At 43.6% G+C, this 72,089-nt stretch overlaps 2 protein-coding genes across 4 annotated transcripts; one reads left to right on the plus strand and one right to left on the minus strand.

Moving 5' to 3' along the window:
- Positions 1-8,263: 8,263 nt before the first annotated feature.
- Positions 8,264-37,865, minus strand: slco4a1 (solute carrier organic anion transporter family, member 4A1). Of its 3 annotated transcripts, none has more exons than XM_041798674.1 (12): positions 37,812-37,865; positions 32,179-33,213; positions 31,706-31,796; positions 20,757-20,878; positions 19,289-19,400; positions 12,720-12,874; positions 11,825-12,116; positions 11,459-11,606; positions 11,209-11,384; positions 9,970-10,034; positions 9,701-9,849; positions 8,264-9,272 (listed from the first exon to the last, which is right to left on the minus strand). In XM_041798674.1, exons 2-12 carry the CDS (start codon positions 32,987-32,989, stop codon positions 9,090-9,092), a joined length of 2,304 nt encoding a protein of 767 aa, XP_041654608.1. In that variant the 5' UTR covers positions 32,990-33,213; positions 37,812-37,865; the 3' UTR covers positions 8,264-9,089. The 3 variants fall into 3 exon arrangements, with proteins under 3 accessions (XP_041654608.1, XP_041654609.1, XP_041654610.1); XM_041798675.1 differs by having other exon boundaries at positions 9,112-9,272; positions 9,966-10,034; XM_041798676.1 differs by lacking the exon at positions 9,970-10,034 and having other exon boundaries at positions 9,112-9,272.
- Positions 37,866-45,495: 7,630 nt separating this feature from the next.
- Positions 45,496-49,548, plus strand: LOC121517038 (mucin-1-like). The gene is made up of 3 exons (XM_041798539.1): positions 45,496-45,525; positions 46,131-47,450; positions 47,692-49,548. Exons 1-3 carry the CDS (start codon positions 45,496-45,498, stop codon positions 49,546-49,548), a joined length of 3,207 nt encoding a protein of 1,068 aa, XP_041654473.1.
- Positions 49,549-72,089: the final 22,541 nt, after the last annotated feature.

A 72,089-nucleotide genomic window follows, 5' to 3' on the forward strand; every position in this document is an offset into this window, starting at 1 on the left:
CTTCTTCTTCTAACCTTCTAACCTAACCTAACCTAACCTAACCTAACCTAACCTACAACCTAACCTACCTAACCTAACAACCTAGCCTAACCTAACCTTCCTTCTTCTTCTTTAACTTCTAACCTAACTTCTTCTTCTTCTTCTAACCTAACCTTCCTAACCTTCCTTCTTCTTAACCTAACCTAACCTAGCACAACACAACCTAACTCTTCTTCTTGCACAACCTAGCACAACACTAACCTGCACAACCTAACCTAGCACAACCTAACCTAACCTTCTAACCTAACCTAACAACCCTAACCCCTAACCTAACCTAACCCTAACTTCTTCTTCTTCTTCTTCTAACCTAACTTCTAACTTCTAACCTAACCTAACCTAACCTAACCTACCTAACCTAACCTAACCTAACCTCTTCTCTAACCTAACCTAACCTAACCTAACTAACCTAACCCTAACCTAGCTAACTTCTTCTTCTTCTTCTTCCTAACCTAACCTAACACAACACAACCTAACCTAACCTAACACAACTACTAACCAACACAACCTAACCTACAACTCTTCTAACCTTCCTTCTTCTTCTTCTTTAACCTAACCTAACTTCTTCTTCTTCCCTAACCTTCTAACCTAACCTAACTAACCTAACTTCTTCTTCTTCTAACTCTAACTTCTTCTTCTTCTTTAACTTCTTCTTCTTCAACCTAACCTAACCTAACCTAACCTAACCCTAACCTAACCTAACCTAACCTAACTCTAACTTCTTAACCTAACCTACAACCTAACCTTTAACCTAACCTAGCACAACCACAACACAACCTAACACCTCCTAGCACAACCTAACTGGCCTAACCTCTCCTAAACCTAACCTACTTCTTCTTTAACCTAACCTAACCTAACCCTAACCTTCTTCTAACCTAACTTCTTCTTCTTTTCTTCTAACCTAACCTTCTTCTAACTAACCTAACCTAACCTAACCTAACCTAACAACCTAACCTAACCTAACCTTCTTCTTCTAACCTAACCCTAACCTAACCTAACCTTCACCTAACTTCCTAACCTAACCTACACAACCTAACCTACTTCTAACCTAACAACTAGCCTAACAACACACCTAACCTAACCTAACTCTTTCTTCTAACCTAACCTAACCTAACCTAGCCTAACCTAACCTAACCTAACAACCTACTTCTTCTTCTTCTTTCTTCCTAACCTAACTTCTTCTACTAACTAACCTAACCTAACCTAACCTAACTTCTTCTTTCTTCTTCTTCTTCTTCTTCTTCTAACTTCTTCCTAACCTAACCTAACCTAACCTAACCTTCTTCTTCTAACCTAACCACAACCTAACTTCTTCTTCTAACCTAACCTAACCTAACACAACCTTCCTTCTAACCTAACAACTAACCTAACTTCTTCTTCTAGCACAACCTAACAACTAACCTAACCTTCTAACCTACAACCTATCTTTCCCTAACCCCTAACTCCTACTAACCTAACCTAACCTAACCTTCTTCTTCTAACCTACTTCTTCTTCTTCTTCCCTAACCTTCTTCTTCTAACCTAACCTTCTAACCTTCTTCTTCTAACCTAACCTTCTTCTAACCTAACTAACCTAACTTCTTCTTCTTTAACTAACAACCTAACCTAACCTAACCTAACAACCTACAACCTACTACCTTCTAACCTAACAACCTAACCTAACCTAACCTAACCTAACTTCCTTCTTCTTCTAACCTTCTTCTTCCTTCTTCTTCTTCTTCTAACCTAACCTAACTTCTAACTTCTTCTAACCTAACCTAACCTAACCTAACCTAACTTCCCTCTAACCTAACCTAACCTAACCTAACCTAACCTAACCTAACCTAACCTAACTAACCTAACCTCTAACCTAACCTAACCTAACCTTTCTTCCTAACAACCTAGCTAACCTAACTTCCCTAACCTAACCTAGCACAACCTACCTAACCTAACCCTTCTTCTAACCTAACCTAACTTCTTCTTCTAACCTAACTTCTTCTTAACCTAACCTAACCTAACCTAACCTAACCTAACCTAACTTCTTCTTCTTCTTCTTCTTCTAACTTCTTCTTCTAACCTAACTTCTTCTTAACCTAGCTAACCTAACTTCTTCTAACCTAACCTAACCTAACCTTCTTCTAACCTAACTTCTTCTTTAACCTAACCAACCTAACCTAACCTAACCTAACCTAGCACAACTAACCTAACCTAAGCACAACTCTGCCTAACCTGGCTAACAACCTGGCCTACCTAACCTAACTTCTTTCTAACCTCTTCTTCTTCTAACCTAACCTAACCTAACTTCTAACCTAACCTAACCTAACTTCTTCTTCTAACCTAACTTCTTCTTCTTAACCTAACCTTCCCTAACCCCTAACTTCTTCTAACTTCTAACCTAACCTAACCTAACCTAACCTAACTACTAACTTCTAACCTAACCTAACTTCTAACCTAACACAACCTAACCTAACTTCTTTCTAACCTTAACACAACCTAACAGCACACCTAACCTTCTTCTTCTTCTTCTTCTTCTTAACCTAACTTCTTCTTCTTCTTCTAACCTAACCTAATAACCTAACCTAACCTAACCTAACCTAACCTAACTTCTTCTTCTTCTTCTAACCTAACCTAACCTAACCTAACTAACCTAACTTCTTCTTAACCTAACCTAACCTTCTTCTTCTAACCTAACCTAACCTAACTAACCTTCTTAACCTTCTTCTAACCTAACCTAACCTAACCTAACCTAGCACAACCTAACACAACCTAACCTAACCTACAACCCCTAACCTAACCTAACTTCTTCTTTAACCTAACCCTAACCTAACCTAACCTACCTAACCTAACCTAACCTAACCTAACCTAACTTCTTCTAACCTAACCTAACTAACCTAACCTAACCTAACCCTAACCTAACCTAACCTTCTTCTTCTTCTAACCTAACCTAACCTAACCTAACCTACTTCTTCTAACCCCTAATCTGTCCTAACCCCTAACCCTGTATCCTAACCCTAACCCTAACCCTAATTAGCTTAATTAGCTGGCTAATTAGCCTAATTAGCTGGATAATTAGCTTAATTGGCTGGCTAATTAAAACACATGGGAGCTGTCTCTCGCTTGCTTGTTGTTAATTAGCTGGCTAATTAGCCTAATTAGCTGGCTAATTAAAACACTTGGGGATATCTCCGCCTGCTTCTTGTTAATTAGCTGGCTAATTAAAACACTTGGGCATTGTTCCGCTTGCTTTTTCTTAATTAGCCAGCTAATTAAAACACTTAGGAAAATTTCAACAAGTCCAATCCCCTAACAAAACTTTTCAAAAAACTTACTTCAAAGTAGGGTCCAATCCACTCCAAATGCTCTGAAACGTGCTCCTAAACATCTTCTGCAGGTACCTTTTTGCCTCAAACACTTTGGCATTTTTTCACAATCCCACACATTCGGTCCTAATGGGACGCCTCTTTAGGCCCGGAACTCTGCTTCCCTGTGTCCTACCCTCACAATACGCATATCTACGGAAAGCTCGCAGCCTGCTCCATTCGGGGCAAAAACCCCCAAGTCGCTGGGACCTGTCGTTGCAGAGATAAAGACTTTGCAACATGCTAATAACGCTTACCTTTCCACCTCTACTAGTCTGGCTCTCATTGGACTTTTCGCACCATCCTCGACTACGATGCGTCTTGGAGGCTCCTCTATGTCAATCCCTTGGTCCCGTCTCAATACGCCCTTCCGATGTCTAAGTAGCTTTCCACAGGGTCTACAGATACCAGACTTTACACACATCGTCTCCACCCAAAAGTCTACAGAAATGGCAACTTTCCACTCATTTGCTCTAGATTTGGACAAACTGCAGCCAAATCAAAATTCGGAAAAGCCCTTTTTAAAGGCCCGCCCCTCGGAGACTACTGGTCCCATCCGTACCGGACCGGTGCCTATCTGCTTGTCTCCTGCTCCCCTACCGCATATCCCGAGCTCATGTTCCTAGCACTAGTAGAAACAGTTTTGCTCCGCACCCACCAGCCAAAACAAATCCTCTTAGCTTCTATGACCCTACCCCCATTTCTCAGCTGCATTTTGGATAAACCTAACTTTGCTTCTAAAAGAGATAGACACTTACTTTTTTCACATCCTTCATCAGAGGCCCCAGGCCATCTACTGTCTGAATTCTGGGGCCTCTACACTCAAAGGGGGACAAATGAGGACAAAAAAGACACTCGCTTTCAAACTCCATCCCTTTTTTGGGAATCATTTCAAAGTGCTTGGGCCTACAGTGCTCAAATTCCGATATGTTCGTCCTGGAATCGTGTACAATCGTGCTACAGTTTTTCACACTCCTACCACCTTGCTGACTCCAAAAGGTCACGCAGAAGACGCCTAAAATGCATGCCTAAATGCACAACTTTTCATAGGAAGGTCCCACAAACTCAATCTTGGTACCATTGGAAATCTCCTGGCCACAAATGGGGGGGTAGACACCAATGCCCTCTTCATGCCCCGCTCCAATCAAAAGTTAGCCAAAATTCAACTACCCATTAATTTAAGTTAGGGAATATAAGAAGTCCACAAAATTACACAGGAACATCCTACTGACTCAATCTTGGTACCCTTGGAAAGCCAGTGCCCATATTTGGGGGGGTAGACACCAATGCCCTCTTCATGCCCGCTCCTATCAAAAGTAATGACCAATTTCAAGTCCCCATTCATTTCAGATGGGAATTTAAAAATCCATAACTTTTCATAGGAACGCTTTACAGACTTGAGCTTGGTACCATTGGAAAGCCAGTGCCCATATTTGGGGTGGACACCAATGCCCTCTTCATGCCCCGCTCCTATCAAAAGTTAGGACCAATTTCAGGTCCCCATTCATTTCAGATGGGGAATTTAAAAAGTCCATAACTTTTCATAGGAACGCTTTACAGACTTGAGCTTGGTACCAGTGGAAAGCCAGTGCCCATATTTGGGGGGGTAGACACCAATGCCCTCTTCATGCCCCGCTCCTATCAAAAGTTATTCAACAAAAACTTTGGCAGAAATTCTCTTTCCAGCACTTCCGGAGGTCACAGGTCAACAAGAGTGCTACTGTTGGAAAGGCCGTACCCCTTAATGTGTGGGTAGAGCCTAATGCCCTCTTGATGCCCCGCTCTGTTGGAGGGTTACGGCCCAAAATAAACTTGCCCCAGGTGGTTTTCATCCTGTATCCTAACCCTAACCCTAACCCTAACCCTAACCCTAACCCTAACCCTAACCCTACCCTAACCCTAACCCTAACCCCTAACCCTAACCCTAACCCTAACCCTAACCCTAACCCTAACCCTAACCCAGGTGGTTTTCATCCTGTGCCCTAACCCTAACCCTAACCCCCTAACCCTGACCCCTAACCCCAACCCTAACCCTAGTGTTTATTTTTAATCCTGGCCCTAATGTCAGATTCTAACCCTAACCCTAATCTTGGGTTGATATTTATATGAACCCTAATCTTAAATTCAAACCCTAACCCCAATCATAGTTTTGAATTTCTAACCCTAATTTGATCTACGTTTTAATAATTTCATACTTGGATAATAATTTATTTCTTAATTAAGTTTATAACTTAGTTAACATTTATTTAAAAAGATAAAAATATATATTATATAACCTAAAACACGATTAAAATATAATTATTTGGGTTGATTTAATATTATTTGGCAGTTATAGGGCTAAAATATAAGACGAATATTATTTTGTAAAAACGACAAATGGTTAGGAAAATATTAAGAGAACGGGTATAAATAGAGGGGATCACAAGAGCAGAGCTCATTTTGACTTAGACTGCTCTTCAGTGAACAACTGGTAGTTACTTGCAAGCCACTTTTTCTTTGGTGCCCTAGCCTGACGAAGACCACAGAGGGTCGAAACGTTGCGAGTGGGCACAGTTTGGTTTTGTTTGGGAGTTTTTTCAGTTAGTTTTTTATAAAATGTTTTTTCTGTTTTGGTTTTATTTACAAAAATACTTTTACTTTTGAACAATTATATTTCATTTAATTTTTTTACAAAAACAAAAAAAACAAAAAAACATAAAAACACAAAAAAATATATAAACTATTTACAAGAGCCATGAGCTATGCTCATGATGAGTGGACTACGGTCCAATACGGGAGGCGGAGGGGCCGCGCCCGTAATTTTGACCAAGCTTGGTCTGGCCCCCGGGGGGGCGGGAGAGTCCAGGGAATGGCCCGAGCATTTCCGGTCCCTCGAGAGAGGGAACCGGTTCGCTTTTATTCCCCTAACCCTGACCCTAAACTAAGTCACACTCTTGACTTAGGCCGTGATACTACAGAGGCAGGATCACATGATCTTTTCAATGGATAATGTTGGTGATTTTACCAGAGGTGGCCAGCATCATGAAGAACTTATTGAGGCAAAAAATCTTTTTTGGCAAAAAAAAAAAAAAAAATCACTATTTTAGGAAGGCATAAATATATATATATATATATATATATAAGGACCCTGCTCACACACACATTAAATAATCTGAGATAGAATCACTCAACATTGTTTTATTTTTCTTTATCATAAACAGTTGTCATCTTTGTATGGTTTTATATTAAAGTATTTATTTTATAAAAGTACCAAAACAAACATAAAAAAATAAGGATATTTTTTACAACAGCTGATCAACACAAACACATCTGCCTTTACCTACAGATGACATGATTTGTAGAGACAGAATGGACTTCACTGATGCTCTGTAGCAGTAGTAAGTTAAACAGAGTGATGTTGGAAAAACCTTTAAAGACCTTTAATGGTGGTAGGATGGAGAACTATAGGCAGCAGCTGGTGATGGTCCTGTTAAAGAGCAATAAAGGAATAAAGGTCATATTCTAATGACTTTTACAACAGCATAATTTAGATTTAACAATCAACACATATCATAGATGTTTTCATTTGTCTTCTGTCTTTGAGAATCAATGGGACAGCATGGTTTTAAAAAAATGCTGGGATGTTTGACTATTTCATGTCCAAACTACCATTCTGCTCTGACTGAGAGATTTTTCTTTGTTTGGAAATGGAGCAGTAACTTTATCAGGGCACCTTAGATCTCCATCAACTGTACTCATCTGCTCCATGTTAAAGTCCAACTCAATAATTCAACTGATGATATCAAATCTCAATGACCATAACTGATATCTATCAAAGTTGCCTCACTCTACATGACGACCATGTTTAAGAGTGAATCATGGAGCTGAGAGCTGTCAGCCTCTCCACTCTAGGTTCCCTTTGCGATGTCAGCCACGCTCTCATGCTGAACAAACTTTAATGTCTTATATATTAATGATAATCTGGAGAGGACTCTCCACTGGTGTACAGTGAGCTTAAACTTGACAAATGTGGTTGTGAAAAAGTTTCAAACAAAGATTCTTATTTGGTTCGAGACAGCATAAACATTTCATGATAAAAACAAAAATCTCTTCTTGTCAGACAGAATTTCTCTGAAATCTTCTCTGCAGTTCACTCTTTTTTCCATGTCTAACCAAAAACTCACAACACTTTCCTTTATCAAACAACTGGGTGTGTCTGTTAGGGTGCTTTTCACATTAGGGGCCTGGTCCCAGATCCGAGTGAACTTGAGCCCAAAGTCCAGTTTATTTTGGTAGTGTGAATGCAAACGAACCACACCCGTGCACCAGGCCCAGGCCCACTTGGGGACGTGGTCTCGGTGTGATTCAAGTGGACTCTGGCTCGGTTCATATGAGATGTGAATGCAACCGCGCCTGGATACAGGACAGAGCGCCGAATCAACTTTATGATGTCATGGCAAAAACTAAACTTCTTTCCACATCGCAGCACTTTGTTCACATTTTTCCTCAATAAAGGGCAGAAATCATCAGAATCCAATGAATAAACAGTCTGATGTGACTCACCTTACAGATGAACACAGGTTGGAGTCAGTGAGAGGAGGTGAAAGGCAACAAAAGTCTCCTGTCACCTCAAAAACTGCTGTATCTGCACAGCACGAGCCCATTTAACCCTCTGAGCTGTAGTAGATGTGCAGATATGAAGAGTTGCTGGCATCTTAAAAGTGATTTTAATCATCCATGGCTGCAGGATGGACTTTTTGCTGTGTCAAAATAAAAACTATCTTCACTCAGGTCATGACCCCAGTGGTTGCCATGGCAGCTTCTTCTTTCTCCTCCTTGGCAGGGTTGTAAACCAGGTACATGCATACCACCACCTGCTGTTTCAGACTGAGTAAATATGCAAGTGGGCCAGGGCACGGTTCGATGTTGCTAGTGTGAAAGAAAGCCAGCGGGGGGGAGGGGGAGGAATCACGCCGCGGTGCAGTTGAAACAACTGGGCCTAATGTGAAAGCGCCATTAGAGTGTGAGGGCTAACCCTTCTCTGTGTGTGTGAGACACGTTTTTAACTGAGTGATTCACAAAGAAAGGGATTTTTACCCCAAAAAAACCCACAAATAATAATAATAATAACAATAATAATAAAAATGATCATTAGAATTGTTATCATCATTATTTTGTTAATAATACAAATATAATTATATAACACAACCAGCACAGAAGCACAGGTGATGTTTGCTCGGCAGCACAGTTAGGGGAGCATTAACATTCTTTTACCAATCACATGGTGTCTGACTCTCATGTTCACAGGTTCACTTTGTCTATGGCAGACTTCTCTCTGGAGAAAAAGCTGATGAATAATCAGGTTTATGGTGTGTGTGAGTTACCTTATGTATTAGCGCTAATTATCTTACTCTTCCACTCTAACATGCATTGCAATATCATTGTCATATATTTGATTTCTTTCTTTAAATCAGCTGCTGATGTGAAAGCTGAAACTCTGCCTATTAATTTGTATGTTCATGTAAATCGACTGTGGATTAATCAGAATAAAAACTTTCTGTGTGATAAAGAAAATACTGGCAGGAAGAAGAGAGGATAAATGATTCAGATGGCATGAATAAAAAACAAGTTAGCACTGATTCATAAAAACAGTTACTAGCATTATGGCTGTCTGAAGGCTGATGGTGAGGTGAGAGCGCCCCCTAACTCTCATGTTGGTCGTCAGGGTCTGTGATATCATAACCTGGCATGCAGGTTGATGATGACGCCATCTTCAGGCAGGTCTTTGATTGGCAGATCACTCAGGTCTCCTACCCCTCCTCCTGATTGGTCATTGCTCTCCCAGCTGCTTTGAGGAGATGGAGGAGGAGGAGGTGCGTACATCTCACTGGCCAATAAGAAGAAAGTGATCCCCAACACCTGAGGAGCCAGGTGAGATGGCAGAAGGGGTGGAGCCAGATGGACAGTAGACAAGAAGAACAAGGGAGGGGGGAAAGCACATTAAGATGATTCAAAACTTTATTGGTTTAAAGCCAAAAACTAAAGTGATATGCTGACTCTCTCCAAAGGGGGTCAGTCTAGACTGGACTCTATTATTGAGAAAGTATGACAGTTATTCTAAAGATAAATAGTAACCTCCTACATGAAACCTGCTACAGCCATCTCTCAGATATTTTTTGACCTCATAGGTTTGTTATTGGTCTTTTAACCATGTTTAGAGAGACTTTCTGCCTGTGTTATAGATATTTGAAGTTTTTTTTTTTTACCTCATTGATGTGTTTTTTTTAATGTTTTAAAATATTAAAAGTGACCCCCTTCTACAGTCATCTCACAGATCATTTTCCTACCTTGTAGATGATGCCAGCGATCAGCATGTATCGGCTCATGGCAGAGTTGTGGTAAAGGTAACAGGAGCCCTGCTCTCCACACTGATCCTGCCACAGTAGACACGACAAATCGATGACAGAGCCAAATGCTATTGGACCTGGAATACTCCCTGAAAGACACACCGACATGCCAGCTCATGGGTTTATAGATACTAGAAATGATGATTGAACCATGGAGAAATATTACTAATTTTACTTATGATGGTTTTAAAAATTACTCACTTACTCACCAAATGTTCGAACCACAATCCACTGGATCCCAAGGCCAAATGACCTCTGACTATCAGGAACACACCTGGACCAGGTAGAGACACACTCCAAGTAAACTGTGCTGCCACCTACTGGTCATATTATTACCCACGCCGATTAAATCTGCAGGGAGTTATGTGAAGGGTTCCATATCTTTCTTTCTTTCTTTGTTTTTATGTATACAAGATAACGGCCTAACCCTGTTTTTTAGTGCTGGGGTTTTAAAAGTTCAGGGCTTTAGGGCCGGGGTTTTTAGGGCTGGGGTTTTAACAGTTCAGGGCTTTAGGGCTGGGGTTTTTAGGGCTGGGGTTTTTAGGGCTTGGGTTTTTAGTGCTGGGGTTTTAACAGTTCAGGGCTTTAGGGCTGGGGTTTTTAGGGCTGGGGTTTTGAAGAGTTCAGGGCTTTAGGGCTGGGGTTTTTTAGGGCTGGGGTTTTAAGAGTTCAGGGCTGTAGGGCTTGGGTTTTAAGGGCTGGGGTTTTAAGGGCTGGGGTTTTTAGGGCTGGGGTTTTAAGAGTTCAGGGCTGTAGGGCTTGGGTTTTAAGGGCTGGGGTTTTTAGGGCTGGGGTTTTCGGTTTCAGTTAAGTTGGAACATTTTTTTGAATGTGTAACTGGCCAGAATACATGTATAAATTCTGGATGTTTTGCGATGAATTAGTATGTCTTAATGTAACTTTTTTAAGTACCAAACTGGTACTTAGTGGATCATTCCTGAAAACTTAATTTATTTCTTTATTTATTTGCAGTTTAGATGACAACCAATGAAGACATTGAACCAAAAACAGAATAGATATTATTATCTGTTTTTAGATTGATTGGTTATCTTGTTGTTGTTTTTTCCCTCAGTGGTTTGAACAGTTTGTACATTTGGACACAGATTCATATCAGACAAAAAATATTTAAATTCTACAGTGAAACTACAAAGACAGGCGGTCATTCGAACACACAGACTTTGCCTTCATTTCTGGTGACTTCACAGCATTACTGATAAGAAAAGTAAAAGTCTCCACTCATCAGGATGTTCATTTTTGTCCCTCATTATTACCTGAAAATAAATGTTCCATGAATACAGTCTGTTTATGTTAGAAATTATTTTTTCCCCTTTAATCAAATTAAACAGAATACAGTGGTTCCACCTTTATACTTCACGTTTTACACAATGTACTGGAAAACACACAAATAGAAGTTTGTGGGTCTTACTGTCTGTCTCCTCTGGACTCACCTGAGTGTGGCAGTCAGAGCAGGGATGCTGCAGAGGAAGGTGAAGAGGATGAGGATAAAGAAGAGGGAGAGGAACGCCCCCATGTGGTGACACGAGCTACTACACTTCCCTGCCAGGGCCAAACCACTATCTACCTGAGAGACATTACTGGCCACACAGGTACACCCTGAGTACACCTGGAGAAAAGAAACTGATTAGCTTTTTATTTTCTGTTGACAGCGCTGACATGCCTCAGGTGTGCAGGGGTCACCTGTCGGCCTGACCGCCGCTCGGTGTGGTTGATGGAGCTGCAGCCAGCATGACACGGAGAGTAATACATCACACCATCAGCTCCACACACAGGGTGATACATCTCTTTGACACACCTGCAGTCTGAATTACAACCTGTGGACAGAGAGCTGGGGGGGCAGAAACACGTCAGTGTTAGGCATTGATGTCAGAATGAAAACAATAATAATTTAACCATCATATTTACAGATTTCCTCCATGCAGTCAGCCCATACATGAACTCAAAGTTAAACAGGAAGTGTACCCTAACCCTAACCCTTTACTGTTTATAATGTCTTTGATAGAAAATCAGATCTGACAGAAGTCCAAGAACATCAGTGATACTGACCTGTTTTTACTACTGGTATGCTCAGACTGGTACATCTGGAAGGTTTTCTGCTGATTCTTGGCAGCGTTCTGGTCATACTGGTTTCCAGTCAGATGTCCTGACCCATAGGAGGTGGTGACCCCAGCCATTGGAAGGTTTGGGCAGTGGATGATGAAGATGAAGTTGGCGAGCAGGCTGACAGTTGCACACATCAAACAGAAGCGGATAATTCCTCGACAGCGCAGGTTCAGCTTCTTCACAATGTAACCCCCCAGGAAGGTGCCCCCCCCTCCTGCTGGGACCACCATGTATCCTATAGAAGGCGCACATTGGCTTACATTTGGTACACTTTGCACACCTGACTCCTGCTCTAACTTCAGTGTCAGGGAAGGCAGTCCACTCATTCAGATATGAATCTAAACTGATAGGGTTACAGCATGAATCAAAAATAAGAATAATTTACATGAATAGAAAAATATGAATATTTGTAATAAGGACAAATGAAAGACCACGCAGACACTCGGCCTCTTCCTTCAAATGGACAGAACAAACTGACTGTTTAAGAGTCAAGCTGAAAAGGAATATTCAGGGAATTTTGAATGTAACGTTTTATGTAGGAAAATTTTGAAGAATAAGAGGGTTCTGATTTACTATGTCAATTACTAACAATCTTCCATAAGAGCTGCTCTACATCTTTTGATTAAACTCTCCTTTTGTTGCTGATGTTAAATGGATTTATTTTCAGTATTAACAGAAAGAAGACTTCTTTGTGCCGTAGTTCTTCCTCTGCTTTAGTAAAATGACATGACAGGCTCTTTGTAGGGAATCAAACCAGAGGAAAAACATCAGTGCTCTGAACGTTGAAGATTGATAAATCATGTCCAGAAAAAACATTCTTTAAAATAAATCTACTCACCAAACCATGTGGCTGCCTCCGAGGCACTCAGACTGAACTGAGACTCCAAAAACTTTGGACCAAAGGTTGCCATCCCAGCGATGAGTGTGGCATCGGTCGCTCCAGAGAGACAGAGGAAGAGGAAGGTTGGGTTCTTTAGGAGGAGGAGTATGGACCTAAAGATGGAGAGAGAGTCCTTAATTTAAACAGAGAAAACAGAGTTAATTCAACATTTTGCTCTGGAGACCAAGATGGCTGCTGAGGAGGACGCAGGTGGTTTGTTGGGCTCCACTTCAGTCCTCCTTACGTCTACATTTCTGTCATTTTTAATGCATTTTTCTTTGAATACTTTTAATCAGACAAGAGTGTCTTCAAAGAACCGTACTATGGTAAAAAAAAAAAAAATTAAAAAAATAATAATTTTAAATGGAAGATTATTGATGGAGGAAAAGTTTGCTTGCTGTTCCTCTGCTGTCTGATCCTGCTGATTCCTGTAGGACATTTTCTGGAACTGAGGGGTAACCACACCAAACCAAGCTTAACGTGGCCAGTTAACAACACTGATCAAACAAGACTTCACTTTTTTGGACATGGACAACTTACTCTGCACACTGCCTGCTCGTGAAAAGGACAAATTAAAAATGGGAAAACAGAAAGTGATTTACAATATTCAACACAGCGTGGGAACGGGCGCGTGCCAAACTTTATACTGGTACTGCTACTCCTGGCAGGTGATATACATCTCAGTCCCAGCCCACATACGGATCAACCATTCAGCTCTATCACATCAGATGTGCTCCATACAAAACCAACAGAGGACCTGATCTCACTTGGTGGGCAGGACTTTGCGGGAAGGACAATGGTGGAGGCCGCGCAAGGTGTGTTTGGAGATGAGCCTCAACACCTGTTGGTATTGAAGCAGGACCTGCACCACGTCCACAAGGCTCTGCTTGGAGTGGATCACGGGGAGATTTATGGATCTTACTGCCCAAATGTAGCCGAGAGCATCCTGGCTGGTGAGTCTGCTCAACCCGACACACACACATTTGTGGAGACCAAAATCGATCATGTCGGTGTGGGCGCACACACATACGAACAATCGGAGCCGAAAGCCGGGACGGACACAGACCATGTTACAGTGCGTTCACTAGACTTTGACAAACTGTTGGAGCTGCCAATTAAGGCTGAAATGGAACCCAGTAACACGTTAGGACAACACAAAGACGAACACAAAGTCTCGGATCCTGTACCGGAGCGCACTGCTGCAGCGCGTCAGCATGCAGGCTCGGGGAGGTCTGAGTGCCTCAAACAAACAAAAACAGTTGCTGTTTTTTCAGACAGTAAATCATGCCAGAGTGCTATGGGGTTTAAAATCAAAACCTAAATGCATTCTTGGCAGGCATCTAAATATCCGAAGTTTTATACCTAAGGGAGATCAGATCCACTTTTTATTAACAGACTCAAACCTGGACTATCTTTGTCCTACTGAAACCTGGCTGCAGGACAGCATACCTACAAACATGATAGATGTTCCTGGTTACGTATGTTATAGGAAGGACAGACACGTAGGGAGACGAGGGGGAGTTTTAGTTTTTATCAAAGACAGATTTAAATGTAGGGAAATACAATTAGACACACGTCTTGAATGTTTAGCTCTTAATGTTGTTCTGGCACAGTAAATGAATTTTAATGTGGTTGTTTTGTATAACCCTAACCCATCTGGTGTTTCCTTTTATGATAAATTGCAAGTTTTGCTGAAGGGTTTTGATACTGGTTTAGAAACAATACTGTATGGCAACATTAACTGGTTAGATAAAAAAATGAAAATAAACAAACAAATTATGTCAAAGTTTAACCTGAAACATATGATTAAAGGACCCACAAGAATCATGAGAAACACAAAAACTCTGATTGATTTGATATTAAGCAATAAACCAGAGTGGATATCTACAACATATACCTTAATAACTGGATTGTCTGATCATAAAATGACTCGCTCTGTCAGGAAGCTAATGAAAAGCTGTCTTCAGTACTTTGGAAATAACAATGCTGACTCAGTAAAACTGATCATGCCCAAGTCCAAAACCGTACAATTTGAACAAGACCTAAGGAGTATTAGCTGGAATGAGATAACAGAATCAGAGAATGTGGACACGTGCCGTGAGTTCTTGACAAAAGATTATACAGCACTCATAGAAAAATACTCCAAAAATATCAAATGTAAACTAAAGAAGACCACCCCACCATGGCTGAACAGTGAAATACATAAAGTAAAGGAAAACGAGATTTAGCTCCAAAAACATCATTATCCTCTAAACTTAACACGGATCGTCTTCTTTACAAAAGCTTGAGAAATAAAGTTGTCCTGGAGATACGCAAAGCAAAATCGTCATATTACACTCAAATGATAGAAAATGCCAAAGGGCACAGTGCTTCTGTCTGGAAGCATTTAAACAATTTAACCAACAGATCACATGGTCAAAGAAAAATCAAGGAACTGAAATTAAATGGAGAAATCATCACTGATAAGGCCACTATGGCTCATGAGTTTAACGTGTATTTTGTCAAATCATTTGAGGAGTTGACACATAATTTTGATTGTTTAACAACAAACAATACAAAAGCTAGAGAACAGCACAACCCGTTTCACATTAAACAGGTAAATGAAGCAAAAGTTTTAGAAATAATGAAGAAGTTGTCAAACTCTAAGGCAAAAGACATTTATAATTTGGACGCACAATTCATGAAGAAGTACAGCTCTGTACTGGTTGCACCCCTGACTCATGTAGTTAATTTGTCAATTAGAGAAAAAAAAAAAAATTCCAAATATCTGGAAAAAGCAGTTATCACACCAATCCTAAAAACAGGTGACTGTGATCTGGTTAACCATTACCGCCCTGTCTCTATTCTCCCTGTACTGTCAAAGGTACTAGAGAAAGTTGAGGCAGAGCAGGTCGTAGAGTATCTAGAGACCAACCAACTCCTGCATCCTAAACAGTTTGGTTTTAGACCAAAATTCTCAACAGAAACTGCAAATACTTGTTCTACTGAAAACATAAAACAATCTCTTGATGGTAGTAATGTTGGGGGGGCGGTGTTTCTTTACCTAAAAAAGGCGTTTGACACCGTCAACCACAACATTCTTCTGTCCAAGCTGTCATGTTTTAATTTCTCTAAAAACACGGTTGATTGGTTCAAGTCCTGTCTTCTAAATAGAGAACAGTGTGTAAAAGTGGACAGACAAACATCATCCTTTCTAAAAAACATAATTGGTATCCTCCAAGGGTCAATTCTTGGCCTTTGCTTTTTAGTCTTTTTATAAATGATATGCCCAAATGTGTCCAGACATTGGCATCCAGCTCTATGCTGATGATGCAGTCATCTATGCTCCTGCTAAGTCACCTACCAAGGCAGCAGAGATCTTGACTGACCACATGTATGGAGTCCAACAGTGGCTGGAACTCAATCATCTTGTCTTAAATCTAAATATGACTGCACTAATGTGCTTCTCCATAAGGAAACGGTGTCCACTCAAAAGTTTTATGTTAAGATAAAGACTAAAGAAATACAAGAGGTTAATGAATTCATGAGTCATTTTAGATCCACAGCTCAGGTTTGATAAACGTGAAAAAAATCACTAAATCAGTAAAGAGCAACCTAAATTGTTTTGAATTAATTAGGCAGTACATACCAACTCAAGCAGCTCAGATATTTATGCACTCCATGATCTGCTCAGTTTGGGCTCAGGGTTCACCTTCAACAATCAGAAATCTTTCATCCTTGTCCAATAAAGCCTTAAAAATAATGGACAAAAAACCCATCCGTTGGCATCACTGCCACGTTTGAAAAAATACAATCTACTGAGCTTTGAGAGCTTCATGCATCTTTCTTTCCTCAAACTAGTTTTTAAATGTGTTAATAATCTTTCCCCTGAACGCTGATCCAAATTTGTTTGAAGACAGAACAGCAGCAGAGCAACAAGAAGCTCAGCGAACGGAAACTGTAACATACAAAACCGTAGGTCAACATTTGGACAGTCAGCCTTCTCTGTTAAAGGATGTAAACTCTGGAACTCATTACCAACTGAAATCAAACTAATCACAGATTTAAAATCCTTCACTACAAAGGTCAAAGGTCAAGTGCTGTTTAAAAGCACAGCAGAGCTGTAATCATTATTAGTCTGCCATGTTTTTAACTTTCTATTTGAACTGGTTTATAGAATTTGTTGTTTTTTATGTGGATATGAATTTTATTGTCTTGTTATTCTGTAAACTCTTGTGCCATTTTATGCTGTTAATTGATGTGGATTTTATGAACTGTTTACTCAAAGGCCCAACTAGGAACAAGAGTTGGAAACTAGCAATTGCTATAAACTTTCTGTGCAGCACATCAGATTCCTGCTCTGCTATGGAACTTTGTTAAACTGCATCGTCCCCATCAAATAAATAAAATTCAATTCAAATTAACTGCTATAAATTTATTTTTAAAACTTTCCCTGAGTTTAAATAGTTCTATTTTATGGATCCTCATAAAAATTTAAATTTTAAAGTTGTTATTAACACTCAGGAGTAGATCCACTAAGGTTAGCTCGAGATATAAGCCCAATTAAAGCCACTCTTTTAGACCAAATGCACACAAGATCAACTAATCACAAACACCACCATAACAGACTGAGACAGAGCAGGAAGGATTATGGGTAGTAATGGTTGTTTGGTTTAAAACAGGGGTTCTTAACCTTTTTGACCTTGGGGCCCAACCTTTCCAGTACAGAGGGACCCGGGGCCCATTTAAATTTGAACACTGACTTGGTAATCATACTCTTGATTTGATTTGTATTCAATAACTACATCTAATGTACCTCGATCAGACGGAAGAGGAAAAGAGACACGAGTGTTGCTGTGCTCCTGTTAATGTATGAGTATTTAAGACAATAACAGAGAACCGTGCCTGTCTCTACAGCAGTGCTACTCAACCTTATTTTACCAAAAAACACTTTAGCGAGAGACACAATACAAAACGGGAATTTAAGGTAGATAACAGATCAGATAATCTGTAGTTGAAATGAAATAAAACAGTGGATTGGTGGATAATTATGAGGTTAAATGGGATACAAATGTATTATGTCAGATGAAACAATATGTCACTGATTTTTATTTTATTTTTTATTTTATTTATCACGGACATCAGGCTAAAACCTCGTATCTCAATTTTTCATGATTTAAATTTGTTTCTATAAATCAGTGTTATTGTTCAGTCTTAACTGCCAGTGGTTTTAACTCATTTTAAATCAATAAAATATGTCAAAAGATACATTTTTTTCATTCCATGAAAAGTGGTCATTTTGGAGATACCAGTCTTTGGCCCAACACCTCTTATGAAAGTTCCACCTGGCCTAAAGACTTTTTTAGATATTAGAGTGAGTTTGAGCTGGAGTTCTGTGGCTTCATTAACATAAAAGAGATATGTTATAATTTTTTTCCACTTCTTATTAATTCTTTAGTTAAAGGGGGAGGGGCCTCATAATGGTCTTGGCCCTGGGCCTCTAAATGACTAAAACCAGCCCTGCCTCACACCTGCAGCTCTCCAGACACAACGTTTCACCTTGCCTCATTTTGGAGCTTTGGGTTTATATTTCTGCTCTTTTGACAATATTTATGATCATTAGTGCATTAAAGATCAAATAAAACACCCACATTTGGACAACTTTTACTAGATATGACATTATCTCCACGTGTGATCCGTGTGAGTTATGCTCGTTGATGACACACATCGGCATAATTGTCATAGATCTGTGTGTGAGAGAGCATCGGCAGGATGTGGCTGGAGAAAAAGTTAAAATGAGGAAATGGGAAGCTTCAGAATAAACACCTAGATGAATGAACAAACTGAAGAGATGCACCACCGGTGGACTTCCTTTTCTCTCTTCTCTTACACACACTCCTCCATCGAGCGCATCTGACAGTAATAAAATACGGATTTAAAATAATAAACGCTCAAATTTGGAAGTTAAAGCCAGTCTTATGTGTGTGGGTAAGAGATTTATTGATGTGACTTATTATGAATCTTTACTGATGACGGTGTTTAGCTTGATAAAGGGTTTTACTAAAGGTTCTGTTTTTTCCAAGTAAGCCTTAAAAAAGCCGCAACTGGTTACTAAAGAGCCACGTGTGGCTCAAGAGCCGCGAGTTGAGTATTACTGCTCTACAGCCTTAGGCCTCATATCAGTGAATGTGTGAAATTATACCTCATTGTAAACAACTCATTCATTACATCAACAAACGTATTCATAACTTCTGTTTTAGACTCGCGGCTGTCTTCTCCTGCTTGTTTTAGCTTGATAGTCAACTGACTAACACATTACTGCCACCGAGTAGCAGGGAGGTGTATTACAACTGAGAGTCTCACGGCTAATGCTTACTCCTCGCGGCCCTCACGGCCCACAGGTGAAAAAAGGATTTTTTTGGCAGTCCACTAGCAGGCGCTCGCGGCCCATGGTTGGGCCATGGCCCCATGGTTAAGAATCACTGGTTTAAAACATTCAGATTTATTTAAATGGATCATATAGAAATCTCACCGGTGTGTGGTCTTACCTGGGCATGTCTCTGACAGACTTTCCAAACTGAGGGTCAGAGGTCATGGTGTGACTGCCATCCTTCAGCTGGTGAGCTTCAGAAACCCTCGATGACATCAATGCATGAGAGCCTGTAGGGGGCAACAAATTTACAGTACAGGTGTGTTAACGAGGAAAGGTTGGTGTGGTCAGTACAGGTGTGTTAACAAGGTAAGGTTGGTGGTCAGTACAGGTGTGTTTACGAGGAAAGGTTGGTGGTCAGTTCAGGTGTGTTAACGAGGTAAGGTTGGTGGTCAGTACAGGTGTGTTAACGAGGTAAGGTTGGTGTGGTCAGTACAGGTGTGTTAACGAGGTAAGGTTGGTGGTCAGTTCAGGTGTGTTAACAAGGTAAGGTTGGTGGTCAGTACAGGTGTGTTTACGAGGAAAGGTTGGTGGTCAGTTCAGGTGTGTTAACGAGGTAAGGTTGGTGGTCAGTACAGGTGTGTTAACGAGGTAAGGTTGGTGTGGTCAGTACAGGTGTGTTAACGAGGTAAGGTTGGTGGTCAGTACAGGTGTGTTAACGAGGTAAAGTTGGTGGTCAGTACAGGTGTGTTAAGGTAAGGTTGGTGGTCAGTACAGGTGTGTTAATTAGGTAAGGTTGGTGGTCAGTACAGGTGTGTTAACGAGGTAAGGTTGGTGGTCAGTACAGGTGTGTTAAGGTAAGGTTGGTGGTCAGTACAGGTGTGTTAACGAGGTAAAGTTGGTGGTCAGTACAGGGGTGTTAACGAGGTAAGGTTGGTGGTGAGTTCAGATGTGTTAACGAGGTAAGGTTGGTGGTCAGTACAGGTGTGTTTACGAGGAAAGGTTGGTGGTCAGTACAGGTGTGTTAACGAGGAAAGGTTGGTGGTCAGTTCAGGTGTGTTAACAAGGAAAGGTTGGTGGTCAGTACAGGTGTGTTAACGAGGTAAGGTTGGTGGTCAGTACAGGTGTGTTAACGAGGAAAGGTTGGTGGTCAGTTCAGGTGTGTTAACGAGGAAAGGTTGGTGGTCAGTACAGGTGTGTTAACGAGGTAAGGTTGGTGGTCAGTACAGGTGTGTTAACGAGGAAAGGTTGGTGGTCAGTACAGGTGTGTTAACGAGGAAAGGTTGGTGTGGTCAGTACAGGTGTGTTAACGAGGAAAGGTTGGTGGTCAGTACAGGTGTGTTAAAGAGGAAAGGTTGGTAGTCAGTACAGGTGTGTTAACGAGGAAAGGTTGGTGTGGTCAGTAGAGGTGTGTTAACGAGGAAAGGTTGGTGTGGTCAGTACAGGTGTGTTAACGAGGAAAGGTTGGTGGTCAGTACAGGTGTGTTAACGAGGAAAGGTTGGTGGTCAGTACAGGTGTGTTAACGAGGAAAGGTTGGTGTGGTCAGTACAGGTGTGTTAACGAGGAAAGGTTGGTGTGGTCAGTACAGGTGTGTTAACGAGGAAAGGTTGATGTGGTCAGTACAGGTGTTGATCATGAGCACTACCTGGCAGTTGGCGAGGGTAGCCAAGGATGGGGATGGCAATGATCAGAGCTGCTGCTCCTCCTGCCAGGAAGCCGACCCACCAGGCTCCAACCCACAGAGGATTCTCTGGAGTCAGATCAGTTCTGTACATGAACAGAGACTGTTACTGCAATGATCATGTTATCTTGAGGTCTTAGTGTTATCTAGGTAGATTTGCAGGAAGGAGAAGGTCTAGTGTTCAACGTCTTACAGGTCCTTCCTCACAAATTTGAATGTTATTAAAATATTATTGTGCTGTGATTTCATTCAAAGGTAAACTTCCATAAATTCTATAACCATCTCATACAAAGTTTAATATTTGAAGAGTTTAGTTTAGCAATCATGAAATCAGAAATCCACTACACAAACACAACCACAATCATGGGGATGACTGCTGATTGGACCAATGTCCAGAAGACAATCACTGACATGCTCCACAAGGGGGGTAAGCCACCAGAGGTCCCTGCTGACAGGACAGGCTGTTCTCAGAGGCTGGATCAGAGCACATTTAAGGACAGAAGGGAAAGGTGAGGTAAGAAAAGGAGTACAACCAACAGGGATGCTTCTCGAGGACTGGACTGAGACTGGAGTCAGTGGATCAAGAGCCCCCACACAGATGGGTCCAGGAAGTGGACTACAAGCATGGTTTTCTTAGTGTGGAGCCACTCCTGAATCACAGACATCATCAGAGTCTCACCCCTACACCAGCAGGACCATGGACTGATCAGCTCCATAAGACGAGCAGAAATGCAAGAATTTATGAGAAATGAGGTCAGACCAAGAACTGAGAGAAATAAGGAGGATTTAACAGAAGGCCAACTGTTCTGGATTATTAACCCTTTTGAAGATGGATGGAAGTTTTCTGAGGTTTAGTCTTGTATTTGTACACTGTAAAAAAAATTCCGTTAAATTTACAGTAAAACGCTGGCAGCTGTGGTTACCAGAGATTTACTGTAAAAATTACGGTGAGAATGTATGAGAAAAAACGGTGTTTTCATTCTACAACTGTAAATATTACAGTTCAAACCTGTTTTTTTTTAACTGTAAATTTCTGTTAAAAAAATACAATATTGTAACCGTTTATACAAGGATTTGCTGTAAAAATAACAGTTATACTGTAACCATATTTACGGTAATTTGCTGTACAACTTACTGTAATTTGATGTAGAAGTTACAGCTCTATTACAACATTTTCTACAGGGATTGGCTGTAAAAATAACGATAATGAAACAAACCTGTTTACGGTAAATTACTGTAAAAACACCAGAAATCCTGTAAACCTAAATACAGTCTATCTCAGTAATAAAAACAGTAGACCCGTATAATGTTAAACGGTATTTTATTATAACTACTTAAATTTTACAGTAAATTACTGGCAGCTGTGGTTACCAGAAATTTACCGTAAAAAATACAGTACAAAACATGAGAAATTACAGCTGATATTTGCAGATTTTACGGTAGTAGCAAAATACTGCCCAACTTTAAATTTTACAGTAAATTACTGGCAGCTGTGGTTACCAGAAATTTACTGTAAAAAATACAGGACAAAACATGAGAAATTACAGCTGATGTTTGCAGATTTTACAGTAGTAGCTTAATACTGCCTTACTTTAAATTTTACGGTAAATTACCAGCAGCTGTGGTTGCCAGAAATTTACTGTAAAAAATACAGTACAAAACATGTGAAATTTCAGTTAATTTGCTAGATTTTTGCAGTAGTGCCCTAATACTCCTACTTTTAACAAAAGATTCAAGCTCTCTGATAAACAATAAGAAACTCTGCAGTTATATGTTTGCTATAAAAAACCTTTCAACACATCTGATAACTTGTCTGTATACTCACAAAGCAGTTTAGATCTTGGAAAAAAAAGCTTGTGTCCATATGTATGACAGGTAGTCCTTGGTGTAATGCATGAAGATGAAACAAAGTCACTTGCCCCTAAATGATTCAAGAGTAATGAGTCCAGTCTTGACTGAAGAAGGCCTTCCACTTGGGAAGCTTCACATGGCCAAGAAACTTCATCTTCTTGAAGACTCGAGCACAGTTCATCAGGTGTTCTACTTTGGACTGGCTCCATCCTCTCTGCAGGAAGTACATATACAAAACAAAGTTAGAGTGATTCAGTGCTTCAGTTTAATGCCTACACAGATGTAAATTTGAAAAAACTAGGCTCTAATAAGCCATGCTTACAATCAGCACAACAGAATAAAATAAACAGTGTGTACAGTACATACAGATCGCTTCTATAATAGAATATGGTGAATGTACCCACAAGTGCCAGCTATTAAGTCAGCAATCACCTAACAACAGCCAATTACTTTTTCCGTTATTGATTATAATGAGACAGTTATGACATATTAATTGCAATTTGCTTTTCCTTTATAGTTTAGAGCTGTGGTGCCCAGGCTTGTATCCACTGAGCTCCCCCCTCCTTCACATATCCAAGAAGATATGGACCCACACAAAAAGTGACATAGCTATTGCTGTAAAACTAAACATAAATTTGACTTGATGTCATTATTTAAAGCAGTTTTAATTTTGGCAGATATTTTTAATTTTAGTCTTAGTTTTAGTCTTTAAGTGAAATGAATTTTAGTTTCAGTCACATTTTAGTAATTTCTGTCCATTTAGTTTTAGTCCATAAAAGTCCTCACATTTTAGGTTTTACTTTTAGTCCAAGCATTTAATGTATAGCTTAAATCTGGTACCAAGTCATAGTGCGATGTTCTCTGAACCCACCAAAAACTGGGGTCGCACCATTCTACAGCTGTGAGACAGAAGAGCTACAGCTGCATTGTTTTTTGACAGAATTACCCACAGTGGAGAGATATCATGGATTTTGAATGTCTGACGAAAACTACATTACATTCTAGTCAAAAACTAAACTTAGTTTTTGTCAGTTTTAGTCATCACAGATCTATTTTTGTTAGTCTTAGTCTAGTTTTTGTCATGGAAAACAAAGCTGTCGATGAACATTTTTAGTCATAGTTTTAGTCGACGAAATTAACACTGGTTTAAAGCTACACACCATAGCCCAAACCACAAGTGTTAGCAAAAGACCTTGGTATGAACCATTCATAAGGGTTATATTGTGATTTTAGGTAGTTGAACAACAAGATAAATATTTGCAAACTATGCTCTTTATTTATATATTTACTTGTAAGACCACCCAAATAAATATAGAATTTGCTTTTACATGTAAATATAATATATAATTTTATATATAATTTCTATATAATTTCCCTTCGGGGATGAATAAAGTTATTATTGTATTGTATTAGGGTAAGCCTACCCATTAAGCCCAGGCACCATTTAAGCCCACTTGCGACTTTGAAGTCAATTTAAAAAAAAAAAAAAAGAAGAGGGGCCTTTCTTATGCTATACATTATTTTGTCCAATCACACAATTTCTTAATTATATGTCAGTTTTTGTTTGACACCAATCACATTTGTAGATATTGAAAAAGGCCCGCCTACATTTGTGCAGTCTCAAGGAGGCTCAGATAAAGTCGCCTCAAAACTTTGGTGTTTTGGGACCCCTCAGAAAGAACCTCTTTTCAACCATTTTCAGCCACTGACTTGTTAAGTACATTCATATTAAGTAATTTGAGAGATTATTGATTTGTTTTTGTGTATAAACAGGTAGTTTTTTGTAATTTCTTACTATTTAGTTTTATGTGAAAAGATGAGTCATGCTAGCTAGCGTAGCAAGCTAATCACTAGTCAATACATGTAGCCCTACTGATAGATACACTGCTTAATGATTAAAAATGATAAGTACACAAACTAAGTGTTTTCTGATTCATTTTACGTAAATCTTACATAAAACTTTGAACAAGAATTCCTTGATAATTCAGAAAGTTTGGCAGAAGAGGAATAACTGTGATGGCAAGTTTTGCAGCATATTTAGCCTACAGGCATTTCTTTAAACATTTGTTTAATTTTGGTGAGAACATATTATCTTAATTTCCCTGGTAGTCACTGTAGAACCATTTAAGCCCAGTGTGTTCCATTTAAGCCCATCTGATGTGTTTCAATAGAAAAAAATGAAATTTTGAGGTTTGATAGCTTTTCGCTGTAATCCTGTGTTGGATGTTGTTATACTAACTTCATTAACACGAGTACATCACAGATCACACACTGACCAGAAGAATTGTTATGCCAGTTAATTTTGCATAATTATTTGTTTATAGTGAGAAAAAAGCCAACAAAAAAGAGGAATTACAGCAACTGTCCTAAAATCATCATTGTTACAGCCAAACATTAAATCCAAGTTCAATAAGATATTGTTGATTCACTGTAATGTCATTTAATACTTTTAAAAACAAACACATTTTTTTTATTTTGTCAATATTGAATCAAATTTTGTCAATATTAAATAAAATGTTCAATGAAATGTTAAATACTGAAGCCAATGAAAATTAGGTTTAGGCCTACTTAGTCATGTTTGTGGTGGTCCATTGTTACAAGCCAAACATTAAAGCCAAGTTCAAAAAATCAATTGTGTTTAACATGTATAACATGTTACTGAATTAATATGTGTTTACTACTTGAAAAATGTAATAATTTTTTAAATTTCTGTCAATAAACGTGGTTGTGGGCTTATTTGGAACACACGTGGGCTTAAATGGTACTTAGGTACCAATTAAGCCCATGCCAGACTTTTGACTTTATTCATAACATTTCTTTAATTTGTTCTCTAAAATATGCATAAGTAAATAAATATACCTTCAAATGAGGGATTAATCCTTCATTCTAACAAATGATCATGTTTATAAACCATCTTAGTATCTATGAAAAATACGTGAACTTAGATTTTGGTGGGCCTAATGGGTACACTTACCCTAAATGCTACAAAAGGATTTTGCTGTAACAAAGATGATGGGCGCTGAATTTTAAATCAATCATAATGAAAACATATGACTCACACAGAAAACTGTATTGGCCCCCATATGGTGTGATCATCAGAACACTGAGAACAAGCTGGACAAAGCAGTGGCATGGCAGTATTCTGGGTATTTCTACATGACCAGATTAATGCAGTGCTTGGTGTAAACTACATAAAATAAACATAAAATGGCTTCATGTTGCTTAAAGAAAGATTAATCTAAAGAATTTATTGAGGTATGTACAAATGCTGTGCAAGGCTTACCATTATTTTTCCTTGATAACTGGCGTCTTTTTAGAAGAGTGGAATACCGGAGACAGTATAAAGTAATGGAGTCCTAGTCACCACTAGCAGAAGAAACAGGACCTTAAAAAAGAGTAAGGAAAAATAGAAAGACAAGGTAAAGCACCAAATCATGTCAACTTAGAAGTTTTGAACACTTATGTATGCACTGATTGCAAAGTACTATCCAATTTTGAATTCACTCAAAAAGGAGGGACCCAATCTCTTCTTGTCCCGTGAGCTGAATGTCTTGTCACATCCCTTGTGTTTTGTGGCAGAAGCTACAGCAGACACAAAATGCAGACATACATGTAGAGTGATCCAGCTGTTAAGCAGTTATCAGACGGGTGTTGCTGTGTTTATATGTTCTTCTAAAATCAACACTAAGCTGTGACTGGTGCTACCCTCTCCACTTAGAGTGTGTGTTGATCCCACAGCTCTGTATGTCATCTTGCTTGCCCTTGCGCTTTTTCTGCTCACAACAGTTTTGGTTTAGAAAAAAATGCTGCACATCTATTTCTTTTTTGTTTTTTAAATTTGAAAATTTGGATACCATCAAACCTAAAAATCTGAACCAGAATCTTTATTGTCATTGTACACAAGTACAACGAAATTTTGCACAGTTCCATTCAGTGCAATTATTATTACCTCTGCCAAGGAGGTCATGTGATCGCAGGGTTTGTTAGTTTGTTTGTTGGCAACATAACCCAAAAAGTTATGGATAGATTCTGATGAAATTTCCAGGGAATGTCAGAAATGGCAAAAGGAAGAACTGATTTGATTTTGGGACTGATCCAGATCATCGTCTGGATCTAGGTATTTTAAAGGACTTTTCACTATTGGGAGATAGGGCTAATGGCGGAGGTCTGCTCTCTGAGTGCTTTTCTAGTTTATTATTGCAACTGCTCTGGGATATGTGCTGTTTTTCAGTCTGTTAGTTTTGGCTCTTATTGTTCTGAACCGTCTTCCTCAGGATAGCAGTTGTTACAGGTGATAACACAGTTATAAAAATAACTGATATTGTATCATATGATGCACACGGCTGGAAGGAAATAAAACATTTTGCCAGCATTACACTATACCATATAACTACCTCTAAAGAGGAAAAATTATTACCTCTGTAGGAACTCCTGAGTGGATCCCAATGCTGGTCAATGCATAGCATGAGCTGCCTTGAAGCCTAGCAAGAGGCTCCTGGGAGGATGATAAAAGTAGAAAAGAATTACAAGCAAATCATCCATTACCATCCAAATGAGTCTTTAAAGTGTTTCTGAGATCCACTTACTACAAAAAACAATACATGGGGCAGGCTTTCCACTGGTACCCCATCTGGCAAGAATGTTTCAACAAGGCAAAAGAGGTTGTCTTCTTTTTTGTCGAAACAGGAGAGAAGCCCTTTATGTCCTCTGAGCAGCCCTCCAACTGTCCTCTCTGAATCTTGAGCTTTGTGGCATCCTGCAAAAATCAAGTGAGCTATTAAATCTTTAGTGCCATGACACTGACGTGCACATATCCCCATTGTGCATTTAGGAGGTGCTGGAGCCAACAGGTAGTGCCCAGGACCACCACAGTCCACCACCACACTATCCCCCTTATACCTGGGGCCGCTACTGTAAATGTGAATATGGGCGAAACTTCCGGTGCCAAAACGGAAGTAGGCTACATTAAATACATGTATTCTAGTACAGCAACTAACTATGGATGCTAACAAAGAACGACAGTTGTTTCAATAGGAATTCTTCTGGAATTTGTAAATATTTATATTTTTGTTATCACATGTTCACATTGTTTGTATTATAAGCTGTAGATAAGTAAATAAGGTGGATACCACATTCTTCCTGGGGGTCTACTGTAGCTATGAATGGAAGTGGAACTTCCAGTACAGTAACAATAATAGCAAAAACATGATTGTTCTGAGGCTTACTAAAGTGATTTAGTGTCAACAGTGGTTGTTCTGAAATAAATAAATATTTGCTGCAATAAATACTGCTTCGTTTTTGTTAAATCAATGAGCTGAAATGTTTTAATCATATTTTCTGTAATGCTCAGTACCTGTTGCTATGTTCATGGTACTAATATTATGACAAAGTTAAATATGTCTCTCACAACATGCTGTCCACTGTCTAAGTGCATCAGGGATGTGATTCTTTTGGTATTAATTTATCATTAATTCTTAATACAAAACTTGACATTTACCAAACTGAAGAGCTGGCAACTTGAGTCATGGATAATTTTATAAATATAATTCCCATATTTAAGAGGGATTAGTTTGTAAAATGAGAATTTCAGCAACTCCACAAACTAGAAATGTATCTTTTTATACCGATATAAAGCTACTAAAGTTAGCTAAATATGCCCTTGTAGGTTATCTAAAGTAATGTCATCAATTTGAACTCTCCAGTAGAGGCTAGAGAAATAATAATAATATTATCCCGTCTGAGGTGAAGCAGTCTAACTTTATGTAGTTTGGTATTAAAATTGCTTTAATAGTCACGTTTAGCATCTCGTTTCTATGCAAAGTCCCATTTAGATAGAACGGAGCGGAAGTGGCGCCCATATTCATGGAAGGGTAGGAATAAGCTGGAAAGCCTGCCTCAGGGGACTCTGAACACAGATATGAATATGACTCTGAACACAGATATGAATGTGACTCTGAACACAGATGTGAATGTGACTCTGAACACAGATATGAATGTGACTCTGAACACAGATATGAATGTGACTCTGAACACAGATGTGAATGTGACTCTGAACACAGATGTGAATGTGACTCTGAACACAGATATGAATGTGACTCTGAACACAGATATGAATGTGACTCTGAACACAGATATGAATGTGACTCTGAACACAGATGTGAATGTGACTCTGAACACAGATGTGAATGTGACTCTGAACACAGATGTGAATGTGACTCTGAACACAGATGTGAATGTGACTCTGAACACAGATATGAATGTGACTCTGAACACAGATATGAATGTGACTCTGAACACAGATGTGAATGTGACTCTGAACACAGATATGAATGTGACTCTGAAGGGGAAAAATCCTTCACCTTAGGTCGCTCTGAAGCATCAGTGCTGCGGCGGGACTCTCACTTTTTGGCTAGGGGACATCACGGTCCTCACGGTCACTCCCACCTCATCTGGAAAACTCCGTCCTTTTTCTTTCCCTCTTCCCAGTGTTCCCAGTATCCAACCGCCCATTTTTTGTGCATTTTTCAAAAGTCTGAAGTGGGCGAGTTTAGCTCTGAGCTTGGGGTTCACTTATGGACCCCAACAAAGCAAGTGTTAAACGTTCTCCACGCTAAAATGACAGCAAAAAATACAAATCAAACAGCAATGTTGGCTGGTCTAGAATTGAAACAAAATGCCTCCTGACCCATTTAACTTCTACCTATAAACACGTGGTGTTACTGAATGAAAAGAACTCCAGAAACATTTGACACTACGACAAAAGAAGCTCTACATACCTTACCAATAGCTCGTAGGCTGATGCTCCGGGTGACGTCGAATTAATACACGCCAATGTCCTGCTTTGTATTCCATCTTCGTTTGCAGCCCGTTCTGCGAGCAGACAGCAACTTTATGAAATATTTCCGCGCACACGAGACCACAGAAGACACGAAAACGCTGTAGTTTACCAGGCAGCCGTTGGCGGTTTGATTTTCCAACGAACCACACACGCATGCGTATAAGGTCCTTCTTTCCCCGCGCCTGCGCGAAACCGTATTCGCGCATGGCAATTGACTGCAACCACAGTGCGCAAACGCATTTCGAGAAAGCAGCACTGTTAGTGTACATGGAGGGAGGTGACTGAAAACTGTTCACTCTGGAGCTCGTTTCCAAATTGTTCCATTTTTAAACACCCAAATCGCTGTTCTAGTACAGACAGAATATAAATCGTTCCTGTGTAGACAGGGCTGAATGGCGACGGGAAACAGTTTTTCAAAATTATTTTTATATATTTATTTTTTATATTGATACAACTTTATTGAACAGATTCCAATAGTTAATACAGCATTGGCACATGAAACAAAACGTATTTACTAGACATAAATAACCCCACATACAGGTAAAGAGAAGTTTAGATTAAATTACATAAGGTATGAGAAGTAAATTAAAATTTCAGAAACTAAACCATGGTTTCATATTGTTTTTTTTTTTAAGAATTTTTTTTCCCTTAGAAATCAATTTGATAGACTATATGTACAGTTCCCATTCATTTTTAAAACTGATTATGGAGGGTTTCTTGTCATTCTATTTGCATTCATGTTTAAGTTATTTAACCAGTAAAAATAACTATTGTATTTATATAATGTATATACTATATATTCAACTGTACTATATACATATTATATATACAGTATGTATCTCTCTCTCTCTCTCTCTCTTTATGTATATATAAAATAGTTCTTTCCAATTACCTTGTTATATTTCCTATCGGTAATATGTGTCATCCAATTTCAGTTCTGAAAGATTGACTGAAACATTAAAGTACATCAATGTATTTTGTGTTAGATGCATTAAAGGAAGTGGAATGGCTTTACAAATGCAATGGCATTCTTTGTGAGAGCAATTAACATCATTCTTTTCCAATAAATCAGTTAAACTAAAATAATTGACCACTTTCATCCATCAAATTAAGAACAAACAAAATGATTTTTGGTACCATTCTTGTTTCAATAAGGTTTTCATATTAACTGTAACTGTCCGTTTATTTCACAAGGCAGCATCATGTGGTGTAGCACTGAGAAACAAATGTGAACATAACAACAAATTGGTGCTTGTTCACAGGTTTTGCAGGTTGACAGGTTTTTACTGTATTTTCTACAGAACTTTCCTGATCATGCAGTATTTTTAACCTCTTGTCCCTGCTAAAATTACGGTATGTGATTGCAATTTTTTTCACAGATTTTTACTGTGAATTTAAATGTACATGAGAGAAAAGTCTGTAATTTTAACAAAATACTACTGTAATTTTTAGAGTAATTGCCCGTCTTGAAGATTACAGTATTTTTCCTTTATTTTCACAATCTTCTTTCGTTTAAACGGTACAATTTTGTAATTATTACGTACTTTAATTTTAAAAATTTATGTTTCATACCGTTGCTTGATTTACAGCAATTCTGTGTATTTTATACAGTAATATATGTTTATTTGTTTTACGGTCTTTTACTGTTGCTATTTGACAGTCTTTTGCCGTATTTTCTACGGACATTTTTTACAGTGTAGCCATAAATGAATAAAGTTAATATTTTAACAGGTGAGGTTAACAGTGAGGGCAGTTCTCTCATTTTTGCTGTGGTCTGAACACATTTGGGTTTGACATCAAAAGAAAAGGCTCTGGATCTGAAACACAACCAAGAATACAGAGCCTATGGTTTGAACCCAGCCAATGTTCATGTTCTCTCTTCTAATCCTAGCACAAAAAGTAAGGAAATGTGTGTTTGGTAGATAGCAACAGCAAAAAAAAAAAAAAAAAAAAAAAAACGTTTGGCATTGGCAGAGAAGATTTGGCAAATTTTTCATGGCCACAACCCACATACTCAGCTCTGCTGCTCATCCCACAAATGCCTGATCCTTACAAATGTGGAACCATTTAAAATGGTAATCAACAGTCTTTCCAACAGTATAAGGTTTATTACCAAGGAGCATTGTTACAACAAAGAAATAATCTACCAAACACACATTTCCTTACTTTTGTGTGCTAAGCTTATGTTCTGTGTCCTCTGTTCTCTGTTCTGTTTCAGACTCACGTCATGCCGACCTCTGTGAACATGTTCAGGAAGTGACCTCCCAGCAGGTAACCTGCTGCTGGACCCAAGATGGCTGCAGTGTAGAAAATCCCTAAAAGAAAACACAAACACACACATGAGGGTGTGTCTGAACATTTCCTGTTTCCCAGCCCTTTAGATTGAAAGACTCCATTGTTCCTCAGAGATCAAACAGGTCTCTGTCTCAGGAACTACCTCTGCTGTAAAGATTGAGATTTTTATGTGCACAGGTGTGTGGAAATGGAACCTTTTTCAATCATGTACTCAGAAAGAGAAAAAAAGAATGTCCTGATTGGCCTCCATGTAAAAAAAAGGACTTTGATGAACATCCACCTAAAAAAATAACCTTCTGATGACAATCCACCTAAGAAAAGAATGTTCTCATTCACATCCACCTACATAAAGAACGTTCTGATTCACATACACCTAAATAAAGATCGGTCTGTGTGACTCACCAATGTAGACTGGAGCATAGTTGGACTCAACGTTCTCGTCCAGGTATGTGACTCCTAGTGTGTAAAGGGGCGTGGCCCCGACACCGTGCAGTAACTGTCCCAGCATGAACACAAAGCGGTAGCTGGAGAGCCCCGCTCCATCCTTGTTCTGGCATGGTGAGGAGCGGTTGGTGTAGCAGAGTTCTGAATGCTCCGGTAGGCTGACCTGGTAGGGTGGTGTGGTGAAGTGCGGCGTGGTGAACACAAGAGAGCCCAGCGCCATGACCAGGACTCCCCAGCCAAGCCAACGCGGTTTGTGTCCATTCCCACCGAAGTAGCTGACGAAGGCGAGGCAGAGGCAGGCGGCGATGTCGTAGGAACTGGCGATGAGACCTGCCTGGTAGCTGCGCAAGTCAAAGCGTCTCTCGATGGACGTGATGACGGTGTTGATGAAGCCATTGATGATCATCCCCTGGAGAAAGGACGCTGCGCACAGGAAGACCAGCACCCAGCGGGGCGTGTTAAAGACCTGCAGAGCCCTGGGGGTCAGCCTGCTCCACCCACACAGCTGCTCCGAGTCCACTCTGTGACGAGGATCCTTCCCCACTCTGTATCCCTGTCTGTGCAGGGAGGACGCAACCGTGAAGATGTGGGACTGCCTGGCACTTTCTAGGCTGCAGGTGCTCCTGGGACCAGAATTTAGGGGGCTGCTGGTCTGAGAGCCATGAGGGCTAGAGTCCAGAGACAACGCCCCACCCATCTGACTATCCTCAAGGTCCAACAGCTCAGCCTTTGAACTGAATGAGGGGTTGGCATTAAGGAGGACCGGCATGATGTCAAGGGGGGCAGGCTCAACCAGGAGGAATTGCGGCTAGAGGGATGGGGTGACTAAAGGAGCATGTGATGTCAGCAAAAAGGGGGGTTGACTGTAGAGTAGAGATGTTCAAAATAATATCAGGATTCAATCTGATCCTTCACCTGTCATCAGCTGACCCAGGTTACCTGACCAGGTGAGTAAAGGTGAGATTCGGTCTCATGATGGAGGTGAACGGCATCCTGTGGGATGAAATGGGAAAGAGGAAAATGTTACATCTTTGTTTTTATTTTTGAGAGTGAACCTCTGAGTGAGTGTAAATGTTTACCAAAGAATGTCAAAGTTCAGATTAAGACACGGTTATAAACATGCACACCCAAAAATGATGCAAAAACTATAGCCACCATGCCAGGCCAGTAGGTGGCGCTGGTACTTTGTAATGAAGCAAAAGAAGCATTTGAGACATTTCTCCATGTCAGTTTAAACAACAGAGAGAATGTCACTAACAGAGGACGCCATTGTTGTTGTAGTCCACAGTCTGACAGATACAGACTGGAACTGTACTGAGCATGTGTAAAGTTTCACTGACTACGGCCAGCGATGTGTGATCCAACCGCCCAAATGTGACCTAAGGTTTTTTATTAAAGGACTAATCCACTGTTGTTAACCCTAATTGGCCCTCCACTGGTGTTTTAATACAGAGAAAAATTACCTAAATATTTTGTCCCCTCTAAATTTGATTACTTTTCCTGGATTGACCCTTACATTGGGAAAGGGGAGTTTATTCATTTTTCCATGTATACAAATTTACTCCTCTTATCTTCAGGTCAACATGACCCAACAGCTGAAACCACAGTCCGTTTGATAACACAGAAATGTCAGAATGCTTGAGTTCTCTCAGATTTATCAGTAACACAGAATCATAACAGGATATGTGATCTTTACCAATGGAGGTCACTGCCTGTAACTGGCTCTGATGCAGGCAGGTGGCGCTAAAAATAAGTGTGATGAAATGTGTGAACAGACAGACTGTCATGGTTGAAATATAACAATAAGGCCACCATCAGTGTCTGTAGGTTCAGACTGTACAGAGGGTGAATCTGAACATTCAGACTCTCATGTCTGAGTATTATCATTACCACTGTAAATAATGTTTGCCATTCTTTGGGTTTATCAGGGGTCCAGACTGTAATCAGAGACACAGTCCTTCCTGTCAATGAGCCCCACCACATTTATTCAGATATATGTCTTTTCCCTTGTTCTCCAATTACAACAACTTATTCCGTATTATTCTGGTGTTAGCAATGATAGAACATTCTGTTTGTTGTAATGACTTAAAACAAATAGACCCAACCATGGAGAAAGACCACTGCAAGCCTCAGTCTCTATCTGTAGCCAGCTGGGTTTGTCTCTTGTTTCAGTGTCTTTTAACCATGTTCTAATACACCTTGAATTAATAGCCCAGTAATACCATTTAAAATTTGAAAGAATCCCCCCCCCCCCCCTTTGCACATGGGATTGTAATTTCTTTAAAGTAAGATTATAGAGTATTTAAAGGGAGGTGGGATAATACATAATAAATCACAGGTGCAATCATCATTTTAATGGAATGTATTTTGCCACACAGAGAAAAAATGAATCTTTTCCCATCTTCCAAAATGGGATTTCATTTTCTGGATTATTGGCATGGTATTTTCTCTGATTATATCTTTGTAGTCAGGTGTTATCTGCATATTCAAGTATTTTATGCCCTTAGGAGACCAACTAAATTTCCACTGACTAAAAGAGTGAGTGGGCAATGTCCTGACATCGGCATTGCTTCTGGCTTATCCCAGTTAACACGATATCCAGATATGAGTGTAAATTCATCAATGCAGCTAAATAAAGAAGGTATCGATTTTTCTGGTTGTGTTAGTAATAGCATATCGTCTGCATACATTAAGAGTTTGTGTTGAGTGTTGCCAACTGTGATTCCGTGAAGTAATATATTGTTGCTCAGCTTTTGTGCTAAGGGCTCTAAAGCTAATACAAAGAGTCCTGGGCTTAATGGACAACCCTGTCACGTAGATCAGTGCAGTTGGAATAAGTCAGAGATCAATCCGTTTGTTAAAACACAAGCATGTGGTGTTTCGTACAAAGTCCTAATCCAGGAAATAACATTTCTTCCAAAGCCAAATCTTTCTAGTGTTTCAAAAAGGTATCCCCATTCTACACAATCGAAGGCTTTAGCTGCATCTAATGACAAAGCAATTGTTGGGTGAGTAGAGTCATGTGTGATCTACTGTAAATTCACCAGACGTCTAATGTTGTCAGTACTATAACGGTTGGATATAAATCCAGTTTGGTTTGTATGAATTACACTCCAATAACCTTTGACAGCCGATTTGCCAGGATCTTTACTGAAATCTTTTGGTCACAGTTAAGGAGAGAGATAGGCCTATAACCACTGGGGTCTAAGGCATCCTTCCCCTTTTTTTATAGATAAAGGATATTAGTGCAGAATGCATAGTTTGTCAGAGGGAGCCAGTTTGAAAGGCTTTGTTGTAGACATCAAGCAAAAGGGGACTTAAAACATATGTGAAAGTTCTGTAGAAATCCATGGGTAGACCGTCTAGTCCAGGGGATTTATTAAGGGGCATAGGTTTAATTGCCTGGGATATTTCCACAAGTCTTAATGGAGCTTCCAGTAAATCTCTATCACCATCAGAGAGTTGTGGGCATTTTGGCCCTGCAAAAAATTCTAAAAATTTGTATCTAGGTCACCCTGAGATGAATATAGCATTTTATAAAATGACCTAAAGCTGTTGTTGATTTGTTTGAAGAAGTAGAGGTGTGTCCATCTGATTGTCTAGTACCCGCTATATGATTCATATCATTTTGCTGTTTAAGTCAGTGGGCAAGAAACCTACCAGGCTGCTCCCCCATCTCCCAATATGTCTGTTTAGCTCAGAATAAGGCATATTCTGCTTCATTATGATATATTTTATTAAGATGATATGTTGTGTTGATTATCTTATTCAGGGTAGGCCTGTCTTTAGTTTGAGCATGCAGAGTTTCTAGTATTTTAAGTTCCTTCTCAAGTCCAGTAGTTTCTTGGTTAGCTAGCTTTTTTTATATGATGCATAGGAAATGATTCTTCCTCTCAAGTATGCTTTGAGGGTGTCCCACCATGTGGCAAGGGAAGTGTCTTGCCTTTTTTTAGGTTCTTCAACAAGGGAGATCTCAGTCCTAATCATATTGATAAAGGTGCTATCTTTCAATAAAGAAGACCCTCATCTCCAAAACAGCCAGGAAGCGAAGCGTGTATTCCACTCCTCTGCTTTTCAGATCCTCCTTCACTTGTTTGAATGAGAACCTTTGATCCGTTACTTGCTTGGAGTTGTCAGGGAAAAGCATTATTCTAGCTCCTTGCCAGTTGACTTGCCTCTTCTCCCTCGCCGCTCGGAGTATCTCTTCCTTTACTTGATACCGGAGCATATTGACCATGATCAGCCGCGGTCAGTCTCCGCTTTTAGACTCTCGCTTTGGCGGGCCAGTAGGTACTCTGTGGGCTCGTTGAATCTCCAGTGGGGAGTTGAATTCTCGTTCTAACATGACGGGGATTTCACGTTGCAGAAACTGAATCATGTTGTTTCCCTCTTTCGCCTCCGGTATACCCAAGATTTTAATGTCGCAGCGCCTTCCTCTATTATCCAAGTCATCGCTGTGGTCATAGAGTTTTTGCATCTCTGCCTGGACATCCTCAACCTGTTTTGTTTGCATGCGTCAGTGGTGTCCTCCGATGTGGCGACCCGGGTTTCAGCTTCGTCCATACGCAAACTCAGTGTGCTAATTTTCCCTTCGATGTCTTCCACCTATCCTCTTTTGTTGCTGCAGTTACAGTGAGACAACATGAATCTATCCAGAGACCGACCTGCTCCCTCCAGGAAAATTAATAACATTTAAAAAAATGACCCTCAGACACCAGAGATTACGGTAAATCTGACCCTCATACATCAGAGTTTACAGTAAATCTGACCCTCATACATCAGAGTTTACGGTAAATCTGACCCTCATACATCAGAGTTTACGGTAAATCTGACCCTCATACATCAGAGTTTACGGTAAATGTGACCCTCTTACATCAGAGTTTACGGTAAATCTGTATGAAGGGTTGAAACGTCGGCCTGCTCAGAGACTAGTTCAGGGCTTCCTGTTCACAGATAATTGTGACAGCATCTGAGACAGGAAGTAGAGACACTAGAGAACAGGAAGACAAAGATGACAAACACCAGAACAGAACCCTAAGATTTTCAAATCCAGACTCAGACAGACCAGAACAGAGGGATTCAGACCAGAACAGAGGCACTCAGACAGACCAGAACAGAGGGACTCAGACCACAACAGAGGGACTCAGACAGACCAGAACAGAGGGACCCAGACCAGAAAAGAGGGATTCAGACCAGAACACAGGGACTCCGACCAAAACAGAGGGGCTCAGAAAGACCAGAACAGAGGGGCTCAGACAGACCAGAACAGAGGGACTCAGACCAGAAAAGAGGGATTCAGACCAGAACACAGGGACTCCGACCACAACAGAGGGACTCAGACAGGCCAGAACAGAGGGACTCAGACCACAACAGAGGGACTCAGACAGACCAGAACAGAGGGACCCAGACCAGAAAAGAGGGATTCAGACCAGAACACAGGGACTCCGACCAAAACAGAGGGGCTCAGACAGACAGATTGCACAGCCAGGCGTGTGCTGATCCATCTACTCTATGCTTCGTCTGATTGGCTGAGCCCAATCTGTCCGGGTAAATGCATCTCTTTGTTGGAGACAATGAAGAGAGGAACCTACCTTTACCCTCCTTCATCGTCCTCCTCATCATCACATCAGCTTGCTCTGTCTGCAGGTGGAAAATGAGACTAAGCTGCAGGGGGAGAGAGAAGGGGAGGGGGCAGAGAACATGCTGGGTATGATGGGTGATCAGTGCCACCATCAGATAGCAGCTATGAGCAGCTGCTAACTCTGCAGGCAGATGGACTCTCTTAAACAGACTCAGTGGTTTGATGTTTGATGATCTTTTTGGGTTTCAGATTAAATCAGGTCTGTTTTTCTATGATGAGAGCTGACACACCCCCATGTTGACCCAAAAGCAGCTTCTGTCCACATACCAGTGATGTCTCTGTAAATAGCTTCTGTAAACCTGTTGAACAGGATTTTATGAAAATGATCTCCACACTAGGCCCCAGTTGTCTGACTAAACAGAATGAAGAACTGTTCTCAATGCACCGAAAGAGGAAGAGTCCTCTGCTGGCTGGTCATGCCGATGGTATAAAAATATAAAAATGAGATTCAGTCTGAGCCGTCTAGCAGCAGACGTTATTAGAAAATAAATTCTTACCACTCAAAAAGATATCCTGTGTTACCTTCAAAGAGAGTGGGGATTTCTGAATCTGAATTTGAGTTCTAACACTCCAGTTGTGTTATTTCGGAAAACACTATTTATGGTGGAGAATTGTATGGAAAAATAAATCCACAAAATTACATAGATTATGCCTAATGCTGTATCGCAGTCAAGAAAAAAAACAAAACCTTGCCAAAAATGTTGACTTTAAGTAATAAAAAACATGTAAATTTACCATGTACTTTTACTACATTAGTTCAAAGTAAAATACTACGTTAAAGTATTGATTAAAACCTTACAGAGACAGCACAAAATAATTAACTTAGTAATTTGTCATTGAATTACAGTTCCGTTGAGAAATTAATAAGTCAAATGTATGTTCTAATTTAAAACTGACATGAACCAAGTTCTAAATCAAATACTAATTAGTATGATAAAAAAATTATTTAGTATTGAATGCCTGTAATATTACCCATGCACACCACCTTTACCCATCACCTGTGTTACCATGACGGCTGTTACCATTACCTCTGTTACCTATCACCACTGTTACCTGTCACCACTGTTACCATCACCCATGTTTCCCATCACCACTGTTACCATAACCACTGTTTCCATCACCACTGTTACCATCACCACTGTTTCCATCACCACTTTAACCTATCACCACTGTTACCGTTTCACCACTGTTACCTATCACCACTGTTACCTGTCACCACTGTTACCTATCACCACTGTTACCATCACCCATGTTTCCCATCACCACTGTTACCATAACCACTGTTTCCATCACCACTGTTACCATAACCACTGTTTCCATCACCACTTTAACCTATCACCACTGTTTCCCATCACCACTGTTACCATCACCACTGTTACCAACACCCATGTTTCCCATCACCCCTGTTTCCCATCACCACTGTTTCAATCACCACTTTAACCTATCACCACTGTTACCTGTCACCACTGTTACCATCACCACTGTTACCTATCACCACTGTTACCATCACCACTGTTACCTATCACCAATGTTACCATCACCACTGTTACCTATCACCACTGTTACCGTTTCACCACTGTTACCTATCACCACTGTTACCATCACCAGTTACCTATCACCACTGTTAACGTTTCACCACTGTTACCTATCACCACTGTTACCGTTTCACCACTGTTACCTATCACCACTGTTACCTATCACCACTGTTAGCATTGCCTCTGTTACCCATCACCACTGTTAGCATTGCCTCTGTTACCCATCACCACTGGTACCTATCACCTTTGTTGCCATTACCTCTGTTACCATCACTACTGTTACCTATCACCACTGTTACCCATCACCTCTGTTACCATTACCTCTGTTACCATCACTGCTGTTACCTATCACCACTGTTATCATCACCCCTGTTTCCCATCACCACTGTTTCCATCACCACTGTTTCAATCACCACTTTAACCTATCACCACTGTTACCGTCACCACTGTTTCAATCACCACTTTAACCTATCACCACTGTTACCGTCACCACTGTTTCAATCACCACTTTAACCTATCACCACTGTTACTATCACCACTGTTACCATCACCACTGTTACCATTTCACCACTGTTACCTATCACCACTGTTACCATCACCACTGTTACCGTTTCACCACTGTTAGCATTGCCTCTGTTACCCATCACCACTGGTACCTATCACCTTTGTTGCCATTACCTCTGTTACCTATCACCACTGTACCCATCACCTCTGTTACCATTACCTCTGTTACCCATCACCTCTGTTACCATTACCTCTGTTACCATCACTACTGTTACCTATCACCACTGTTACCCATCACCTCTGTTACCATTACCTCTGTTACCATCACTGCTGTTACCTATAACCACTGTTACCCATCACCCTCTCTGGTATTTTCACATTTTTGACATTCCTTTGGTTTGCATGTAAAACAGTTGATTTTCAAGTTCAGATTCCTTTTTTATTGCTGCACAGAGGTGCTGATCTGGATTTTTAAATACAGCAAGAATAAAACATCAGATTGTTACTATAAATATAGGTCTTTATTTTTCCATACAAAAGTATTATAACTTACAGACCCGCTTTTTTCCATTCAAATCAAACACCTTTTTTTTAAATAAGCAATTATTTTTTTTTACTTTCCAGTATGTTTTTCCGTCAGTTTTCTGGCATTAATGAACCGTCCGAAACTTTCTGTTTAATGATTCCTGTTAGATGCACTTTAGAAAACAGATGTGGAATCACTCACCCACCATACACTGAAGCGTGACTCTCCTCTTTTAGAGCATCGCTGTTGTTCAGTGGCATTAATTGTTCTTCATACAGAGATACTGTGGTGCTATCAGCGACGGACCAATCACAGTGCAGCACACTGAAACTGCAGAAACAGAGAGTTCCTCTGAGACTGATGAAACAGTCAAAGGTTTAAACACGAACAGAAATAAAAGGAGCATTAAACACCTGATAGTACAGAATATTAGACTCATAATGAATAATGTTTTAACACAATATGATATATTAATATATTTTAAATCAACCATTATTAAACAATTATATCTAAAATCAACCATGTTTAAACAAAATAGTATGTTTAAAAATATGTTTAAACCAAAAGTAAATTTAAAATAAACAGAATACTATATTCAAAATGAATCATATTTTCATAAAATATATTTAAAATTAACCATGCTGAAACAAAATAATATATTTAAAAAATTGATTGATTGAATCTTGCTTTTCAGAACATCAAATAGTTAAAATAATTACTTCAAAATCATTTCAGTGAAGCCTGTACTGTCATTGTTTGGATTCTGTTGGTGACATATGTGTTTACCAATCAGACATTTGGATTTATTGATCTGTTTTACCACACTGTAATCCACTGTAAATCATTACACTGATATGAAGACATTTGGGGGCTTTTGGATGAACCAGGACCTCAACCAGTGGTCCTCTACAGGGACTTTTTGATAATTTAAATCTAATTGGATGCTTTCATTATTATTCTCTCTTGGCCCTATGCACATTAAAATACTCATATGAATCACTGAAAGTCACAGTGGACATGTTCCTGATATTTGATCAACAGCTATAAAGACTGTGGGCCAATGGCTGACTTCCTCAACAGTTAAGCCTCCTTTGATTAGAGAGCGAAATAAATGATCAAATAAATAAATTAACAAATAAGCTGTTTATGTAACAGACACAAGACTTGAACCTCTTTGTGAAGGAAAAAGTAGACTTTACAGTTGATTTTAAAAGTGAACACAAAATTTCATAATTATTTTTTAATAAACAATAATTATTATAGCTTGGATAGAAATAGCTCATTCAATGGAACCCAAGATTAAGAAAACAAAAACAGAAGAAAAGACACAAAACAAAGAAAAACACCAAGTTTATTATTAAATAACTACCAAATAACCTTTAAAATAAGCATATTTAACTACATAATATAATATCTAACCTATTATAATTACTATTTCATTAGATGAACAAATGTTTAAAAGTACTATACATTCTAAACATTTATGTAATTATTCTAAAAATTCTATAAGATATCTGTAATCGCATTACATTGATTAATAATTATGGTAATGCTTTGATGAGAAAATCTTAAAAATCAGGGTGATATTAAATTAATACAAAGTTTGACATTAAATGAATGAATTCAAAATAACTAGCTGGTGCTGAAAATGTAGTATTTTTAAATGTTTTGAAATAAATATAATAAAATTTGAAACAGTCCGTGTACCTTCAGTTTGTCACCACAAGAGGGAGCCATCCTCTCTGTGTTTAACATGATTACAATACAACATAACTATGGGTTATCACTGATTAAATATGAATTACTTACATAATATATGCCTAAAAAATTAACAGAATTATATATATATATATATATATATATATATATATATATATATATATATATAGCAATTAAGTACATACACATAATAAAACAGATAAAAATCGTATTCATGATAAATGCTCCATTGCAGAGATTAACAGGTTCTGATTTACTGGGATGATGAGAGCAGTCCATTTAAATATCCTGACAGTGATATGATCATAGATTTAATCTCTATGTGATTTATGCTGAGCAACAGCTGGTTGAAGGGGACCAAATCCAGAGATCAGCTGATCTGGTTCACTTTTACCAGCTGTAGCAAAACATTGGCCGACGGGGAGGTCTTCTGCACTGAATTAGAATAACGATGGCCCTGGAGAGGAGGACCAATGAGAGAGAATGAATCAGAAATATTAATGTATTGATCCAGGTACATCAAAATAAGAGTTAATATACACACAATCATAAAGGACACACATCAAACTACAAAAATATAACAGAAACATTGATATGATCCAAACAGAGGATTAACTTTAAACAGAACACATTCTAAAGGAACAACATTTTTAAAAAAGGGTTAAAAATGAATTTTGGTTAGTGAAAGACAGAAGAGATGAGGATGTTGTAACAGCTTGTTACAACCTGCTTGTAGGGGAAAAGGAAAGTAACATTAAACCCGGATTTGAAAAGGTTAGAGTTTTTCATTAACAAAGTAAGATTGTTTTTTTACAAATGTACAAAGGTGAGGCTACTAACATCTGAATTAGTGCTGTACGAAAGTGGAAAAGGAGAACAAAAGAGACTCTAACCTAGAGTTATTGAAACTTACTGAGTTTTTACCAAAAGAAGAGAAAACAAAAACCGGACTACTCTAACCTTAAGGAAATACAATAACAGCACTAACAAACATAAAACTGTGTATAACAATAACTAGTTTTTCTACCAAAATCACAGAATCTAGCTGTCTTCTGGTTTGCCAACTTCTTATATCTTGTGCGGCGCGCTCTCTTCTGATTGGTGGAATAGGCTGTAGGACATCCATGCCATTCAGGCTTCCTCCTCCTGGATGGAAACACTGAATGAGCTCCTGTAGAGCTGCAGTGGCACTCACACCAGAACACTCACACACACTCAAAGAGAGGGAGGTAAAGTCCTCAGAATACGGCAGCGGCCTTAACACAGCTTTTCTGAAGATAGTTAGTATTCTCATGGACCTACAGATATACACACAAAACAATCCTGCGGAAATATGGTACGTATTACCTTATGGTACATGAAAAGAACACTGTGGACGCTAGTCATGAGGAGATAATAGTTCGCTCTCCTAGACCATAAATCAGTCATGCTGTATCTGAACAGGCCTGATTTTGCCATCCTTAAAGGAACCAATAATTCTACAATCAACAAACAGGAAGAATACAATAAACTAACAGGAAATGTACCATAAACTAACAGGAAGTGTAGCACTGACTTCAACTAAATTTGTGAGTCAACTGTGCTCAGGAGCGATGGTTTGTCTGAAGGAATTGTTCTCTAAAGCAATCAGAAAAAAAGCTTGAACATCCTGATCAGTGTGTTGTGTTTGTTAATGTTTGTGTATATTGTTTTGTTTGAGTAGTTCTCTCTCTCTCACTTTCTCTATCTCTCGGGGGGGGGGTGGGGGTGGGGTGGGGGGAGCTGAGTGTTGTGTGTCAGTTAAAGGCATGGTCGTCAGTGGGGGGTAGTAACAGCTAAATATTTGACGATCAGCTGGCTGCTGGTTGGGTCTCTATGCTTGGGGTTGACCTGCTTATGCTGCAGTCCACTGCAGACCCCCCCCCCCCACACACACACTACTCACAGCCCACATTCAGCAGCTGACTCAGCAGTACAATGGCTCCTGATTGGCTGATCAGACAGCAGACGATAGCGTAAGAGGAGCTGCTCCAAGATAAACTCTTCTGTTGGAGAGAAATGCTGCCTGACCTTCTGAGAGTCTGAATCAGTGTGTGTGTGTGTGTGTGTGTGTGGGTGGGTGGGGGTGGGTGGTGGTGGGGGGTTAATGGGTCGGACGTGCTCTTGTCCAGAACTTTAGCTCATTAATGATCCACATGGTCAGTGTGTGTTTAAGTGTTGTATGTTAATGTGTGTTTAGGATTTTAGACTGATGACTCCACTCTCCTGTTTACAGCGTTGAACAGTTGAACCTCTGTGAACTGAGCAGCTCAAATAAGACCGTCAATCTGCACAACAGCTAGAACATTAGAAAGGTCATGCTTTCAACAACCAGTCAGAGCCTCCCAGCCCAGAGAGGAAGTCTGACAAAGATTCAAATGGTCACTGGTCGCATCACAAAAAGCAGCTCTAGGACTAACCAGGAGAAAGCCACCAGTGATGGGAGATCTCTGACCACAAGGTTCTGTTTTGCATGAATACTCTACAGACTCTACAGACTCTGACCACATCCCTCTCAGGAAATGGATGTTAAAATGTTACGTACACTTTTATCCAAATTTAAGGATCTGACTGGAATTTGAACCATCAGTCTCCCAGAAAAGGCCTGAAAAAGGTGATTTTTGCATAATATGTCCCCTTTATATGACAGACAACACGGGACCATGGAACCTGTGTTTATGAACTTGTTATTGTGAGTCATTTTTCCAGCACTTTATCTGCATTTTACCGATGCTCTTTCTGAATGATTGTCTGTTTGAACTTATTGTTGTAATCTGTCACTGAAACGTATTTTTTATGACGTGCTGCTGACCTCTTGGCCAGGTCACCCTTGTAAAAGAGATCTCGATGGGTCTTTATCTGGTTAAATAAAAATAAAATGAAATGGTTCAAACCAGCTTTGGCATCCTGGGTATTCTGATAAAGGACATTCAAAATGTGGATCATCCAGATTTTTACAGTTCTAACTAAAGTAGAATGTAGAAACAGTTTAAAAAGGTTAAAAAAAATCAAAACTTTATGTGAAAGTGTCTTATAGAGTATTTATCTGCAGAGACAAACGCTGTAATGCTACATGACCACTTCCTGTTAGAGTCTATGAGAGAGTTTGACTAAAGAGACGGGCTGATGTCAGAGACAGGTCTTCTGTTGGCTACAATATTTGACATAATTACTGAATCTTGGATATCTCTGGCAAAGTTAGGAGATCTCTCATTATATGGAGTAAAGACACTTCTACAGAGTGAGGAAGAATTAAGACATCCTCTGCTATGGTGCAGCCCTCATGGTGCAGATGTGTCTAACATCAAAAACAACAAAAATCCCTGAGAAACATGAGCAAGAGAATCACAGCAGTGAGAAAGGTACAACATCTAAATGCATGTATATACATGCCGTGATGTCTGGTGTTGTCTTCTTGGGTGTGTGTGTGAATGAGTAATGACACACTCCTGGGCTCAGAGTGTGGAGGTTTCTAAAAGGAACCCTGAATAAACAGACCGGTTCATCTTATTGGATAGATATGTGTTCCTCTCATATGTATATTCAACTAAAAAATTCACTAGCTATCTTCATTACGAATAATTTGAATTTATAAACTCACCAGGAGGCCGCCATGTTCTGGTCTGCGCTGGAGCTGTGATGTAACAGAGCCAAAGCGCTCCTCACCATTCATATCCAGTTACCATTTTTCAGATGGTTTTGCTGCCATAACAGCTTTCATACCACACACCAGTTTGCTGTGTTTGTCTCCCTGCTGTCAAATCTCTGTCATTCCTACTACTATTACCTCTATAAACCTTCAGTTTATGAACTCAAATTACTCTGAATGCAGATATTTAGAGGGTTTTTCAGTTCAATATACATGTAAGAGATACAAATTCCTATCCAAAACGATAAACTGGTCTGGTCTCACCTCACCACAACCACTCCCACCTCATCACAACCACTCCCACCTCATCACAACCAGTCCCAACTCATCACAACCACTCCCACCTCACTACAACCACTCCCACCTCACCACGACTACTCCCACCTCATCACAACCACTCCCACCTCATCACAACCACTCCCACCTCACTACAACCACTCCCACCTCACCACGACTACTCCCACCTCATCACAACCACTCCAACCTCACCTCAAGCACTCCCACCTCATCACAACCACTCCCACCTCAGCACGACCACTCCCACCTCACCACGACTACTCCCACCTCATCACAACCACTCCAACCTCACCTCAAGCACTCCCACCTCATCACAACCACTCCCACCTCACTACAACCACTCCCACCTCACCACGACTACTCCCACCTCAGCACGACCACTCCCACCTCACCACGACTACTCCCACCTCACCACAACCACTCCCACCTCATCACAACCACTCCCACCTTACCACAACCACTCCCACCTCACCACAACCACTCCCACCTCACCACGACTACTCCCACCTCACCACGACCACACCCACCTCACCACGACTACTCCCACCTCACCTCAAGCACCCACCTCACCACGACTACTCCAACCTCATCACGACCACTCCCACCTCACCACAAGCACTCCCACCTCACCTCAAGCACTCCCACCTCATCACAACCACTCCCACCTCACTACAACCACTCCCACCTCTGTCCTCCACCTCAGCCCGACCCTCCCACCTCTCACCACAACCACTCCCACCTCATCACAACCACTCCCACCTTACCACAACCACTCCCACCTCACCACAACCACTCCCACCTCACCACGACTACTCCCACCTCAGCACGACCACTCCCACCTCACCACGACTACTCCCACCTCACCTCAAGCACCCACCTCACCACGACTACTCCAACCTCATCACGACCACTCCCACCTCACCACAAGCACTCCCACCTCACCTCAAGCACTCCCACCTTACCACAACCACTCCCACCTCATCACAACCACTCCCACCTCACCACGACCACTCCCACCTCATCACGACCACTCCCACCTCATCACAACCACTCCCACCTCAGCACGACCACTCCCACCTCACTCCAACCACTTCCACCTCAGCACGACCACTCCCACCTCATCACAACCCCTCCCACCTCAGTACGACCACTCCCTCCTCACTCCAACCACTTCCACCTCAGCACGACCACTCCCACCTCATCACAACCACTCCCACCTCAGCACGACCACTCCCTCCTCACTCCAACCACTTCCACCTCAGCACGACCACTCCCACCTCACTCCAACCACTTCCACCTCAGCACGACCACTCCCACCTCACTACAACCACTTCCACCTCAGCACGACCACTCCCTCCTCACTCCAACCACTTCCACCTCAGCACGACCACTCCCACCTCACTACAACCACTTCCACCTCATCACAACCACTCCCACCTTACCACAACCACTCCCACCTCATCACAACCACTCCCACCTCACCACGACCACTCCCACCTCACCACGACCACTCCCACCTCATCACAACCACTCCCACCTCATCACGACCACTCCCACCTCATCACAACCACTCCCACCTCAGCACGACCACTCCCACCTCACTACGACCACTCCCACCTCATCACAACCAATCCCACCTCATCACAACCCCTCCCACCTCACCACGACCACTCCCACCTCACCACGACCACTCCCACCTAATCACGAACACTCCCACCTCACTACAACCACTCCCACCTCATCACTACACCTCCAACCTCAGCACGACCACTCCCACCTCATCACAACCACTCCCACCTCAGCACGACCACTCCCACCTCACCACGACCACTCCCACCTCACCAAAACCACTCCCACCTCATCACAACCACTCCCACCTCAGCACGACCACTCCCACCTCACCACGACCACTCCCACCTCACCAAAACCACTCCCACCTCACCACGACCACTCCCACCTCACCACGACCACTCCCACCTCAGCACGACCACTCCCACCTCACCAAAACCACTCCCACCTCACCACGACCACTCCCACCTCAGCACGACCACTCCCACCTCACCACAACCACTCCCACCTCATCACAACCACTCTCACCTCATCACAACCACTCCCACCTCACCACGACCACTCCCACCTCATCATGACCACTCCCACCTCATCACAACCACTCCCACCTCAGCACGACCACTCCCACCTCACTACAACCACTTCCACCTCATCACGACCACTCCCACCTCATCACAACCCCTCCCACCTCACCACAACCACTCCCACCTCACTACAACCACTTCCACCTCAGCACGACCACTCCCACCTCACTACAACCACTTCCACCTCATCACAACCACTCCCACCTTACCACAACCACTCCCACCTCATCACAACCACTCCCACCTCACCACGACCACTCCCACCTCACCACGACCACTCCCACCTCATCACGACCACTCCCACCTCATCACAACCACTCCCACCTCAGCACGACCACTCCCACCTCACTACGACCACTCCCACCTCATCACAACCACTCCCACCTCATCACAACCCCTCCCACCTCACCACGACCACTCCCACCTCACCACGACCACTCCCACCTAATCACGAACACTTCCACCTCACTACAACCACTCCTACCTCATCACAACCACTCCCACCTCAGCACGACCACTCCCACCTCACCACGACCACTCCCACCTCACCAAAACCACTCCCACCTCATCACAACCACTCCCACCTCAGCACGACCACTCCCACCTCACCACGACCACTCCCATCTCACAAAAACCACTCCCACCTCACCACAACCACTCCCACCTCACCACGACCACTCCCACCTCAGCACGACCACTCCCACCTCACCACAACCACTCCCACCTCATCACAACCACTCCCACCTCAGCAAGACCACTCCCACCTCAGCACGACCACTCCCACCTCAGCACGACCACTTCCACCTCACCACCACCACTCCCACCTCATCACGACCACTCCCACCTCATCACAACCACTCCCACCTCACCACCACCACTCCCACCTCACCACCACCACTCCCACCTCATCACGACTACTCCCACCTCATCACGACCACTCCCACCTCACCACGACCACTCCCACCTCAGCACGACCACTCCCACCTCACCACCACCACTCTCACCTCAGCACAACCACTCCCACCTCAGCACGACTACTCCCACCTCAGCACAACCACTCCCACCTCAGCACGACTACTCCCACCTCAGCACGACCACTCACACCTCACCTCAAGCACTCAAACCTCATCAGGCCACTCCCACCTCACCACGACCCCGCCTACCTCACCACAACCACTCCCACCTCACCACAACCACTCTGGCCTCATGACATGTCAGATTTTAATTCTGGCCGCCAGAAGCTTCGCCAGATGCAGCAATCTCTCGCAATTCTAACCAGTTTTTAAAACACGTTTTTAAAGTCTTTTTTTTATCCTATTTCTGCTGTTACCCTGTTTATTAATGTGGATGAGGTTGTTAGTGCAACAATGATTTAATCTGGACTTAACTGTGTTTGTTTGTCGTTGCTGCCAACCGACACAGACTTTCATTCACCTGAAGAGCGGGAGTCCATTCGCAGAAACTTTTAAAGTGGCCTCTTTTAAATATGACTATCATGGCTGTGTGCGCAGAATGCAGCCTTACCAGCTCTCAGCTTATGGAGAATCTTTGCCACTTAAAAACAGAGATCCGTCAAAAAGATGAACCCATGGAAGGATTCATCTCCATTGCCACAGCCCAGGCGAAACATATTTCTTTTATGCAGGCCACTGGGCAGCCCGCCTCGCCTTCTAACCTGGTGTCCCAGCTGGTCTCAGCCTCAGCTGCCACCCTTCCATGGGTGGCTACCATGTATCCCGGCGTGGGACAGATCGCGCTGAAGACTCTGCACCCAAAGGGAGCGTCCCTCTGCCCCAGCAGCAGTCAGCGGAGTACCTCCCCTCCACTGCTGCACGTGCGGTGAGGGTCTCTGAATCTCCTGGTGACTCAGAAGTCGGCATAGGAGCCGAAGTTCTTGGCGCCCCTGACCCACAGCTCAACACCAAGGCCTGTGCAGCAGACCTGGATGAGTGTCGCACGCAGCGGCCGGAGGATGGACCCGGTTCCAGGGAGAGCCTCCTCACCACCTTGGCTCTCCCTCTCTAACCACTTCAAGTCCCTGGCAGACGAGGCTGGGGTCCACCGCAACGACTCCGCAGCATTTCCAGCGCCACCTGCGCAGAGGGACCTGGCTCCAGCTGTCGCGGCCTCCAGCTCGGCTTCCTCTCCTTCGCGAGCTGCCAGCGCTGGGCAGCCCACCGCAACTGGGATGATTCGCCGCAGGATCCTGAAGGAGGCGGTCACCAGACGCTCAGGGTGTCCTCCCCGAGCAAACACCTCTCTCTGCTCCCCCTGTGCACCTGCACCCGCCAACTGACCGATTCAGCCTGCGTCAGCACGGACAGAGAGTCCGTCAGCCTGGTGCGACAGAAGCCCCCGCACGTCCCCTCAGCCCCCCCATCCCCCCTACCACCATAATCATTGGAGATTCAATAACCAGGAACATTCGATTTCTCAACTCCATCACCCTGGAGCGACTGTCCCCGTCATCCTGGACAAACTCCTGCACCTCCTCCCCTCACTCCCCCCCCTCTGTCACAAAGATCGTAATTCATGTTGGCACAAATGACACCACCTGCAGGGAATCAGAGCGCACCAAAAAGGATTTTAACTCGCTTTTTAACATTTTAAAGAACACAGGAAAGACTGTTTTTATCTCCGGACCCATACCCACACTCAGCTGCAGGGCGGAGCGCTTCAGCCGCCTATTGGCACTAAACACCTGGTTCCACTCCACCTGCACCACCCACAATTTTATATTTGTTAACAGCTTTGATATTTTCTGGGATCATGAATGTTTATTCACGAATGATGGGATTCATCCTAATTGGCAGGGTAGCCAAATGTTGTCTGCAAACATTTTATATGCCATCCAATCCTCATAGCGTGTTTGACAGCCTGCAGACATCAGTATATGCTCCCAAGGTCAGACCACTCTTCTCCCTTAAAAAAATCTCTGGTCACCTGAGCTCACTGCTCACTTAAACCATTCCTTCCTCAACCCTCCCTACAGTCTCCGACTCCCTCATTCTGGTCCATACCACCATCAGACCTCTGACTCTGACTACCAGTTAAAGATGCAAGGGCAGCATTTAATTCTAATCTAATTTTAGTTAATGATTCTAATGCTAGAGTTTTATTTAAGGTTATAGACTCAATCACCACCCCCTCCTCTTCTCTTTCTCTTTTTGCTGATGCTTCAAACGAGACATGTGAGAAGTTTTTTGTTTCTTTTAACAACAAAGTAAAGGACATCAGGGATAATATCACCCCCCCCCCCAGCCCGTATTTTAAACACAAGTAGAGACATTTTTAATTATTCTAGCAGTTTTGAGCCAGTGTCCTTGTCTTTTTATCTGAAATTTTAGCCAAGATGAAAACAGCTGCGTGCAGTCTCGATTTTATTCCCACCAAATTTTTCAAAGAGGTTTTTTAGCACGGTTTGGCCCAGTATTTTATAATAATCAATAGTTCTTTGGCAGAAGGTGTAGTTCCTTCTGTTTTTAAACATGCTGTGGTCCAACCTTGACCCTTCTGATTTTAATAATTTTAGACCTGTTTTAAAGCTTCAATTTTTATCCAAGGTTTTAGAGAAGGTGGTTTCTACACAGCTTTTATCTTTTATGTCCCACAGTAACCTCTTTGAGAAACTCCAGTCTGGTTTTAGAGCAGGTCTCAGCACTAAAACGGCCCTCCTCAAGGTGACCAATGATTTGTTTTCAGCAGCAGATAGAGGGGAGGGAGCCATTTTAATTCTTTCAGATCTCAATGCAGCTTTTGATACCGTTGATCACAATATTTTATTAGAGCGTCTTAGAAACTGGGTGGGCATCAGGGACTCTGCTCTTAGCTGGTTTTATTCTTATCTTTTAGAGCGAACCTTTAGGTCACCATAGGTAACCACTCCTCCTCTACCTCTACTCTAACCTGTGGAGTACCGTAATGTAGCACAAGTTTACTTTTTATAATTTAATTTAGAGTAAACTCATGAACAACATAAGAAATATTAAGGCTAAATTAACTCAGAAGACTCTAAACTCGAAAAGAGGAAGAAACAAACTGATATCAATATTCAAACTCAAGAGACTCAAATAAGGTTACTCAAAATTCTTGGATTAAAAATTTGAACAAAAGTAAATACACAAATAAAATATTCACAATAACAAAAAAAATACCGAGTCTTTTTTTAAGCTCTTTCTTTCAATGGGGCCAATTAAAATTTCGTTTAAACACTTTTTTAGGTTTCAGTTCATCAATAAAAAAGAAAAGAAACACTTAAAAGTCCTTGGGGTTTTTTCAAAAGTCAACTTAAATAGTTATGAGGGAAAAGGGGATTCATTTGTCCTACCAGCCTGGTAGGTACACATGAGGTGAGGGGGATGATGATGATGAAGACGATGATAATGATGATGATTATGGGTGAGGGGAATGGTGATGATGATTGTCCTGGGTTTAGCTCGCCATCCAAACTCCGGGGGAAAAAAAGCTGGCCAATTCGCGATTATTTGGAAGCTTTACGGCGGTCCTTCGTCAAGTTGATCGGTTCTTCTAGTAGTTCATGTGTTTAAAACATGAGTTTGATTCGTCCCTTTCTCTAATGTCTGTAATGTAATGTTTGTTTTATCAGAGTTTTAGCAGACTGTTCAGTGATCATCCTCTCAGTGTCTCTCTGTGTGTCTGTCTGTGTCTCACTTCCTGTTTAAAAATACCGCACGTGTGCTGCGATTGGCTGAGACATCACGTGAGATTTAAAACGGGATAAAACAGGATTTGACATTCCACTATATAATTATGGCATCTGATTATTAAAACTTTCACAAATAATTGATTACAATTAAAAACATTTTTCCAAAGTTTACAACACATAATTCCAACAATATTACCAATAAGGTTGGTTCTTTTAATCATTTTCATCTTTTAATTCCTTTGTAAAAAAACAAATACTAATCTGGTCATTTTGTGACCTGGGTTACAGCAAGGTTCGGTTTTAGGCCCGATTTTGTTCTCTATTTATGAGCTGCCCCTTGGTCAAATCATTCAGAATCACAGGGTCTCCTTTCACTGCTATGCAGATGACACACAGATAGACCTGCCCCTGAGACCTGAGGACCCAAGAAGCCTAGCTGCTGTTAAAGACTGTCAATGATATCAACTGCTGGATGGCTCAGAACTTTCTTCAACTCAATAACTCAAAATCAGAAATAATACTTTTTAACATTCAAAACTCCACTCAGCTCATACAGTCCAATCTCAGTTCCCTCTCAGAAAACATCAGACCCACAGCCAGAAATCTAGGAGTAATATTTGATTCAGATCTCACTTTTGCCACCCATATCAGTAAAGTTGTCCAGTCATGTTTCTTCCACATCAGAACTATCGGCAAAATAAAATCAATACTCAGCCAGTCAGACCTTGAAAAAGTCATCCATGCACTCATCTTCTCCAGACTCGACTACTGTAACTCTCTTCTCTCCGGCATCAGTCAGAAATCCCTCTCCCGGCTTCAGTTAGTCCAGAATTCAGCAGCTAGGTTTCTAACAGACGACATCACATTACCCCCATTTTAGCATCCTCACACTGGCTCACTGTAAGTCTTAAAATTGATTTAAAATTTTACTTATCACGTTTAAATCACTGAAGAGTCTGGCTCCAAACTACCTGACAGAACTTTTAACCCCCTATGAGCCAGGCCGCAGCCTTGGATCCTCAGGCGGGGGCCTCCTGGTCGTTCCGAGGTCGAGGCTTGAGACTAAAGGTGACAGGGCCTTCTCTGTCAGGGCGCCTCGACTTTGGAACGACCTGCCTAAGGAGATAAGGCATGCAGAATCAGTGACATCTTTTAAATCACTTCTTAAAACTCATTTTTATGGACTTGCTTTCATGTGATGCCGTCTTCTGTGTTTTACTGTGTCCTATTTTTTATCACTTTTCTCTACTTCTCTGTCTAATCTGTCCTTAAAGCCCCTATTTCTGCTTGTCTCAGCTTTGTATAGTATGCTTATTGAATGTTATGTGATATGTCCACTTCTCTTACTTGGTCTTTAGAGCCCCCCCCCCCCCCCTTTACTGCTTTTATTGTTTCCCCCTCTTTTTACAGCTGTATCGGTTTTACCAGACTATTATCATTACCATGATTAACATCTTTTACTGTCTGGAATTTTAATTTTTTATGCTGACTTATTACTCTCTACACATTTCAGCTGTTATTATTCTCCTCCTTACCTTTTGATTTATATTCCTTTTCGTCTCTTCCTAATATTTTAACAGCTTTTACATTTCTGGTCCTTAGGTCTCTTTTATGTAGTTGGTTCCTGTGTTGCCTGGATTGTTCTAGGTTATTCTGGGTTTTTATTCTTGGTCTTTACTTTTATTACATAATGTTTCTTATCTGAGTTTTTATGATGTCCTCCTAAATTGACATCATTTGCTGTGCTGAGAATGTTCAGCTAGTTTGTTGTGAAGTTGGAGTGGCACTGTTGGCTGGGTTTTTCATGGGTTCTTCTGTTGTTGGGGCTTGTCTTTCTTGTGATGTTTTGCTGTTGTGTTTGATTCTTTGTGATTGTGATTCTGCTTATTGTCAAAGCACTTTGTTAACCTCTGCTGTTAAAGGTGCTATACAAATAAAGTTGCTATTATTATAATTATTATGAAGACCACTCTGGCCTCATGATGTCCACTCTGGCCTCAGAAAGAACCACCCTGGCCTCAGGAAGACCAATCTGGCCTCATGTAGACCACTCTGGCCTCATGAAGTCCACTCTGGCCTCATGTAGACCACTCTGGCCTCATGAAGTCCACTCTGGCCTCATGTAGAACACTCTGGCCTCATGTAGACCACTCTGGCCTCACGAAGACCACTCTGGCCTTGTGAAGTCCACTCTGGCCTCATGAAGTCCACTCTGGCCTCATGAAGTCCACTCTGGCCTCATGTAGACCACTCTGGCCTCATGAAGTCCACTCTGGCCTCAAAAAGAAAACTCTGGCCTCAAGGAGTCTACTCTGGCCTCATGAAGTCCACTCTGGCCTCATGAAGTCCACTCTGGCCTCATGAAGTCTACTCTGGCCTCATGTAGACCAGTCTGGCCTCATGAAGACCACTCTGGCCTCAGAAAGAACCACTCTGGCCTCATGAAGTCCACTCTGGCCTCATGAAGTCTACTCTGGCCTCATGTAGACCAGTCTGGCCTCATGAAGACCACTCTGGCCTCAGAAAGAACCACTCTGGCCTCATGAAGTCCACTCTGGCCTCATGAAGTCTACTCTGGCCTCATGTAGACCAGTCTGGCCTCATGAAGACCACTCTGGCCTCAGAAAGAACCACTCTGGCCTCATGAAGTCCACTCTGGCCTCATAAAGAACCACTCTGGCCTCATGAAGTCCACTCTGGCCTCATGATGTCTACTCTGGTCTCAGAAAGAACCACCCTGGCCTCAGGAAGACCAATCTGGCCTCAGAAAGAAAACTCTGGCCTCATGTAGACCACTCTGGCCTCAGAAAGACCACTCTGGCCTCAAAAAGTCCACTCTGGCCTCATAAAGAACCACTCTGGCCTCATGTAGTCCACTCTGGCCTCATGAAGACCACTCTGGCCTCAAAAAAAAAAAAACACTCTGGCCTCATGAAGACCACTCTGGCCTCACGAAGACCACTCTGGCCTCATGATGTCCACTCTGGCCTCATGTAGACCACTCTGGCCTCACGAAGACCACTCTGGCCTCATGATGTCCACTCTGGCCTCAGAAAGAACCACCCTGGCCTCAGGAAGACCAATCTGGCCTCATGTAGACCACTCTGGCCTCATGAAGTCCACTCTGGCCTCATGTAGACCACTCTGGCCTCATGAAGTCCACTCTGGCCTCATGTAGAACACTCTGGCCTCATGTAGAACACTCTGGCCTTGTGAAGTCCACTCTGGCCTCATGAAGTCCACTCTGGCCTCATGAAGTCCACTCTGGCCTCATGAAGACCACTCTGGCCTCAGGAAGACCACTCTGGCCTCATGTAGACCACTCTGGCCTCATGAAGTCCACTCTGGCCTCATGTAGACCACTCTGGCCTCATGAAGTCCACTCTGGCCTCATGTAGAACACTCTGGCCTCATGTAGAACACTCTGGCCTCATGAAGTCCACTCTGGCCTCATGAAGTCCACTCTGGCCTCATGTAGACCACTCTGGCCTCATGAAGTCCACTCTGGCCTCATGTAGAACACTCTGGCCTCATGTAGACCACTCTGGCCTTGTGAAGTCCACTCTGGCCTCATGAAGTCCACTCTGGCCTCATGAAGACCACTCTGGCCTCATGAAGACCACTCTGGCCTCATGAAGACCACTCTGGCCTCAGAAAGACCACTCTGGCCTCATGATGTCCAATCTGGCCTCATGTAAACCACTCTGGCCTCACGAAGACCACTCTGGCCTCATGATGTCCACTCTGGCCTCAGAAAGAACCACCCTGGCCTCAGGAAGACCACTCTGGCCTCATGTAGACCACTCTGGCCTCATGAAGTCCACTCTGGCCTCATGTAGACCACTCTGGCCTCATGAAGTCCACTCTGGCCTCATGTAGAACACTCTGGCCTCATGTAGAACACTCTGGCCTCATGAAGTCCACTCTGGCCTCATGAAGTCCACTCTGGCCTCATGTAGACCACTCTGGCCTCATGAAGTCCACTCTGGCCTCATGTAGAACACTCTGGCCTCATGTAGACCACTCTGGCCTTGTGAAGTCCACTCTGGCCTCATGAAGTCCACTCTGGCCTCATGAAGACCACTCTGGCCTCAGAAAGACCACTCTGGCCTCATGAAGTCCACTCTTGCCTCATAAAGAACCACTCTGGCCTCATGATGTCCACTCTGGCCTCATGTAGTCCACTCTGGCCTCATGAAGACCACTCTGGCCTCATGAAGACCACTCTGGCCTCATGAAGACCACTCTGGCCTCAGAAAGACCACTCTGGCCTCATGATGTCCAATCTGGCCTCATGTAAACCACTCTGGCCTCACGAAGACCACTCTGGCCTCATGATGTCCACTCTGGCCTCAGAAAGAACCACCCTGGCCTCAGGAAGACCACTCTGGCCTCATGTAGACCACTCTGGCCTCATGAAGTCCACTCTGGCCTCATGTAGACCACTCTGGCCTCATGAAGTCCACTCTGGCCTCATGTAGAACACTCTGGCCTCATGTAGAACACTCTGGCCTCATGAAGTCCACTCTGGCCTCATGAAGTCCACTCTGGCCTCATGTAGACCACTCTGGCCTCATGAAGTCCACTCTGGCCTCATGTAGAACACTCTGGCCTCATGTAGACCACTCTGGCCTTGTGAAGTCCACTCTGGCCTCATGAAGTCCACTCTGGCCTCATGAAGACCACTCTGGCCTCATGAAGACCACTCTGGCCTCATGAAGACCACTCTGGCCTCAGAAAGACCACTCTGGCCTCATGAAGTCCACTCTTGCCTCATAAAGAACCACTCTGGCCTCATGATGTCCACTCTGGCCTCATGTAGTCCACTCTGGCCTCATGAAGACCACTCTGGCCTCAAAAAGAACACTCTGGCCTCATGAAGACCACTTGAGGCAGGGCTCCAGGTTCCTTGATCAGTCCTCTGTGAATCAGAGTCCTGAAATATTTATATACAGCAGAGAAGGGGTTAACAGAATAGTTATTTATCATTGGTCAGTGTCACGGAATGATTGAGTGGCTGGGTTTCTCCCTCCTGAGAGACATACTTCTTTACATTCCATAGATTAGTTTAGGTCAATATGGCCATATGAAGAAGTATGGCCCCCAAAAGGGATGGCCCCTTGGCAGGATGGCTCTTAGGCAAGAACGGCCCCAGGCAGGATGGCCCTGATGAAGGTCGGCACCTAGGATAGAATGGCACCATGCAGATTGGCCCTTAGGCAAGAATGGCCCCAGGCAGGATGGCCCCGCAAGAATGGCCCCAGGCAGGATGGCTCTTAGGCAAGAATGGCCCCAGGCAGGATGGCTCTTAGGCAAGAATGGCCCCAGGCAGGATGGCCCCTAGGCAAGAATGGCCCCAGGCAGGATGGCTCTTAGGCAAGAATGGCCCCAGGCAGGATGGCCCCTAGGCAAGAATGGCCCCAGGCAGGATGGCTCTTAGGCAAGAATGGCCCCAGGCAGGATGGCTCTTAGGCAAGAATGGCCCCAGGCAGGATGGCCCCTAGGCAAGAATGGCCCCAGGCAGGATGGCTCTTAGGCAAGAATGGCCCCAGGCAGGACGGCTCTTAGGCAAGAATGGCCCCAGGCAGGATGGCCCCTAGGCAAGAATGGCCCCAGACAGGATGGCTCTTAGGCAAGAACGGCCCCAGGCAGGATGGCCCGGATGAAGGCCGGCACCTTGGATAGAATGGCACCATGCAGATTGGCCCTTAGGCAAGAATGGCCCCAGACAGGATGGCTCTTAGGCAAGAATGGCCCCAGGCAGGATGGCCCGGATGAAGGCCGGCACCTTGGATAGAATGGCACCATGCAGATTGGCCCTTAGGCAAGAATGGCCCCAGGCAGGATGGTTCTTAGGCAAGAATGGCCCCAGGCAGGATGGCTCTTAGGCAAGAATGGCCCCAGGCAGGATGGCCCCAGGCAGGATGGCTCTTAGGCAAGAATGGCCCCAGGCAGGAGGGCCCCAGGCAGGATGGCTCTTAGGCAAGAATGGCCCCAGGCAGGATGGCCCCTAGGCAAGAATGGCCCCAGGCAGGATGGCCCCTAGGCAAGAATGGCCCCAGGCAGGATGGCTCTTAGGCAAGAATGGCCCCAGGCAGGATGGCCCCTAGGCAAGAATGGCCCCAGGCAGGATGGCTCTTAGGCAAGAATGGCCCCAGGCAGGACGGCTTTTAGGCAAGAATGGCCCCAGGCAGGATGGCCCCTAGGCAAGAATGGCCCCAGACAGGATGGCTCTTAGGCAAGAACGGCCCCAGGCAGGATGGCCCGGATGAAGGCCGGCACCTAGGATAGAATGGCACCATGCAGATTGGCCCTTAGGAAAGAATGGCCCCAGACAGGATGGCTCTTAGGCAAGAACGGCCCCAGGCAGGATGGCCCGGATGAAGGCCGGCACCTAGGATAGAATGGCACCATGCAGATTGGCCCTTAGGCAAGAATGGCCCCAGGCAGGATGGTTCTTAGGCAAGAATGGCCCCAGGCAGGATGGCCCTGATGAAGGCCGGCACCTAGGACAGAATGGCACCATGCAGATTGGCCCTTAGGCAAGAATGGCCCCAGACAGGATGGCTCTTAGGCAAGAATGGCCCCAGGCAGGATGGCCCGGATGAAGGCCGGCACCTTGGATAGAATGGCACCATGCAGATTGGCCCTTAGGCAAGAATGGCCCCAGGCAGGATGGTTCTTAGGCAAGAATGGCCCCAGGCAGGATGGCTCTTAGGCAAGAATGGCCCCAGGCAGGATGGCCCCAGGCAGGATGGCTCTTAGGCAAGAATGGCCCCAGGCAGGAGGGCCCCAGGCAGGATGGCTCTTAGGCAAGAATGGCCCCAGGCAGGATGGCCCCTAGGCAAGAATGGCCCCAGGCAGGATGGCCCCTAGGCAAGAATGGCCCCAGGCAGGATGGCCCCAGGCAGGATGGCTCTTAGGCAAGAATGGCCCCAGGCAGGAGGGCCCCAGGCAGGATGGCTCTTAGGCAAGAATGGCCCCAGGCAGGATGGCCCCTAGGCAAGAATGGCCCCAGGCAGGATGGCCCCTAGGCAAGAATGGCCCCAGGCAGGATGGCTCTTAGGCAAGAATGGCCCCAGGCAGGACGGCTTTTAGGCAAGAATGGCCCCAGGCAGGATGGCCCCTAGGCAAGAATGGCCCCAGACAGGATGGCTCTTAGGCAAGAACGGCCCCAGGCAGGATGGCCCGGATGAAGGCCGGCACCTAGGATAGAATGGCACCATGCAGATTGGCCCTTAGGAAAGAATGGCCCCAGACAGGATGGCTCTTAGGCAAGAACGGCCCCAGGCAGGATGGCCCGGATGAAGGCCGGCACCTAGGATAGAATGGCACCATGCAGATTGGCCCTTAGGCAAGAATGGCCCCAGGCAGGATGGTTCTTAGGCAAGAATGGCCCCAGGCAGGATGGCCCTGATGAAGGCCGGCACCTAGGACAGAATGGCACCATGCAGATTGGCCCTTAGGCAAGAATGGCCCCAGACAGGATGGCTCTTAGGCAAGAATGGCCCCAGGCAGGATGGCCCGGATGAAGGCCGGCACCTTGGATAGAATGGCACCATGCAGATTGGCCCTTAGGCAAGAATGGCCCCAGGCAGGATGGTTCTTAGGCAAGAATGGCCCCAGGCAGGATGGCTCTTAGGCAAGAATGGCCCCAGGCAGGATGGCCCCAGGCAGGATGGCTCTTAGGCAAGAATGGCCCCAGGCAGGATGGCCCCAGGCAGGATGGCCCCTAGAAAGGATATCTGTTAGCAATGATGTCCTCTTAGAAGAAAGTCTGTCTAACAATCCGTGAACTTGGACCAGGTATTTGGTTCCCCAGTGTTAGACCTCCTCAGTAAAGTAAAGGACCCCTCTATTAAAACATGACTTGATAGACTCATCAAATTAGGTGTGTATTTTACTGATGTAGAAATCATCCCAGCTGACTCCTGATGAAGAATTAGAAAATTCAAATCAACCGACTGAGATTTAAACAAGCTGTTTAAATGAAATATTTAACAGATGGATGAAACACCACACTCACAACTCAATATGGACCTTACATTACCTCCCATAAAAAACAAAATAAAAAAAAAGACCAGAAAATACATAAAATGAAATCAATGTAAAAGATAAAATAAAATAAATAAAAAAAATAACAACACAACAAAATAAAATATAATGGATTGAAATTAAATATAATAAACAATTCTATAAAATAAAGTATGTAAATAAAATACAGCTGATTTTGTTTCACATTTTAACGCATTAAACACAAAGTATTTTCTTCTAAGAGCACAAAACTTAAACGTCAGGATGTAGTGTAACTCACGCCTGATCTCCGTTACATTCTCTACGTCTGAACACTAATCCTCCACATCTTAATCCTGACTTGAAATTTAAAATACTTAAAATCACTGTTAGCATATTTAATCAAACTTGAATAAAAAAATTAAATAAAATCAATGATAACATAGTTAATCAGATTTTAATTTAAAATACTTAAAATCATCTTTTATTGATCAGTTCATAAACTATCAGCAGTGTTAGCGTTGATGTTCCTCATATTCAGTCCCATGGTCTCTGTTCTTCTCGAACATCTCGATTACTAAAACGCTGTTGGACCTTCTCTACTCTCTGCTCTACTGAACACTGCACACGCTCAGTTCACCTTTAGTGTCACTCAGACGCTCAGCTGCAGTGGAGAGAGGGAGAGAGAGATGAAATAAAGTGGGATGGTCACTTACCTGCAGGCTGATGTTAGACCCAGAGTCTCCCCCATTCTCCCCAGTCCTCCCCCATCCTTCGGCCGGGCTGATGCAGCAGAGACGGCGGTAATATGGCCAGAGAAGAGAGGAAGAAGAAGTGCCTCTCTCTCTCTGCTCTCTGTCCCATGTGCTGCCTCTGCAGTCTCTTGCCCTTCTCTCCCTCTCTCTCTCACCCCCCTCCCCCCCTTCTTCTCTCTGAAAACTTTTAGTCCAGTGCAGCTCTGCTCGTCCCAATACACTGAGAGCATCCCTCCTTCTATCTGTCTCTATCTTATCCCATGATTAAGTCTATAATCTCTCATGTGTCATGTCAGCTCATATCATCCTGTATAAAGTTAAATGCATAAACGTATTTATTGTAATCAATCTTTGTTTAAGGGTTTTATTTCAAGCAAATAACTGCTGTAAGAATAAAAAAAAAACAGTCATGAACCGTGCAGCAGGTTCCTGGCAGATGCTGCGCCTCCAAACCAATCACGCTACGGGTTAGGGTTAGAGAGGATATACTGGTGTTTCCTCGGCCTGGTCTCCTCCAAAAGCCTCCTCTCTCCTCCATCCTCGCCTCCTCCAGGAGTCTCCTCCTTCCTCATGGTGGATCAGAGTTACCTGTTAGGAGGACCAATCATGGTGGATCAGAGTTACCTGTTAGGAGGACCAATCATGGTGGATCAGAGTTACCTGTTAGGAGGACCAATCATGGTGGATCAGAGTTACCTGATAGGAGGACCAATCATGGTGGATCAGAGTTACCTGTTAGGAGGACCAATCATGGTGGATCAGAGTTACCTGTTAGGAGGACCAATCATGGTGGATCAGAGTTACCTGTTAGGAGGACCAATCATGGTGGATCAGAGTAACCTGTTAGGAGGACCAATCATGGTGGATCAGAGTAACCTGTTAGGAGGACCAATCATGGTGGATCAGAGTAACCTGTTAGGAGGACCAATCATGGTGGATCAGGGTTACCTGATAGGAGGACCAATCATGGTGGGCGGGGTTACCTGTTAGGAGGACCAATCATGGTGGGCGGGGTTAGCTGTTAGGAGGACCAATCATGGTGGGCGGGGTTACCTGATAGGAGGACCAATCATGGTGGATCAGGGTTACCTGATAGGAGGACCAATCATGGTGGATCAGGGTTACCTGATAGGAGGACCAATCATTGTGGGCGGGGTTACCTGTTAGGAGGACCAATCATGGTGGGCGGGGTTACCTGATAGGAGGACCAATCATGGTGGATCAGGGTTACCTGATAGGAGGACCAATCATAGTGGATCAGGGTTACCTGATAGGAGGACCAATCATGGTGGGCGGGGTTACCTGATAGGAGGACCAATCATGGTGGATCAGAGTTACCTGATAGGAGGACCAATCATGGTGGATCAGAGTTACCTGTTAGGAGGACCAATCATGGTGGATCAGAGTTACCTGTTAGGAGGACCAATCATGGTGGATCAGAGTTACCTGTTAGGAGGACCAATCATGGTGGATCAGAGTTACCTGTTAGGAGGACCAATCATGGTGGATCAGAGTTACCTGTTAGGAGGACCAATCATGGTGGATCAGAGTTACCTGTTAGGAGGACCAATCATGGTGGATCAGGGTTACCTGATAGGAGGACCAATCATGGTGGGCGGGGTTACCTGTTAGGAGGACCAATCATGGTGGGCGGGGTTACCTGTTAGGAGGACCAATCATGGTGGGCGGGGTTACCTGATAGGAGGACCAATCATGGTGGATCAGGGTTACCTGATAGGAGGACCAATCATGGTGGATCAGGGTTACCTGATAGGAGGACCAATCATTGTGGGCGGGGTTACCTGTTAGGAGGACCAATCATGGTGGGCGGGGTTACCTGTTAGGAGGACCAATCATGGTGGATCAGGGTTACCTGATAGGAGGACCAATCATAGTGGATCAGGGTTACCTGATAGGAGGACCAATCATGGTGGGCGGGGTTACCTGATAGGAGGACCAATCATGGTGGGTCAGGGTTACCTGTTAGGAGGACCAATCATGGTGGGGGGGGTTACCTGTTAGGAGGACCAATCATGGTGGATCAGAGTTACCTGTTAGGAGGACCAATCATGGTGGGTCAGGGTTACCTGTTAGGAGGACCAATCATGGTGGGTCAGGGTTACCTGTTAGGAGGACCAATCATGGTGGATCAGAGTTACCTGTTAGGAGGACCAATCATGGTGGGGGGGGTTACCTGTTAGGAGGACCAATCATGGTGGATCAGAGTTACCTGTTAGGAGGACCAATCATGGTGGATCAGGGTTACCTGTTAGGAGGACCAATCATGGTGGGTCAGGGTTACCTGTTAGGAGGACCAATCATGGTGGGTCAGGGTTACCTGTTAGGAGGACCAATCATCGTGGATCAGAGTTACCTGTTAGGAGGACCAATCATGGTGGATCAGAGTTACCTGTTAGGAGGACCAATCATGGTGGATCAGAGTTACCTGTTAGGAGGACCAATCATGGTGGATCAGAGTTACCTGTTAGGAGGACCAATCATTGTGGATCAGAGTTACCTGTTAGGAGGACCAATCATCGTGGGGGGGGTTACCTGTTAGGAGGACCAATCATGGTGGATCAGAGTTACCTGTTAGGAGGACCAATCATGGTGGATCAGAGTTACCTGTTAGGAGGACCAATCATGGTGGGTCAGGGTTACCTGTTAGGAGGACCAATCATGGTGGGTCAGGGTTACCTGTTAGGAGGACCAATCATGGTGGGTCAGGGTTACCTGTTAGGAGGACCAATCATGGTGGGTCAGGGTTACCTGTTAGGAGGACCAATCATGGTGGATCAGAGTTACCTGTTAGGAGGACCAATCATGGTGGGGGGGGGTTACCTGTTAGGAGGACCAATCATGGTGGATCAGAGTTACCTGTTAGGAGGACCAATCATGGTGGATCAGGGTTACCTGTTAGGAGGACCAATCATGGTGGGTCAGGGTTACCTGTTAGGAGGACCAATCATGGTGGGTCAGGGTTACCTGTTAGGAGGACCAATCATGGTGGATCAGAGTTACCTGTTAGGAGGACCAATCATGGTGGATCAGAGTTACCTGTTAGGAGGACCAATCATGGTGGATCAGGGTTACCTGTTAGGAGGACCAATCATGGTGGATCAGGGTCACCTCATAGGAGGATCAATCATTGTGGGCGGGGTTACCTGTTAGGAGGACCAATCATGGTGGATCAGGGTTACCTGTTAGGAGGACCAATCATGGTGGGGGCGTTACCTGTTAGGAGGACCAATCATAGTGGATCAGGGTTACCTGATAGGAGGACCAATCATTGTGGGCGGGGTTACCTGTTAGGAGGACCAATCATTGTGGATTAGAGTTACCTGTTAGGAGGACCAATCATGGTGGGGGGGGTTACCTGTTAGGAGGACCAATCATGGTGGATCAGAGTTACCTGTTAGGAGGACCAATCATGGTGGGTCAGGGTTACCTGTTAGGAGGACCAATCATGGTGGGTCAGGGTTACCTGTTAGGAGGACCAATCATGGTGGATCAGGGTTACCTGTTAGGAGGACCAATCATGGTGGATCAGAGTTACCTGTTAGGAGGACCAATCATGGTGGGGGGGGTTACCTGTTAGGAGGACCAATCATGGTGGATCAGAGTTACCTGATAGGAGGACCAATCATGGTGGATCAGGGTTACCTGATAGGAGGACCAATCATGGTGAATCAGAGTTACCTGATAGGAGGACCAATCATGGTGGATCAGAGTTACCTGATAGGAGGACCAATCATTGTGGGCGGGGTTACCTGTTAGGAGGACCAATCATGGTGGGCGGGGTTACCTGTTAGGAGGACCAATCATGGTGGGCGGGGTTACCTGATAGGAGGACCAATCATGGTGGATCAGGGTTACCTGATAGGAGGACCAATCATGGTGGATCAGGGTTACCTGATAGGAGGACCAATCATTGTGGGCGGGGTTACCTGTTAGGAGGACCAATCATGGTGGGCGGGGTTACCTGATAGGAGGACCAATCATGGTGGATCAGGGTTACCTGATAGGAGGACCAATCATAGTGGATCAGGGTTACCTGATAGGAGGACCAATCATGGTGGATCAGAGTTACCTGTTAGGAGGACCAATCATGGTGGATCAGGGTTACCTGTTAGGAGGACCAATCATGGTGGGTCAGGGTTACCTGTTAGGAGGACCAATCATGGTGGGTCAGGGTTACCTGTTAGGAGGACCAATCATCGTGGATCAGAGTTACCTGTTAGGAGGACCAATCATGGTGGATCAGAGTTACCTGTTAGGAGGACCAATCATGGTGGATCAGAGTTACCTGTTAGGAGGACCAATCATGGTGGATCAGAGTTACCTGTTAGGAGGACCAATCATTGTGGATCAGAGTTACCTGTTAGGAGGACCAATCATCGTGGGGGGGGTTACCTGTTAGGAGGACCAATCATGGTGGATCAGAGTTACCTGTTAGGAGGACCAATCATGGTGGATCAGAGTTACCTGTTAGGAGGACCAATCATGGTGGGTCAGGGTTACCTGTTAGGAGGACCAATCATGGTGGGTCAGGGTTACCTGTTAGGAGGACCAATCATGGTGGATCAGAGTTACCTGTTAGGAGGACCATTCTTCGTGGTGTGGGTTACCTGTTAGGAGGACCAATCATGGTGGATCAGAGTTACCTGTTAGGAGGACCAATCATGGTGGATCAGAGTTACCTGTTAGGAGGACCAATCATGGTGGGTCAGGGTTACCTGTTAGGAGGACCAATCATGGTGGGTCAGGGTTACCTGTTAGGAGGACCAATCATGGTGGATCAGAGTTACCTGTTAGGAGGACCAATCATGGTGGATCAGAGTTACCTGTTAGGAGGACCAATCATGGTGGATCAGGGTTACCTGTTAGGAGGACCAATCATGGTGGATCAGGGTCACCTCATAGGAGGATCAATCATTGTGGGCGGGGTTACCTGTTAGGAGGACCAATCATAGTGGATCAGGGTTACCTGATAGGAGGACCAATCATTGTGGGCGGGGTTACCTGTTAGGAGGACCAATCATTGTGGATTAGAGTTACCTGTTAGGAGGACCAATCATGGTGGGGGGGGTTACCTGTTAGGAGGACCAATCATGGTGGATCAGAGTTACCTGTTAGGAGGACCAATCATGGTGGGTCAGGGTTACCTGTTAGGAGGACCAATCATGGTGGGTCAGGGTTACCTGTTAGGAGGACCAATCATGGTGGATCAGGGTTACCTGTTAGGAGGACCAATCATGGTGGATCAGAGTTACCTGTTAGGAGGACCAATCATGGTGGGGGGGGTTACCTGTTAGGAGGACCAATCATGGTGGATCAGAGTTACCTGATAGGAGGACCAATCATGGTGGATCAGGGTTACCTGTTAGGAGGACCAATCATGGTGGGCGGGGTTACCTGATAGGAGGACCAATCATGGTGAATCAGAGTTACCTGATAGGAGGACCAATCATGGTGGATCAGAGTTACCTGTTAGGAGGACCAATCATGGTGGATCAGGGTTACCTGATAGGAGGACCAATCATTGTGGGCGGGGTTACCTGTTAGGAGGACCAATCATGGTGGATCAGGGATACCTGATAGGAGGACCAATCATGGTGGGCGGGGTTACCTATTAGGAGGACCAATCATGGTGGATCAGGGTTACCTGATAGGAGGACCAATCATTGTGGGCGGGGTTACCTGTTAGGAGGACCAATCATGGTGGATCAGGGTTACCTGTTAGGAGGACCAATCATGGTGGGGGCGTTACCTGTTAGGAGGACCAATCACAGTGGATCAGGGTTACCTGATAGGAGGACCAATCATTGTGGGCGGGGTTACCTGTTAGGAGGACCAATCATTGTGGATCAGAGTTACCTGTTAGGAGGACCAATCATGGTGGGGGGGGTTACCTGTTAGGAGGACCAATCATGGTGGATCAGAGTTACCTGTTAGGAGGACCAATCATGGTGGATCAGAGTTACCTGTTAGGAGGACCAATCATGGTGGGTCAGGGTTACCTGTTAGGAGGACCAATCATGGTGGGTCAGGGTTACCTGTTAGGAGGACCAATCATGGTGGATCAGAGTTACCTGTTAGGAGGACCAATCATGGTGGGGGGGGTTACCTGTTAGGAGGACCAATCATGGTGGGTCAGGGTTACCTGTTAGGAGGACCAATCATGGTGGATCAGAGTTACCTGTTAGGAGGACCAATCATGGTGGGTCAGGGTTACCTGTTAGGAGGACCAATCATGGTGGGTCAGGGTTACCTGTTAGGAGGACCAATCATGGTGGATCAGAGTTACCTGTTAGGAGGACCAATCATGGTGGATCAGAGTTACCTGTTAGGAGGACCAATCATGGTGGATCAGGGTTACCTGTTAGGAGGACCAATCATGGTGGATCAGGGTCACCTCATAGGAGGATCAATCATTGTGGGCGGGGTTACCTGTTAGGAGGACCAATCATGGTGGATCAGGGTTACCTGTTAGGAGGACCAATCATGGTGGGGGCGTTACCTGTTAGGAGGACCAATCATAGTGGATCAGGGTTACCTGATAGGAGGACCAATCATTGTGGGCGGGGTTACCTGTTAGGAGGACCAATCATTGTGGATTAGAGTTACCTGTTAGGAGGACCAATCATGGTGGGGGGGGTTACCTGTTAGGAGGACCAATCATGGTGGATCAGAGTTACCTGTTAGGAGGACCAATCATGGTGGGTCAGGGTTACCTGTTAGGAGGACCAATCATGGTGGGTCAGGGTTACCTGTTAGGAGGACCAATCATGGTGGATCAGGGTTACCTGTTAGGAGGACCAATCATGGTGGATCAGAGTTACCTGTTAGGAGGACCAATCATGGTGGGGGGGGTTACCTGTTAGGAGGACCAATCATGGTGGATCAGAGTTACCTGATAGGAGGACCAATCATGGTGGATCAGGGTTACCTGATAGGAGGACCAATCATGGTGAATCAGAGTTACCTGATAGGAGGACCAATCATGGTGGATCAGAGTTACCTGATAGGAGGACCAATCATTGTGGGCGGGGTTACCTGTTAGGAGGACCAATCATGGTGGGCGGGGTTACCTGTTAGGAGGACCAATCATGGTGGGCGGGGTTACCTGATAGGAGGACCAATCATGGTGGATCAGGGTTACCTGATAGGAGGACCAATCATGGTGGATCAGGGTTACCTGATAGGAGGACCAATCATTGTGGGCGGGGTTACCTGTTAGGAGGACCAATCATGGTGGGCGGGGTTACCTGATAGGTGGACCAATCATGGTGGATCAGGGTTACCTGATAGGAGGACCAATCATAGTGGATCAGGGTTACCTGATAGGAGGACCAATCATGGTGGATCAGAGTTACCTGTTAGGAGGACCAATCATGGTGGATCAGGGTTACCTGTTAGGAGGACCAATCATGGTGGGTCAGGGTTACCTGTTAGGAGGACCAATCATGGTGGGTCAGGGTTACCTGTTAGGAGGACCAATCATCGTGGATCAGAGTTACCTGTTAGGAGGACCAATCATGGTGGATCAGAGTTACCTGTTAGGAGGACCAATCATGGTGGATCAGAGTTACCTGTTAGGAGGACCAATCATGGTGGATCAGAGTTACCTGTTAGGAGGACCAATCATTGTGGATCAGAGTTACCTTTTTGTAGGACCACCCATCGTGTTGTGGGTTACCTGTTAGGAGGACCAATCATGGTGGATCAGAGTTACCTGTTAGGAGGACCAATCATGGTGGATCAGAGTTACCTGTTAGGAGGACCAATCATGGTGGGTCAGGGTTACCTGTTAGGAGGACCAATCATGGTGGGTCAGGGTTACCTGTTAGGAGGACCAATCATGGTGGGTCAGGGTTACCTGTTAGGAGGACCAATCATGGTGGATCAGAGTTACCTGTTAGGAGGACCAATCATGGTGGGGGGGGGTTACCTGTTAGGAGGACCAATCATGGTGGATCAGAGTTACCTGTTAGGAGGACCAATCATGGTGGATCAGAGTTACCTGTTAGGAGGACCAATCATGGTGGGTCAGGGTTACCTGTTAGGAGGACCAATCATGGTGGGTCAGGGTTACCTGTTAGGAGGACCAATCATGGTGGATCAGAGTTACCTGTTAGGAGGACCAATCATGGTGGATCAGAGTTACCTGTTAGGAGGACCAATCATGGTGGATCAGGGTTACCTGTTAGGAGGACCAATCATGGTGGATCAGGGTCACCTCATAGGAGGATCAATCATTGTGGGCGGGGTTACCTGTTAGGAGGACCAATCATGGTGGATCAGGGTTACCTGTTAGGAGGACCAATCATGGTGGGGGCGTTACCTGTTAGGAGGACCAATCATAGTGGATCAGGGTTACCTGATAGGAGGACCAATCATTGTGGGCGGGGTTACCTGTTAGGAGGACCAATCATTGTGGATTAGAGTTACCTGTTAGGAGGACCAATCATGGTGGGGGGGGTTACCTGTTAGGAGGACCAATCATGGTGGATCAGAGTTACCTGTTAGGAGGACCAATCATGGTGGGTCAGGGTTACCTGTTAGGAGGACCAATCATGGTGGGTCAGGGTTACCTGTTAGGAGGACCAATCATGGTGGATCAGGGTTACCTGTTAGGAGGACCAATCATGGTGGATCAGAGTTACCTGTTAGGAGGACCAATCATGGTGGGGGGGGTTACCTGTTAGGAGGACCAATCATGGTGGATCAGAGTTACCTGATAGGAGGACCAATCATGGTGGATCAGGGTTACCTGTTAGGAGGACCAATCATGGTGGGCGGGGTTACCTGATAGGAGGACCAATCATGGTGAATCAGAGTTACCTGATAGGAGGACCAATCATGGTGGATCAGAGTTACCTGTTAGGAGGACCAATCATGGTGGATCAGGGTTACCTGATAGGAGGACCAATCATTGTGGGCGGGGTTACCTGTTAGGAGGACCAATCATGGTGGATCAGGGATACCTGATAGGAGGACCAATCATGGTGGGCGGGGTTACCTATTAGGAGGACCAATCATGGTGGATCAGGGTTACCTGATAGGAGGACCAATCATTGTGGGCGGGGTTACCTGTTAGGAGGACCAATCATGGTGGATCAGGGTTACCTGTTAGGAGGACCAATCATGGTGGGGGCGTTACCTGTTAGGAGGACCAATCACAGTGGATCAGGGTTACCTGATAGGAGGACCAATCATTGTGGGCGGGGTTACCTGTTAGGAGGACCAATCATTGTGGATCAGAGTTACCTGTTAGGAGGACCAATCATGGTGGGGGGGGTTACCTGTTAGGAGGACCAATCATGGTGGATCAGAGTTACCTGTTAGGAGGACCAATCATGGTGGATCAGAGTTACCTGTTAGGAGGACCAATCATGGTGGGTCAGGGTTACCTGTTAGGAGGACCAATCATGGTGGGTCAGGGTTACCTGTTAGGAGGACCAATCATGGTGGATCAGAGTTACCTGTTAGGAGGACCAATCATGGTGGGGGGGGTTACCTGTTAGGAGGACCAATCATTGTGGGCGGGGTTACCTGTTAGGAGGACCAATCATGGTGGATCAGGGTTACCTGTTAGGAGGACCAATCATGGTGGGGGCGTTACCTGTTAGGAGGACCAATCACAGTGGATCAGGGTTACCTGATAGGAGGACCAATCATTGTGGGCGGGGTTACCTGTTAGGAGGACCAATCATTGTGGATCAGAGTTACCTGTTAGGAGGACCAATCATGGTGGGGGGGGTTACCTGTTAGGAGGACCAATCATGGTGGATCAGAGTTACCTGTTAGGAGGACCAATCATGGTGGATCAGGGTTACCTGTTAGGAGGACCAATCATGGTGGGTCAGGGTTACCTGTTAGGAGGACCAATCATGGTGGATCAGAGTTACCTGTTAGGAGGACCAATCATGGTGGATCAGAGTTACCTGTTAGGAGGACCAATCATGGTGGATCAGAGTTACCTGTTAGGAGGACCAATCATGGTGGATCAGGGTTACCTGTTAGGAGGACCAATCATGGTGGATCAGGGTTACCTGATAGGAGGACCAATCATGGTGGGGGGGGGTTACCTGTTGGGAGGACCAATCATGGTGGATCAGAGTTACCTGTTAGGAGGACCAATCATGGTGGGTCAGGGTTACCTGATAGGAGGACCAATCATGGTGGATCAGGGTTACCTGATAGGAGGACCAATCATGGTGGATCAGGGTTACCTGATAGGAGGACCAATCATGGTAGATCAGGGTTACTTGTTAGGAGGACCAAATCATGGTGGATCAGGGTTACCTGATAGGAGGACCAATCATTGTGGGCGGGGTTACCAGTGAGATGCCCTCTCACTCTGACCAGTCCCTCTGCCCGGTCTGGTTGC

This window comes from Cheilinus undulatus, linkage group 11 (assembly GCF_018320785.1).
Source record: "Cheilinus undulatus linkage group 11, ASM1832078v1, whole genome shotgun sequence".
Taxonomy (NCBI): Eukaryota; Metazoa; Chordata; class Actinopteri; order Labriformes; family Labridae; genus Cheilinus; species Cheilinus undulatus.

Bases quoted from the DNA above. Each gene is read 5' to 3' on its own strand.
- slco4a1 (XM_041798674.1), bottom strand. From the start codon at position 32,989: ATGCCGGTCCTCCTTAATGCCAACCCCTCATTCAGTTCAAAGGCTGAG. The intron at 19,401-20,756 runs GTAGTGCTCATG...TGCCCCCTACAG, and splicing joins CTACCCTCGCCAACTGCCAG to GCTCTCATGCATTGATGTCA. The intron at 10,035-11,208 runs GTGAGTCCAGAG...TACCTGGTCCAG, and splicing joins GCTCTGACTGCCACACTCAG to GTGTGTTCCTGATAGTCAGA.
- LOC121517038 (XM_041798539.1), top strand. From the start codon at position 45,496: ATGAGCAAGAGAATCACAGCAGTGAGAAAG. The intron at 45,526-46,130 runs GTACAACATCTA...CATCACAACCAG, and splicing joins GAATCACAGCAGTGAGAAAG to TCCCAACTCATCACAACCAC. The intron at 47,451-47,691 runs GCACGACCACTC...CTCCCACCTCAG, and splicing joins CTACAACCACTTCCACCTCA to CACGACCACTCCCACCTCAC.